Raw genomic sequence first — 72,089 nt, 5'->3', positions numbered from 1 at the left:
GAGCATATCATGTTCAAAACAAACTAGGGTATCTGATCCATAGAAGTAGAGTTGTGGGAGAACATTTGGTGAAGGTTTGGAGGAGATAAAAGTTTGGTGAGATCATAGTTAACAGAGCCTTTTGATGTGCTTATCGCTTCAGTTGCATAGTTTCAGTGTTTCTGTTAAAGGAGACCAACAAAGCTGAGCCTTGAGGGTCTCACTCTGCCAGTGACCGCCATCTGCATCTGAGGTAATGGTGAGGCTGGGACTATACCGTACCCACATTGTCCAAGTAATGCACCTGCTGAAGGTGTGGCCCTTAACAGCAGCAGTGTACCAGGATTTTGCAGCTTGAGGGCACATGGAAAGCCCTGAAGGCAAGACATTGAATGAATTTCTGTTTGCTTGTTAATGGCATGTGTATTGTAATTGCTCTGCTTGCTATGATCGTTTCATCCACTTGTTGTCATCAAGAACTATTCTCAAAGAATGCAGAATTTTAATTTGGTACTTCAATTTCCTTGCTTGTCATTGTCATCTGTGATCATCACACATTTACTGCACAGAAATGATGTTTTGGAACGGAGGGAACTGTTTTTCTCGAGGGGGACAGTCCCCTGAACAGAGAGATATTTGACATGGGATAGTTGTTTGCTCAGTTTTTGGTCCCAGGCCATTTATACGTTAGATCCTGAAATTCTCAGCCTGAGATTTGGGGCAGCTACCAGTGGAGGCTGGCAGCTCTGATTTCAGTGGAGCTGTGAACCCATTCTGGGTTTCAGACAGGACGAGCAGAACTCAAAAGGAGGAATCCAATGTGCTGAATCAGCATGGAATCCTTGCCCCACCAAGGATTGTGGACATTCATCCTAAAGGAGTATCTTGGCCTTGTCTCCTATGATATTTCTTCTATAGTAAATGCCTGGCCAAGGTCAATTGTCGTTTTGCTCTGCAGTGCAGTAATAGACAGTGCTGAGAGTGCCATAGGATTCCTCTGTTTCTGTGGATGGAGGTGAGAACAGGGCTCCGAAACCACACTCTTCCCCCTCTTCCTTGCTCCCTCATAGCTGGTTTGGTTCTCTCTACGCCTTCTGCTTCTCTTTTTATTTTAATTGTGTATGTATATATTTATTATTCTTTCATTCATTTATTTATATATCCCAACTTTCAGAAATAAAGTCTGTGAGTCTGCTGAGGTACTAAGATCCCCCAGAGATCCATCCCTGAAAACCACCATCAAATCCTTCCCAGATCACACGGGACTCCATGGATTAAGCCCTAAATATCATTCATCCAGCATTTCCAGCATTGCCATGGCAGAAAAACATGGATCTATGACTTTTACAAGGGAACTCCCTCCAAATCACAAAATGTGCATATTTGCGTATGCGCAAAAATGCACATTGTGGCAAAAAATGTGCATTTTTGCACACACACAAATATGCGCATTCGCAAAATGTGCATTGTCGTGCATATGCAAATATGCGCATTTTGTGATCACCATTTTATTTTTCAGAAAATGGCAACCACAGAGCTCAACAAAGCTACCGGGGTGAATGCAGGTTGCTTGCTGAGCATGGGAGGGGCTCAAGTGGGATCTGGGAACTAGTGAGTGGGGGCAGAGGATGAGCGGGTGCCCGGAAAGCAAAGATGGGGGTGAGTTCGCACATCCCTATAAGGTAAGTTACCAGGCCAGCTACCACTTTGTTGACCTCCCGGAAGCAGGCAAAGGGGTCTTTATTCGGGGCAGGTTTCGGTTATTAAGCTGTATGCTGAAGTTGGTTTGAAGTGGCGGGTGCAATTTCTCTTTTATTGATGTGGCTTTAACTTATTTGCATTCATGTTTTAATTATAAATTCATATTTGATCTTATAATTTAGTGTTGTTCGTCACCTTGAGCACCATTGCAAATAGCTTTAGAGCAGCGAGGTGCTTGGCAGGGACGATAGGACAGCACCAATCTGAAGGGTACCTTATATTCCCCTTGTCACTAAAATGTCAAAGGGTTTCAGTCAATGGTGCTTCAAACAAATGGATTCAGTGATGAAAGTGGGTAGATGTTGTGGTGTGCCAATCTAAGAGAGGTTGTCTCTTTGTGGGAAACCTGTTTTGTGGGATTTGGCACATTATATTCTCAAATGTCAACTCTAGTCTATACTGATATTAGAGATTGTGATTTAGATCCCTTCTTAAGAAAAATGCACTTTGGGGATGTACAGAGGAAAATGTGTTTTCTGCTACAAGGAACTCCCCAGTGTGTGGCCTGGAGGAGTGCTTCTTTTACAGCCCAGGCTGCAAAATGTGGGAGAAAGTACGTGGATCCCACTGTGGTGCTTGGCCTGGGAGATTGGAAAATATGAGAAATGTATTCTTATCTCAGTCTGTAATATCATGTATTGTAGATGTAAAGCTTGTTATTTTAAGAATATGTTTTAATTCTAACAATTTCAACTAATAAGATTAAGTAGCAATTACTGTAGTCTTACGTCACTTTGAGTAAGTTCTGTGACTCGGTTTGTGATTCTATGGTCTAAGGATTAACACAGTAAATGCTATTCATTCATATTTTAAATAGCCTGATTCTAAGTCATGCACGACATTCTAAGTAATAACAAGCACTAGGGATGTACGAAAGTCACGTACCTTTCATGGATTATGTTGATGGTGGGGGGGAGGCGTTCCATCCCTCCCTCCAGAATCCTCGACGGGGGGGAGGCGCTCCGTTCCTCCCCCCTGGAATCCTCCGCGGCCAGCTGTGCTCTGTGGCAGCTCCGCAGAGCAGCCGGCCAGGCCCAGCCAGGCCAGAGCCGTCCGCAGCCAGATTTCCAGCCGCGAAGGGCTCTGGGTAAAAAAAAAATATTTACATAGACAATGATGGCAAAAAAAAAGGGGAACACAAATAGCATAGCGGGTGCTAATTGCGTCCCTTTTTGATTCACCGTTTTAGCCAACATAAATCTTTACGTAGTTTTGCCGTCATAGTCTACGTAAATATTTACGTAGACTAAGATGGCCAAAAATGAGGAACGCAAATGGCGGTGGCTGTAGCCGCCGCCATTTGCGTACGCATTTTTTTTTTAAAACCCACCCAGCTATGATAGGCTACGTAAAGATTTACGTAGCCTATCACGTCATGTTTTTTTTTTAAAAAAACCTAGCCATGATAAGCTACTTAAATCTTTACGTAGCCTATCACGTCTTTTTTTTGTTGTGGTTTTACAAGATTGGAAATGGCAGCGGAGCCGCCGCCGCCGCCACCTGGAAGATCCGCCCCAGGTAAGTCTCGTCCAGGAGGAGATCCGCGGGTGGCGGGGGGGCAGGCCGTTCTGCCACGGAGTTCAGGGGGCCGAATGCACTGGCATTCGGCCTCACCGAGATCCGTGGTGGAATTCTCTGCCATCCCTAACTAGCACCATAAATTGTGTCTGGAAATGGAGCAGTAGCAAACAGTGAAGCTGTTGTAATTTGGGAGTTCCATTTTACCTGTAAGTAGCCCCAGTCAATGGTCCAGCCACAGCATTCTGCACCATCTGCAGTTTAAAGACACTTTCCAAAGACCAGGGATATACGAGAATCTTGTTTTTGCTCACAGACCATGCAAGCACCCCCAGAATGAAGTTCTGAATGTGATCATGAGCACATGTCTGGCAAAAATGTTTGCAAATGGGCAGATGTGTGCTCGTGTTCAATTTGCGCAACTTCCCCAATTCGATTTGTTCAAATTTCCCTGGAGACTGAATCAGCCCCGTTTTAGTGTATGCAGGAAAGTTTCACAGATCAGGAAATGGGTACAAATTCCCGGAAATGTGCACATATTTCACATTCAGTTGATACTTGATTTACGCAGTTTAGGGATGTACGAAAGGGCCTTGTCCTGCCGCTTTTTTCCCGGTGGGGGGGAGGCGCTGCGCTTCTACCCCTGAAGTTCATGCAAGTGGGGCTGTCTTCCTGTATCACCCGGCTGAAATTCAGGCCGGGGAGAAGCACCCCGTCTCCCCGGCTGCGAACTTCAACAGAAAAGTAAAAAAAAAAAAAAAAGAGCCCCGTGATAGGCTATATAACGATTTACGTAGCCTATCACGGCTAGATCTGCAATGTCAGCCGTGATAGGCTACGTTAATCGTCACATAGCCTATCATGGGTGACTTAAAAAAAAAAAAAGAGCGTACGCAAATGGCGGCCCCCATAGGGAGCCGCCATTCGCGTTCCTTATTTGGTCGCTGTAGTCTACGTAAAGATTTACGTAGACTACGGCGAAAATAAGGGCAATGCAAATAGCGTTGCCCTTATTTTCACCGTAGTCTACGTAATCTTTACGTAGACTACAGCGACCAAATAAGGAACGCGAATGGCGGCTCCCTATGGGGGCCGCCATTAGCCATACGCGCTTTTTTTTTTTTTTTAAGTCACCCTTGATAGGCTACGTGACGATTTACGTAGCCTATCACGGCTGACTTTGCAAATCTAGCCGTGATAGGCTACGTTAATTGTCACGTAGCCTATCACAGTGGCGTTGGGGTTTTTTTACTTTTCTTGGAATGGCGGCGGCGGCAGCCGGTCGAAAGACCGGCTGCTGCCCCTGCCCCTGTCAAAGCCCTGCCGAACCGCCGCTGCGACCCGCCACCGGGAGCGACATTCGGGAAAGGTAAGATCCATCCCGGGGGGGGGCGGGGGGAGAATTTCTCCCCGAAACTACTTCGGGGGGCCGAATACATTGGCACTCGGCCCCCCGAAGTTTCGGCAAGAAATTCTCTGACACCCCTAACGCGGTTTTCCTGTCCCTCCAGAGTGAACAGACGTCGTGATCAGAAAATCTGAGGAGAGATGATACAGTTAGTAATGTCAGAGAATTCCACGATGGATCTAAGTGAGGCTGAATGCCAGTGCATTCAGCCCCCCCAAATCTGTCGTGGAACAAAGCCCCCCCCCCACGGAAGGCACATGGGACGAATTCCCCTCCACCCCCACCCCACGAAAGGCACGTGAAAAGGAGCACTTACCTGCTCCCGTCTGCACTGCTTTGTGAATGGCTGCTGTCCTGCAGCCCCCATTCACTTCCTCCTCTCAATAGCCGTGATAGGCTAGGTAAATACTTACATAGCCTATCACAGCAGGGGGAAAAAAAAACACAGCGTATGCAAATGGCGGCGGCTACCGCCATTTGCGTACACTGGGTTTTTTCCCCTTGCCGTGATAGGCTATGTAAATATTTACATAGCCTATCACGGCTCAATACAGGGACGCAAATGGGGGCGGCTACAACAGCCGCCATTTGTGTCCCAGCAGGGCTGCCCAGCAGCGGGATGTCCGGCTGCGGGCGGCCGGAGCCAGCTGGCAGCTCCGCAGCTTGGCTGCGGAGTGGAGCTGGCCAGGGAGGATTCCAGGGGGAGGAACGGAGCACCTCCCCCCCACCGTGGATGCCCCTGCGCAGAGCCAGGTAAGGGATTCGTACATCCCTAGATACAATATTTGGAAGATCCTAGCAGTCTTGATTCTCACTCATTCACCTGTCCCTACCAAAGGCAGCCCCACATACCAGAAGTTAAAAGGTGGCTAGATCAGAGGTGGCCAAGTCGGGGGATGTCATGACCCTGCTGGACTTCTCCTCTTCCTCCAAGGACCTAGACCTCCCTGAGACAGGGTGATGCCTGTGAACCAGGTATATATCAGGAGACTTGGGGGAGCCTGGGCCCTCGGGGGAGAGGACCATGGGTCCATCCCCACAGCAGGAGGGGAGCTCTGCTTAGAAACACAGGCTGAGCAACATCAACCCCCCCCCATCAGTCACAGGGAGTATCATCACCTAAAGAGGACAATCAGCAGGGCTCCTGTAAGAAGTGCCCAACTGCAAGGAAGGTCTCCTCAGGAGAAAGTGCCTCCTTATGAGTAGGGCTCTGACCAGAGAACTCTATTGTACAGCAGCTGAGCTCTGGGTGAGGCTCAGGAGGCTTTGGGGTTAAATGTTTTCAGTGTCTGCCTTGCCAGTGCTTGAATCAATGGTGTTCCTTCAGGTTCTGTGGCTTCAGTCTTGCCTCGTGGACCTTGCCCTGTGATGGATGCTTGGTGCTACTGAGCCTTGGTGCTACTTGGTGCTACTTGGTGATGCTATCTAGCCATCTCATCCTCTGCCATCCCCTTCTCCTTTTGCCTTCCATCTTTCCCAGCATCAGGGTCTTTTCCAGTGACTTTTCTCTTCGCATTAGGTGGCCAAAATATTTGAGCTTCAGCTTCGGTATCTGTCCTTCCAATGAGAAGTCAGGGTTGACTCCTGTATAAACAGAGATGCAGGCCAAGGTGCAATGATATGCAGGTAACATACAGCCGGCAAACAAATCATGAAGGGATTAAGAGATACCTGCAGTTAAAAGTTAGCTAGTTGAAGTTTATTTATTGCTCAGAAAGGAAGTCTTGAGCTGTTGCATTTTACAAAACAACATTTATATATTCGATGCATTATTACCATGCCTAGACATGAAATGCTTACTGGTAACAGAAACCAGTAGGTGAACCATGAGTCCCAGCACACCTCATGCTGCTGCACCAATTCCACCCCTCCAGCCCCTAGAGAAGTTGCTTTGCAGCCCAGCCTGGATGCTTCCAACCCACCTCAATAAGCCTGCGTATTCCTTGGAGACCAATGATGTAAACATCAGAATGAAAGGCAGCTCCAGGAACCCTCTTGCACCATGCCTGAAAAGCTTGGTGCATAAAATATCTCCTGTGCTCCCAAGAGCCTGGGCTCAGATTTAGACAGGCCGAGATGTCCATGCTGGTGGTGTAGTTTAGTACAGCACCTCCCACCGCTGCCTATGGCTCAGAATTGGATGTTGTTGTAAAGACACTGCAGCCTCGATCTTGCAAGACTTTTCTCACGTCTCCTGATTAGTTGATTGTGGAGGTGGAAGGACACTCAGAAAGCAGGAACAGCAGGAGAGAGGCAGACCCAGAATGATGTCGTTGCTGCTGCTGCTGTTGCTCCTGCTTCCTTATGCGGCTGGTCAACTGGACAAGACAGACTGCCTGATGACTCTGAACAAAGATCAAGAGTTAGGGTCCTATCTTTACTGTCCAGGAGACTACCTCATCAGTGGAGTCCTGTCTTCACAGTATTTCATGTGCAACGAACCATACGTTTTCTCTGAGTCCCCTTTAACCAGGGTTGTGACGTAAGTGATGCGGATATCTAATGCTTCCAAACTGGCACTCCGGCTGTTCCCTTTTATACGAGACTGTCCATCTTTTCTGGTGTCTCTGGTCATCCCTGATAAATTGCTCTCCTGACTTTTTCCACTTTGCACTTTTTGAAGAAGAATCCAGAGCTTCATTGAAGTAAAGCCACCATTTAGTTCAGTTCGCTCACATATGACTGGTTCCATGGGGTTCCCTTGCATTGTTTCAGCCAAAAGAACCAGCAGCCTCTTTGCTTTTAAATGTTGTGATAAGACACAGGCTGGAGCTGGGGAGGTATTTTCTTGGGAGTGGTCCAAATGCAAATGTCTGCACAGAGGGTCCCTCTCCGGAATAATTACAGGGCCATAGTTCTAAGGCTGAGCATCTTTCTTCCTCATCCACCACAGTCCTTGACTGTAAATCCTACTGCACTCTGTGGGATTTACTTCTGAAGAAACCAGTTGTGTGAGTGTGTGTGTGTGTGTGTGTAATGGGCGTTAGACCCATTCAAGATAAAATACAAAACATAATATCAGGACACAGGGATACAGTTTCTTCAGATAACTTCATACAATCAGCTGAGTGCTCATACGAATAATAATTAGAAAATAATTAGCCAGCTCTTTGCTGAGATATCTAACCTTTTCCCAGGACTGTGAATGACCAATCTTTCCTCAGAATGCCCTGGGAAGTTAGTCAGCAGAGGATACAGCATATGGCCTCTCAAATCAGAATAAAAATTACAATGAAAGAGTCCTTGTTTCAGAGTTGCAGGGACTCCTGCCTTACACAGACATGATCTGCTTTGTAATGGAGTTTCTCCAAATTTCCCCTGAAATGCTGCTGCTGGTCCAAGATTAAGTCTTGCATGAATGAATGCTTGATGGCCCTGTTTATTCTGAAGAGGCATCAAAGAAGAGGGTGAAGTACCAGAACTGGGCAGCATCACATCGGGTCACTGGGGGAACAGGTTCTGCTGGACAGGAGTGTAGTTCCTGTCACTCAGTAACATCAAGTCTCTGAATCAAGACTGCAGAAGCCTGTGGTCGCTCCTGCATTAGAAGAGATTCAAGCCAAAGACCAGTTGAGTTCATTTTATGTTTTGTGCATAGATTCCCTATAATGGAGAAAAGGCTTCTGGGATGGTAATGAACCAGAGCCCGTGGTTACCTTTTTGGTGATCTGTTTATTTAGGTTATTAGAAATAGGAGAATTAAGAATCTGTATAATGTGTCTGCAAATGTTGTCCATCTATATCTGTGTATATCAAATATACGGTGGCAAATCATCGGCACCGAGCTATGCCTCTTGTATTATTAATAGGGAGATCTCTTTTTCTCCCCCCTCCTCCCCCTGAATATAACATGGCCTAAGACTATTAACATCCTTCATACTATTAAGGACTGGTTCATATTCCAGAATGGCTGAGTGGCTGGTGTGGAAATTCTTTTTTATTTGAATGCCAGCTTAAAATGGGGTAAAAACCTAGACATGCCTTGGTGTTTTCTGAGGCATAGTGTATTCTACACCTTCTTCCTTACCAAAGATGGCAGACTGTTTTGCAGACTGTTTTTGCTGTACAAACAGGAGAAATGATCCTCCAAAGTAGCCCATGTAACTCAAGTGGGAAAAAACAGCAACAGACAAAATCTGTCAAACTGCAGGAGCTCGCCTATCAAAATTTAACCTCCTAGAAAAAAGCAATTTCTTACCAATTCTACTACAAAATTGCCACAGGCCATCTTCAAATACACTTCTCCTCCACTACGAAGATTCAGCCTGGTCTGTTGAGGCATTTTCTCAATATAAGAAATAGAATCTAACCCCCCCCCCCAACCTTTGGTTATAAGAGAATACGATTCACCCAATTTTCTCCTCCACAACTGGGATGCCACAGGAGAAAAGGCCCTTGTCTTAGTAGCCACCCTCCTTGCTTCCTTTGGCGGGGGCTTCTAGAATGAGATGGCTAAAGCTGATCTCAGGGTCTGGGCAAGCAAGTGTATATGGGAGGAGATGATCCTTCAGGTAGCAAGGGGGGTGCTGGGGGTGGAGATTGAGCATTTGGGAGCACCAAGCTGAGCTGAGGGGCTGTGTTTTTTTAATATAATGTCTGCAGTGAGCTAAGATGGCAAAAGCAAGTGTCTGTAACTCTCCTTTCAAGGCTCTACAGGTTGTGTGAGTACCAACTGGAAAAATGGCGTTCCTTCTAGAAGCGTTAAAGAGTGCTTCGTTATCTTTGACTTCCCCCTCCCCAAACTAGTTACTTTTAAACCGCTGTTGGTGATATTCAATAGCACAACTTTGCAAAGCTAAAACACTTTTTTCCACTTTGATGTGATTAATCTATGACGTCCCCCTCCCCATATTACTCACTTTTAAGTATCTGTGGGTGTTATTCAGTAACAAAAGCTTGCAAAGCTAAAAGAGAAGTGATTTAAAGATAATCTTGGGGAAAGGAGAGAGTGAAGCTGAACTGAAACCAGAAGTGAAATCCCTTGAAACACATAGAATGATAAAGGCAGGAAGAAGCAGACCTGCAGACCCATGCATGTGCATGCCCACGCACACGGGCACACACAGAAGACCTGAAATTAGCATTTCTTCAAAGCATTTTGTTTACTTACTTTTAAATACGCCAGCCTACTTTACTATCATTTCATTCGTCAGTTCATACCCACTCAATGTCCCTCCAGACATTTTTTAACAGTCGATATCCCTGGCAAATTGGGGAACTTTTTTTTAAAATGTCTGTGGCCATTTTGATTTCCCTCTCAAACACCAGAAAACATGGCATGATGCAGAAAACAAAACGAAAACAAGACCTACAATGGCAGCTAATGACTTGCATACACGTTAAAAAGGGTTATTTAAAAAAAAAAAAAATTCCACCATCCCCAACACAGGAGGAATAGGAAATCATCAACATTTTAGACATAAAAAAATGCCCCCATTAAAAAAAAAAAAGTTTTTTCTTCACAAACACTGATCCAGAGAAGGTCTCTGATATAAACCCTCAAAGTCTCTTTGGAAGGAGAGAGGAATTGCTTTGTTTGTTTGCTTGCTTTTTCTCTTTATAGTTTATAGCGCTGTTTCTCTCCCAATAGTTCATCAATAGACCTGGAAATTTCATGACATGTAAACACAACACTTCTTCTGGCACGTGTAAATTTCAATAACATTGGTGAAACCATTCTGAATGATACCCCACCCCTATTACGATTCTACATGAAGGAATGATTGTTTTTACTGATAAGCCTTAACAAAAGACGCATGTGTTTGTGTGTGTGTGTTTCTCTCTCTCTCTCTGTGTGTGTGTGTGTGAGTGTGTGTGTGTGTGTGTGAGTGTGTGTGTGTGAGAGAGAGAGAGAGATTATCTATCTAAATATAGTCAGTCAGACAGACAGACAGACAGAAAGACACCTATATCCCTCATCCTTGCAATCTGCCAACATCCCCTCTCAAGGAATGTGGTACAAATATCTCCATCTTTCCTTTCATCAGGTAAACGGATACTCAATTACCTTGCAACACAGGTATGTTTGCTGCCCCCTATGAATGTCCAAAGCATTATGTGATGATCGACTCTTCTGAGATTGAAATTGCATGAAAAAGAATTTGGGGGTATAAAAGAAAGAAACTGAGATTTGTTTTCATTCAATGGAGAATGACAGCATGAGGCATTGCATTTAATTTTTGTTTTTTGTTTGCAGTTTCCAAACTACAAGGCACTGGCACATCCTGTCCTTCATGTTTGCCATTCAGGAGATCAACCAGAACCCCAGGGTCTTACCCAATGACACCCTGGGCTACAACATCTATAAGTCATTTTTTGATGGAAGAGCCACCTCCTATGCCATGCTGCAGCTCCTTGCTGGGGTTGAAAGCAACATGCCACAATACAGCTGCGGGAGGAAGAATCACCTGCTGGCCCTCCTTGAAGGGGCTGAATCGGACCTCTCCATCCACATTTCCTCCATGTCGACCATCTACAAAACCCCACAGGTGTGAATGGGGAGCGGACAGGAGGCCAGGTGCATAGAAAGGGGAGCTGAGCTCTGCTTGGGCTCAGCTCTCACTCTTCATTCCCTGTGCCTCCTGGGCATACTGGTTCTCTGGAGTGGGTGTTGGAGGTAGGGATGGCGGAGAATTCCACCACGGACTCCAATGAGGCCAGATTCTAAGGATCCAGCCCCCCAGAGTCTGCGGCGGAATGAAAGACTCACCTTCGCCACCTGTGGCAATCCGTGCCAGTCAGATCCTACCTGCCACCAGCCATCCGCTGCCATCTGCTGCTGCCTGTCTTTGGACGCAAATGGATTTTACGTAAAAAATATTTACGTAGCCTATCATGGCAAAGAGCAGGGATGCAAATAGTGTCCACTATGCCATTTGCATTTCTGCCTTTTGCCGTGATAGGCTACGTGAAGATTCATGTAGCCTATCACGGCAAAAGGCAGGGACGCAAATGGCATCCGCTACACTGGACGCCATTTGCGTCTGCAGACTGGCCGCGGCTGGAAGCGGCCATCGAGCGGAGCTGACCACGGAGGATTCCAGGGGGAGGACCTGGGAGCAGGGCTGGCAGGAGACCACGGAAGCTGTACTAGACAGCTTTCCATGTGATCCCCAGCCCAGTTCCTGCCCCTTCCCGATGCCACACATAGACACATGAAAATGTCCATCTAAGGCAAAGTGCAGCACGGAGGGAATCCCCTTCTGTGTGCTGGTTCTGCCTTGCATTGGATAGGAGGTTGCCTCTGACTTCAGTGGAGGTCTGAGTACCCATCCATCTCTATAGGATTGCACCTTGAATCATGTCTCAAAAGGCTCTCCTATGCAGACATTGGAAGGCCTGGCGTGCTATGGTCCATGGGGTCACCAAGAGTCGGACATGACTTAACGACTGAACCACAACAAATGCAGACATTACAGAAAACAGTAGTGGCTGACACTCTACAGTATTTTGAATGCGTGTAAAGGACCACGGGACGGGACTTACCTTGTTACCAGTTAAAAAAACAAAAAAACAAAAAAAGTGATAGGCTATGTAAAGGCTACCCCCTTATTTTTGCCGTCTTAGGCTACGTAAATGTTTTATGCCAAAATAAGGAATGCAAATGGCGGCGCCCATGGGCACCACCATTTGCGTACGCACATTTGTTTTTTTAAAATCAGCCGTGATAGGCTACGTAAACATTTACGTAGCCTATCACGGCTGACTGCAGGGATGCAAACGGCCAGCCAGGATTCGGGGGGGGGGGAGGAACGGAGCGCCTCCCCCCCAGTGGAAACAGAACGGAATGGAAGGTAAGTGTTCCGTCCATCCCTACAGAATCTAGAACATAGTTGGGAGCGGGGTAAATCTATCCTTTTCAGTTGGCTCACACGAGGCAGCAAGAAGGTCAAACCTCCATCAATTGGTTCCTGAAGTGTATCACTCTACAGCATTTTGAATACGTGAAAAGGTCCCCAGTGTTCCTCTTGGGCTGCACCACAAATGAAACTTGAGATATTTTTGCTCCCGTCAATATACCACTTCAAAGTGACAGACATTGAGTTAGATCCTATGTATGCATGTATGTATATATGTATGTGTGTATTTTATATCCTGCCTTTTTTCCTCTTTATGGAACCAAAGACACGTTACATAATCCTCCTTCCATTTTAACCAAAAATATTTGACCTTCATCCACAAAACAAACTGATACTAAGCTACCATCTTTTACTTTACCTTGCTCCCTAGATCAGTTATGGCATTGCTACTCCTGTTTCTAATGACAAAACTCAGTTCCCTTTTGTCTACCGCATGGCCCCGAAGGAAGAAACCCAGTACCCAGGGATCGTTCAGCTGCTCCTGTTTTTCCGATGGACGTGGGTCGGTCTCTTTGCTCCAGACACTGAGAATGGGGAGAGGTTCCTGAGTGCCTTGACACCCCTGATGATCAGCAGTGGAATCTGGGTCGCTTTCTCCAAAAGACTGCCATGAAATATCTTACATCAAATATTCCAGATCGACCTCTCTTTTTTGGGGAAAGAAGTGAAGGTAATTGTTTACTATGCGGACTCCCACTAAGGGTGTTCTCCGTTGATGTTTATACAAAGAACACTCGAAAAGAACCCAACTGGGGCAAAACTCTGGATCACGCCAGCTTTTCAGGACATTAACATCAACTTGTCTCAGGCACCTTATTATTTCCATTTCCTCCACGGATCTTTGTCCTTCAGAATGAAGACTAAAATAATGACAAAATATGACTATTATGAGCCATTCTCGTCTTCTCTGGAACGGTTTTGGGATGAAACCTTTAAGTGTTTCAGTTCAACGCATGTTTTGTCCATGAAAATTTGGACAGGTTGCAGAGAGAAAGAGACACAGGCGACGCTGCCCCAGGAGGAGACTGAGAGAGCCCTGTCTCAGGACAGTTATGTTGTTTATAGCAGCATCCATGCTGTAGCCCATGCCTTACATGCTGCATATTCATCCCGACCCAAGCGGATGTTGATGGTGGGTGAAGGAGAAAGGCGGGAACGTCAAAGGCTGCAGCCCTGGCAGGTATTCCCTTTTCCTTGGGCAACACCTCCATAAAGACTCATGATGAAGATAACCAAACATGGGTTAGAGCATATAATTGTTCCTCCCGTATGGCAGTGCAGGCAGCCAGTAGACCCTGTTTTCTGCCACCGTTACATGCTAAAGTAGCTTCCCTCCTACAAAACTCCCTTACAAATGTAGCCCCAGATCCATCATTGTTGTTGTTTTGTGAAGCACCATCAGGATACTATCTCTTGACTTTGCAGTCAACTTAATGTTTTTGTTTTAGAAGATCCAGTGGGATCCATTTCTCTGATCACGGTCTTATGAAGTGCACAGGGAGTTCGCAGCAATGTGCCAAATTGCATGTCCTCCTAATAAAAGCTAGCTGTGGAGGATGGGGTATGACCAGGTGGGTGCATCCTGTCATAAGTAGGGATGTCACAAGCACCCACCTTCATCCGGGATGCTAGTAGACTCCCCCATCCGGCCCCCTTGACCTCGCTCGCCGAGCTGACAGAGCTGGCTGCCGAGCAGATGGGAACATCCCGAGGTCTCACCACACGCACCCCAACCACTCTCACTATCTCCTCATTTCAAGGAAGTGATGGCAAGTGTGGTTGGGGCATATACAAGACTGAGGCTTCATCTTGCCCTGTCAGCTGTTGAGGAAGCCCTTAACAGCTGGCATGGTCTGGATGAGGCCTAGGAGCCCCAGCCTCTCCAGCTCTCTCCTCGTTGTGAAAAGACGATGGCTTGCGTGTTGGGCCCATGTGTGCTGAGGATTCCAGCAGTTAACCCCTGTGGAGGCAGGGGTGGGGCAGCTCACTTGGCTGACCTTGCGAGGCAAGCTGGGAGGCTGGGGGGGGATCTTGGTTAATGCATCCTGATGTGAGGGGGAAGTGCCTTTTTTTTTTTTAACCCGTAATAGCTTATGTAAATATTTATGTAGGCTAGAACGGCGAAAAATAAAGGAACACAAATAGTGTCCACTACACTATTTCCATTGCCCTTTTTTCGCCATTTTGTCTTGCATAAATATTTATGTAAGATAAATCAGCGAAAAATAGGGGAACGCAAATGGCGGCTGGAATACTGACATCTCCGCTAGCTTTGTTGTTAGTAATGCTTCCTAAGGCCCATGTAACTTCACTCTCTAGTAGGATGCAGGGATGCACGAAACTCACTTACCTGTTCGCAGATGTGATTCGTGGTGGGAGGAGAGGCGCTCCTCCCCTTCTCCCAGAATCCGCGACGGGGGGGAGGTGATCCAGTCCTCCCCCCCGGAATCCTGCTCAGCTGGCTCCGCACCGCAGCAGTTGGCCTGGGCTGTCCCCAGCCGCATTTCCGGCTGTGGATGGGCTGCTGCGGAAGCAAATGGAGGCCGCCGTAGAGGCCGCCATTTGCGTCCAGCCAGGCTGCCGTGATAGGCTATGTAAGTATTTATATAGGCTATCACGGATAACCTCCCCCCCCAAAAAAAAACAGCATACGCAAATGGCGGCAGCTACAGCAGTTGCCATTTGCGTTCCCTATTTTTCGCCGTTCTAGCCTACATAAATATTTACATAGGCTATTACGGCGAAAAACAAAGGGCAACGCAAATAGCGTAGTGGGCGCTATTTGCGTTCCTTTTTTTTTTGCCATCACAGCTTATGTAAATACTTATGTAGGCTAGAACAGTGAAAAATAGAGAACGCAAATGGCGGCTGCCAATAGCGGCCGCCATTTGCGTACGCTGGTTTTTTTGGGGGGGGGTTAGCCGTTATAGGCTAAATAAATACTTACGTAACCTATCACAGCTGCAAGGAGGACACCAATGGCGGCCACAGCAGCCCAGCCACAGCCGGCCAGGAGACCAGCAGCCGTAGCTGCTGCTGCCGAAGCCGCCGCCGCCGCCAAATCCACTGCATCCACCCCAGGTAAGTGCCGTCCCAGGAGATTCCACGGGGGGGATTCCCCCGGGGGCAGAGGGGCAGGAGGCTGTTCCGCCATGGATTCTGGGGGCCCAGATTCTAAAGAATCCAGCCTCATTGGAATCCATGGCCGAATTCTCTGCGATCCCTACTAGGATGTCCGGCTCAAGTTCAGTGACCGAACTATCATGGCTATCGGGGACATTCTGATCTTTCCTGTGTAGTTCTTCTGTGTATTCTTGCCACCTCTTCTTAATCTCATCTGCTTCTGTTAGGTCCCTGCCTTCTTTGTCCTTTATCATGCCCGTCTTTGCACAAAACGTTCCCTTGAGATCTCCGATTTTCTTGAAGAGATCTCTAGTCTTTCCCATTCTGTTGTTTTCCTCGATTTCTTTGCATTGTTCATTTAACAAGGCCTTCTTGTCTCTCCTTGCTATTCTCTGGAACTCTGCATTCAGTTGGGTATATCTTCCCCTTTCTCCCTTGCTTTTCGCTTCCCTTCTTTCCTCAGCTAATTGTAAAGCCTCATCAGACAGCCACTTGGCTTTCTTGCATTTCTTTTTCTTTGGGATGGATTGAGTTGCTGCCTCCTGAACAATGTTACGGACCTCTGTCCATAGTTCCTCAGGCACTCTGTGTATCAGGTCTAATCCCTGAAATCTATTCCTCACCTCCACTGTATATTCATAAGGGATATGAATTAGGTCAGACCTGAATGGTTTAGGGGTTTTCCCTACGTTCTTCAATTTAAGCTGAAATTTTGCAAGAAGCAGCTCATGATCTGAGCCACAGTCAGCTCCAGGTCTTGTTTTGACTAACTGTATAGAGCTTCTCCATCTTTGGCTGCAAAGGACATAATCCATCTGATTTCCATATTGACCATCTGGTGATGTCCATGTGTCGCCTCTTGTGCTGTTGGAAAAGAGTGTTTGCCATGATCAGCGTGTTCTCTTGGCAGAACTGTATTAGCCTTTGTCCTGCTTCATTTTGTATACCAAGGCCATGCTCGCCTGTTATCCCTGCATCAGGAGCGCCCTCGTGGCCTCTTTCAGTCTACTCCAATAGCCAACTCAAGACACAGACAAAAGTATTCTTTTCAAGGCTTTAATCCTTGTACAACTTAATGACTGAATATGAGCCAACAATAAGCTGAATATCAGCCAACAATGTGATGTGGCTGCAAAAAAGGGAAATGCTATTTTGGGCTGCATTCATAGAAGCATTGCTTCCCAATCCCGGGAAGTACTAGTTCCCCTCTACTCAGCACTGGTTAGGTCTCATCTGGAGTACTGTGTCCAGTTCTGGGCACCACACTTGAAGAAGGATGCAGACAAACTGGAGAGGGTTCAGAGGAGGGCAACAAAGAGGATCAGGGGACTGGAAACAAAGCTCTATGAAGAGAGACTGAAAGAACTGGGCATGTTTAGCCTTGAGAAGAGAAGACTGAGGGGAGATATGATAGCACTCTTCAAGTACTTGAAAGGTTGTCACAGAGAAGAAGGCCAGGATCTCTTCTTGATCATCCCAGAGTGCAGGACACGGAATAATGGGCTCAAGTGACAGGAAGCCAGATTCCGGCTGAACATCAGGAAAAACTTCCTGACAGTAAGAGCAATACGACAAAGGAACCAATTACCTGGGGAGGTGGTGGGCTCTCCCACACTGGAGGCCTTCAAGACGAGGCTGGACAGCCATTTGTCAGGGATGCTCTGACTTGGATTCCTGCACTGAGCAGGGGGTTGGACTCAGTGGCCTTGTAGGCCCCTTCCAACCCTACTATTCTATGATTCTATGATTCTATGATTCTATGATTCTATGATTCTATGATTCTATGATTCTATGATTCTATGATTCTATGACTCTTTCAGATGCTAATCACCAGCCTATGCTCCGGGTAGGGCAGTTGGTCCCCATTTGAAGGAGAATCAGTTGCAGACCCTGAACTTATGGGCTAGGGAGAGTTCCTGATGTGATGGGATAGTGCCTGCTGTTCCCCAAGGAGCAGTAGCGTGACCATTTGTTTTGAAACATTGTCTGGATTCTATGGTTTTAGATAAGGCTGTGCACATCTTCGGACTGAATCTTGAATACCGAAGCAAAGTGGGCTGCTTCGGAGGTGCCTCGCCATGATCCAAACTGGATTGGAACAGCACCAAGGCACCGCGAAGCAAAGCAGCTTGTCACCAAGGCTTCTCGGTCCCACTTGGATCTTCAGAGGCATTCTGATGCCTTCTGAAGTGCAGACAGCCCATCTCCAAAACGTAGCAACTTGCAAAAGATACGGGAAGGAGAGAGGAGGGGGAGGTGGGAGGGGGAAATGGTGAGCCTTGGCGAATGGCAGCTCTAGTCACCAAACGAAGGCAGAGTGTATCCCAGCAGTCTCCAATCAGTGACAGTCGTGGAGGAGGGGGCAGTTTCAGAGTGGATACATTGGAGAGATCAGCCTGCTTTCATTTCAGTGTTTGTGTGTGTGTGTGTGTGTGTGTGTGAGAGAGAGAGAGAGAGAGAGAGAGAGAGAGCACTGATTAGGTGGTGGTTTGGATTTATGACATGTTGTTAGGGATATTTGGCTAAATCTATATTTTGTGTGTGTTTGTACTTTCTTCTTCCTTCCAAATCCAAATATTCTTTTTCATTTTTTCTTTCTTTCAATTGTAGATCCTTGATTTAAAAACCAAACACTTCAAAAGTACGGAGTTTGATTTTCCCTCTTTCCTGGTTCTTTGTCTCTCCCCTCCCCCTTCTCTAATAGGTTTTACACTTCATTCTTTTCTTGACTGCTTATTTGAAAAAGGAGAAATACAATAAAAACTACTTTCCTTTGCCTTCCCTTGCCTCTTTCTTTCGTTTCCACCCCACCTTTCTCAGTTCTCAGCCATTGGTTTGCCCTTACTTTCATTCTGTCTAGATTTTACACACACACACACACACACACACACACTACTCTCCTGTCCTTTTTTGTGGCTCTCCTCCACCCGCCCCCACTCCCCTCCATTCCTGTATTCCTTCCTTTCCCAGTTTTGATCACATTTCCCTCCAACAACAGCAAGAACAACAGCAGTTAAAATCCCCTTTGTCTTCTGCTGTCCTCCCGCCTTGCTTGTAGGAAGTCCAGCATTTGCTTTTCTTTTGATCCTCTCTTTGTCTCTCTTTGTCTCCGTTTTTGTGTTCATTTTTGTGTTTGTGTTGTTTGCAAGCAAACGGTGTGTGTCAAAGCACTATACAGTCACTCCTGGTGGCCGCTCCAAGGTCCAAAATAGCATTGCCCACAGTGGAAGACACTCTACCCAGCAGACTCTATGGTCACATCCTGGCCACCCTCAGGAGCCTGTTGAAACCCCTGGGGAGCCCTCCATATGACACGATAAGTCACCTCGGGCCCCTTAACACTTTTGCAGAAGGGTGGTTAGTCGGGATGGCTTCCTAACAGTGGGGAATGTGGTTTTCTTCCCCACATCCCACAAAACTTAGCAGAGATTCCTTAACCATTATGGCTTAGCGTGATGCCTGACCATGCCTGGTATCTTCATTATGAGTAGGAATGTACAGGTTTTGTTTTAAAATCTCTGCCGATGATCAGGCATCTTTAGTTCTGCCATCTGTTCATTGATGGGATGCACTTTTTTGTATGAGAATTCTGGTCATGTGCCAAGGCGCACGTTTTACTAATGAGGACTAGCTCCTTCCCCCTCCGATGTAAAAAAAAAAAAGTTCTGCAAGTTTACTTTTGCAGCCAAAGGATGGCATTCTTAGCCTAGATGGGATGTGCACTGACCATCAAAGAGTAGAGCTCAAAGTGATGAGGCTATTGACTGTATTTTCATGATTTCTAAATCCGGGCCATTTTCTCTGTCATTCTAGCTTCTCCCTTTCTTACGAGAAATCCAGTTTTCTAATGCTTCCATGGGTGGATTGTATCTGGATAAGACTGGGGAACTGGCAGCTGACTACGATATTGTGAATTGGGTGCTGTTTCCCAATGAGTCTCGCGGTAGAGTGACTATTGGGAGTGTGGAGAGACAGGCATCTGCAGACACGAAACTCACCATTAAGTGGAAAGCTATTGCATGGCCCGGCCATTTTAATGAGGTAGGGGAAAGGATTTGTGTCCTGTTATTGGATTGTGGCATCTCTTAAGCTCTAATAATATCCACCCTGTGTTGTGTGTCCCACCTCCCACCCCCCGCTTCTAAATATGTGATAGGCTACATGTCTATCCAGTCAGTTATTCACTACTCCCAATTCATACTTAATTCAAGGGTCAACGTATGTAGCTGCCTCCAAAAATATAGGCTCATCTTACCCAGTATTGTTGAAACTGACTAGTAACGGCTCTCCAGGGTTTCAGGCAGGAGTTATTCCAGCCCTACCAGGAGATGCCAAGGATTGAACCTGGGAACTTGTGCATGTAAAACAGGCATTGTAGTGCTGAATTATGGCCCCAGTATGGGTAGAATTGGACTGAGTTAAAGTGGTGGTGTGGATTCTAAGTGCAGAGACAAGGGGCAGACTATGCAAAGTGACACAATGCCCAGTTGGGGCAGTAAACTTTGGAGACAGAGACAAGGTGAGATTTTGTGAGGGGATGCCCATTCTCCACATATGTTCTGGTTCAGGGTTGGCCTCTGCAGTTGGTAGGGGTGTCAGATAATTTCTCGCCGAAACTTCGGGGGGCCGAGTGCCAATGTATTCGGCCCCCCGAAGTAGTTTCGGGGAGAAATTCTGCCCCCCACCCCCAGGATGGGACTTACCTTTCCCGAATGTCGCTCCCGGTGGCAGGTCGCAGCGGCGGTTCGGTGGGTCTTTGTGCGAGGCGGGGGCGGCAGCCGGTCTTTCGACCGGCTGCCGCCGCCGCCATTCCAAGAAAAGTAAAAAAAAAAAAAACGCCCCCGTGATAGGCTACGTGACGATTAACGTAGCCTATCACAGCTAGATTTGCAAAGTCAGCCATGATAGGCTACATAAATCGTCACGTAGCCTATCACGGGTGACTTTAAAAAAAAAAAGTGCGTACGGCTAATGGCGGCCCCCATAGGGAGCCGCCATTTGCGTTCCTTATTTGTTTGCTGTAGTCTACGTAAAGATTACGTAGACTACGGCGAAAATAAGGGCAACGCAAATAGCTCTGGCATGGGCTGGTCCATGAAGTCACGAAGAGTCAGAAGCGACTGACCGAATAAACAACAACACATGTATAGTATAGGTCGTCTATACATTTTGAAACAAAGAGACCAAAATCTCCCATGCCATGTTGCGATGCATTAAAAGTGCTTCCCTTAAACAAGGACCTGGGTTCACGTCTCTATTTCACTTAGGGCCACAAGCGCTAGAATTCTGGTTGGGTCCTGCCTAAATTGTAGGACTCATTTCCTTAGGCACAAATATTCAAAACACTGTTTTCATTTATGCTCCTTCTCTTTGCTGCTAGACGGTGCCTCGTTCCAGGTGCAGTGAGAGCTGTTGCCCTGGATACACCAAGGAGGTCCAGGAAGGAAAGCCACCATGCTGCTTTGCTTGCGCTCCATGCGTGGAAGGAACCATCTCCATTCAGGAAGGTAGGCAAGATCAGAAGAATGGGAGTTCCCTTGGGTAATAGGGCAACTCTTTGTATACACTGAGTAATCTCCACAGCCCTGTTTTAATTCTGTCTTCTTTTCTTTTAAACCCCTTGAGTAAAACATTCCATGAGTAGGTAAGAGAAGAAGTCTTCATGAATGACTGTTGCTCCTAGTTTAAAGCATCATGGGAATTCCTTGTGGTCATTGGCCATTCACTACTGCCCAGCCTGAAATACTTAATGATGCCATTCTAGTACATAGCGTGATTTTATTGAAGGCTTGTTCTATTCGACTGAATGCTAATTTTATTGGTTATTAGTTGCTCTTCTTCTACAAGGTTTTATTCTTCTGGTCCGTACACCATTGTGGTAATTGTTCTGATGTGCAGGCTCAAAAGCATTTTAATTATAACATTAAATATTCATACATCTTTGGAATAGATGCTAAAGACTTTTTTGAATTCTGACCCCTACTTGGCTTCAGTTGTTGTTGTTGTTGTTGTTGTTGTTTTTAATCTCCACCATTAATCCCATAAAGTGAGTGAAAAGAAAAGACCATGGGAGTAAATCTCTGGGGTGCAAAGCAGGAGGGATGCTTAGTTCACACTGTTCCTGGTATAAATCATGCCCACCCACTCAAAAAAAATCACTCTGCTTTTTCCATGATTGGGGCAGGGCAGTATGTACAGACATGGTGGACCTTTCTCCATTATTTGCAGAGAATTGTCTGCACCGTGCTGCGATCCTGTGGCAAACAAGCAGGGGGTCCCTGGCAGAAAAGGGGATGTGAAAATGGTACAAGCCCCACTTTCTGCTGATCAGACAACTCCCCTGCCCAATCTTGATTCAGTCTTCCATTGTTGTTTTTGTTGTTGTTGTTGTTTTGTAGAAAGGTATGGCATAAGTTGAGTAAATAAATAAATCATAAGCCACTTAGCTACCAGGTAGCTTAACATGCCTTACAGGATTATTATGAAGATAAAAACAGGATAACCTCACAGACACTCCCTTACCCTGAACAATGTTGGGATAACTAGGGATGCCAGAGAATTCCACCACGGATCCCGGTGAGGCCGAATGCCAGTGCATTCGGCCCCCCAAACTCCGTGGCGGAATGGCCTGCCATCCCCCCGCCACCCCACGGAAAACCCCTGGGACGAGACTTTCCTGGGGCGGATCTTCTGACCAGCTGCCGCCACCACCATTTCCAATGTTGTTAAAAAAAAAAAAAAGACATGATAGGCTACGTAAAGATTTAGGTAGCCTATCATGGCTGGGTGGGTTTAAAAAACAAAACAAAACCATGTATGCAAATGGCGGCGGCCGTAGCCGCCGCCATTTGCGTTCCTTATTTTTGGCCATCTTAGTCTACATAAATATTTATGAAAATAAAGGGGAACGCAAATAGCGTAGCGGGCGCTATTTGTGTCCCTTTTTGATTCTCTGTTTTAGCCTATGTAAAGATTTATAGCCTACGTAAAGACTTTTCCATATTTAAACCAGGTAGGAAGCTGTGTTTATTCCAAGTCAATCCATCAATCTATCTAGCCCACTTTTCTCTGTGCTTCTCTGCCTGACAACCATTCTGTAATGCCCCACAGAGACAGCCTTCCTGGCCCTGCTCTACTAAGGACCTTGCTTGGTGATGGGGCCATGGACTGAAATGTCTGGTCACAAAACAGGTCCTCTGTGAGGGAATGTTTCTCTCTCTCCCTGTCCAATCGGACATTTTTTTTCTGGATGTACAGTTGATGTGAATCCTGCTGAAGTCACTCTCTGTCTTCTCAGATGCCAACCATTGCATCAAGTGTCTGGAAGATCAGCATCCAAACAAGGACCGAGATCAATGTGTCCCCAAGAAGATAATCTTCCTCACCTATGAAGAACTTTTGGGGTTTTTCCTGATTTCCTTTGCTCTATTCTTGTCCTTATCCACGGCCTTCATTTTAGGAATCTTCATGAAATACCAAGAAACTCCAATAATCAAGGCCAACAATAGGGACATCTCCTACATTCTCCTTATCTTCATCATGCTTTCCTCCTTGTCCTCCTTCCTGTTCATGGGGCAGCCCAGGAAAGTGACTTGCCTTCTCCAACAAACGGCCTTCAGCATCATCTTCTCAGTTGCCGTTTCTTCAGTGTTGGCCAAAACCATCACAGTGGTCTTGGCTTTCCTGGCCACAAAGCCAGGGAACCAAGTGAAGAAATGGCTGGGGAAGAGCCTTGCGAACTCCATTGTAAGTTCTTGTTCTAGTGTGCAAGTTGTCATCTGCACCATCTGGCTGGGCATCTCTGCCCCATTCCCTGACTCTGACATGCACTCCCAGCCTGGACAGATCATCCTGCAATGCAATGAAGGATCTGTTGTCTTCTTTTATACTGCCCTTGGCTACATGGGCTTCCTGGCTGCCATCTGCTTCACAGTGGCTTTCCTAGCCAGGAAGCTGCCTGGGGCCTTCAATGAAGCCAAACTGATCACCTTCAGCATGCTGGTCTTCTGCAGTGTTTGGCTGTCCTTTGTGCCCTCCTACCTGAGCACCAAGGGCAAATACATGGTAGCTGTGCAGGTCTTCTCCATCTTGGCCTCCAGTGCTGGGCTGTTGGGCTGCATCTTTATTCCTAAGTGCTACATTATTGTACTGAGACCTGATCTGAATACAACGGAGCATATCATGTTCAAAACAAACTAGGGTATCTGATCCATAGAAGTAGAGTTGTGGAAGAATATTGGTGTAAGATTGGAGGAGATACTAGTTTGTTGAGATCATAGCTAACAGAGCCTTTTGATGTGCTTGTTGAACTGCTCCTGTGTTTCTGTTACAGGAGACAGGGGAAGCTGAGACTTTGGGCTCTCACTCTGCCAGTGACCGCCATCCACGTCTGAGGTAGTGGTGAGACTGAAACTATACCAGACCCACGTTGTCAAAATAATGCATCTGTTGAAGGTGTGGCCCTGGGCCCCTGAACAGCTGCAGTATACCAGCATTTTGCAGCTTGGGTGCTCATGGACAGCCCTGAATGCAAGACATTAAATGGATTTTTGTTTGTTTGTTAATTGCATGAGTCTATTGTCATTGCTCTGCTTGCTATGACGGTTTCATGCACTTGTTGTCATTAAGAATTATTCTCAAAGAATGCAGGATTTTAATTACGTACTTCCATTTCCTTGCTTGTCATTGTCATAGGGATGGCGGAGAATTTCTCCACGAATCTTTGGGAGGCCAAATGCCAACACATTCGGCCCCCCGAAATTGGTGGGGAAATTCTCCGCTGGCCCCCCGCCCCACCTGGGATGGGACTTACCGTGGCCGAATATCCCTCTCGGTGGTGGGTCCCGGCGGCGGTTCAGCGGCGTTTCGTCGGGGGCAGGGGCGGCAGCCGGTCTCCCAATCGGCTTCCGCCGCCGCCATTGCAAAAAAAAAAAGTAAAGTGAAAAAAAAAACCCACACCCGTGATAGGCTATGTAATGATTTACGTAGCCTATCATGGCTAGATTTCCAAAGTCAGCCGTGATAGGCTACGTAAATCGTCATGTAGCCTATCACGGATGACTTTGAGAAAAAAAAAAGTGCGTACGCAAATGGTGGCGGCCCATTGGGGCCGCCATTTGCGTTCCTTATTTTGGGACGTCTAGTCTACGTAAACATTTACGTAGACTATGGCGAAAATAACGGAACGCTATTTGAGTTGCCCTTATTTTCGCCGTAGTCTACATAAATCTTTACGTAGACTAGACGTGTCAAAATAAGGAACGCAAATGGCGGTCCCCATGGGAGCCGCCATTTGCGTACGCGCTTTTTTTTTTTCCAAAGTCACCCGTGATAGGCTATGTGACGATTTACATAGCCTATCACGGCTGACTTTGGAAATTTAGCCGTGATAGGCTATGTAAATCATTACGTAGCCTATCACGGGTGTGTGTTGTTGTTTTACTTACTTTTTTTTCGCGGCCGGGTAGACGGGGCGCTCCTACCCGGCCTGAATTTCACCGGCGAGGGATGGGGCGCCTCCCCCCCCTCACATGAACTTTGGGGAGGGAACTGAAGCGCCTCCCCCCCACCGCGAAGCAAGCTTCGAGAACAGGTAAGGGACTTTCGTCCATCCCTACATTGTCATCTATAGTCATCACACAATTACTGCACAGAAATGATGTTTTTGATAGGTGGGAATTGTTTTTTCATGATGGGGACAGTCTCCGGAACAGAGAGATATTTGATATGGGATAGTCTTATGCCCAGGTTTTGGTCCCAGGCCATTTAAACTTTAGATCCTGAAATTCTTAGCCTGACATTTTGGGCAGCTGACAGTGGAGGCTGGCAGCTCTCATTTTACTGGAGCTGTGCACCCATTCTGGGTTTCAGACAGAACCAGCCAGAACTCAAAAGGAGGAATCCTCGTGCTGAACCAGCATGGAAATCTTGCCCCACCAAAACGGGAGTCACCAGCCTCCACTGGGAGCTGTGGCCTGTGTCAACACACCATTTTGATACGGGTTGGCTTGACATTGTAATTCAGCAGAAGAAAGTTTCATAATGTACAATATCCACCCAGGCTGTGTTGTGTAGACATTCATCCTACAGGAGTATTTTGGCCTTGTCTCTTATGATATTGCTTCAAATGCCTTTAAATGCCTTAAGAGCCCCAAAAACATAAACATCAGCATCCTGAGCCGAATGAGGTACTTTTACCTTGAATCGAGCCTGAAGGAGTTGGTACATAACTGACACCTATGCTGCTGAGAGCCTGGACTGAGTTTAGGAAAGCTGGGTGGTAAGTGGGAGTGGTGGTGGGCACATAACTCTGCCCAAGTGGGATTTTCTATAATTCCCTTTGGATCTGAAGCCATGGCTGGACTCCATCTCAATCACCAAAGGCTATGCAGTTGAGGGCAGTGGCAAGAACAGGGCTGCAATTGGGTAGTACTAGCTTTCCAGTTCCCTCTGTGCCGCCAAAATAGGGTTTAGGCTATTCCATGCCATATGCAATATATGTTCCATGTAATAGATATGAGGCTGGACAACCACCTCTCAGGGATGCCTTGACTTGGCTACCTACACTGAGCAGGGGGTTAGACTCAATGGTCTTATAGGCGCCCTTCAACCCTACTATTCTATCATTCTATGATCTCCACGACGGGGAGACTGCTCTCTTCAAGATCTGCAACAATTTTCTCCAGTCGAAAAACCATGGGCATTCTGTAGCACTCTGTGACACATCAGTTCATATGGAAAAAAGGAAATTTCCTCCTGTGCAAGCACTGAGTCATTGCTGACACCTAGAGGGATGCCCCTTTTTGCTGGCGTTTTCATGGCAGACTATAGCAGGGTGGTTTGCCATTGCCTTCCCCAGTCATGACTACCTTTCCCCCAGCAAGCTCTCATTTTACCAACCTTGGAATGATGGAAGGCTGAGTCGACCTGAGCTGGCTACCTGGGACCCAGCTTCCACTGGGATTGAACTCAGGTCGTGGGGAGAGTTTCGGTTGCAATACTGCCACCTACCACTCTGCGCCACACGAGGCTCTATTAATTCATATAACCTCCCAAGATCAAGAGAGAGGTCTATGCACACCAACCTAAGGTTTGGGCCACATGAAATCAACCACATGATATCCACTGATGCAACCAGGATAGTGTCCTCAACAAGACATCCAAGACATAGAATGTGGCCCAACATTTCTTTTGGCCTCAAGACACTGTCTTGGGCCCAACTGAATAATTGCCAGAGACTGTCTGGTCCAACGCTTCCCTTTGGAACAAGATGCTGTGAAGCATATGCCTCCCTGCCAATAACTGCTGGGGGGGGGGAGAGAGAGAGGGAGAGATGAATCAGGAACTGTAGTGTGTAGTCCAAACTAAATTTGGTTCAACCCCAAATTAACACCACAGCTCTAGGAGTGTTTCATTTTTGTGACTCCTTGTCATGAGGAGGAGAGACGTTCTAATGCTTAGGAGTTGTTTGAAAGTGGAACTCGCGGTCCTGAGATGTATTGAAGCCAAGGCAACCCAAGTATCTCCCCCCCCCATGCTAGACTGCACTTCCATGCAACATGCTTTGTGCTGGATAGTAGGAACAACTCCACATGCTTCCAGACTCTAGGGATGATAGAGAGTGTGTTGCATCAACAGCTGCTTGTCTTGTTCACCCCCTTACTGTCATGTAGCTTGATCAGTTCCTTTTCCCTGCTCCCTCCCCTTCCTATTCCTTCCTCCTCTTCCTCCTCTGCAACAAGGAAGCAAGGAGCCATATCCTCTTCACTTCCTTCCACTCACACCCAGCTTTAGAGGGTGCTTGTAGTTGAACAGTGTTACATAGCCTTCTCTGATGATGTGTACAAAAGCACTACTAAAGTGAGAGCAATCGTATGACCACTAGACAGTGTCCAGATGACCATAGGATTTCTCCGTTTCTGGGGACGGAGCCCAGAGCCATGGACCAGATACCATGGTCTCCGCCCCCTCCCTCACCGCCTTGTAATCGGTGCGGTTCTCTCTACACCTTCTGCTTCTCCATGCTCACCAATGGAGCAGAGAGAGGGTGAAAGGGGGTGGTTGTAGGGGTGGGGAGTGGAGGAGACCATGGAACTCTGTCGTGAGGCTTCCTATGTGCTGCACAGCATCCCTGTCCTGTTCCCATTTGCTGGCTAGATGCCTGAAATTGCATGTTTAGCTAAATGCTGGACGGATGGAGCACAGAGGAGAGGATCCAGATAGGATAGTTGCCAGACTCCAAGTTCGGAGGCTGGCACTTTTCTTCATAGGATTGTTCCCTTGGTTAATTTGAACTTCTTCTAAACTGGCTCTAGCCTGTGTTTATTGCTTCCAATATTAAAAGGCTGTGTTACCACGCTTTGTCCATATAAGGCAACTCTGCTGTATGTCACACCAGATTTCCCAACACTTTGAACCAGGAAAGGCAAGGGGTATCAGGCTGAAGACATTCAGTTTTGCCTGGGAAGGTAGTGCATCCTCCACTGGAAGGCTGGGATGTTCTCTTGTTCAGAGGCTGGAGTGAACGGAACTGAGAGGAAATGGCAGCCATAAGCAGGAGTGAAGCACACTGCACCTAGGGATGTACGAAAGTCACTTACTGTTCTGCGGATTATGTTCATGGGGGGGGGCATTCCGCCACTCCCCCAGGAATCCTCGACAGAGGGGGAGGCGATCCGTTCCTCCCCCCCAGAATCCTCGATGGCCAGCTGTGCTCCGCGGTGGCTCTGCGGAGCAGCCGGCCAGGCCCAGGCCAGAGTCGTCTGCAGCAGGATTTCCAGCTGCGGAGGGCTCTGGGTAAAAAAAAACAACTGTGTACGCAAATAGCGGTGGCTACGGACACCGTTATTTGCATTCCTCATTTTTGGCCGTCTTAGTCTACATAAATATTTACGTAGACTATTACGGCGAAAATAAAGGGGAACACAAATAGCGTAGCGGGCGCTATTTGCGTCCCTTTTTGATTTGCCGTTTTAGCCTACGTAAACATTTACGTAGGCTAAAATGGCGAATCAAAAAGGGACGCAAATCGCACCCGCTATGCTATTTGCATTCCCCTTTCTTTTAGCCATAATACTCTACGTAAATATTTACGTTGACTAAGATGGCCAAAAATAAGGAACGCAAATGGCGGTGGCCGTAGCCACCGCCATTTGCGTACACGGTGGTTTTTTTTTAACCCAGCCGTGGTAGGCTATGTAAATCTTTAGCCTATCACGTCTCTGTAAAAAAAGCAAAACCCTTCAGACTGCAAATGGTGGCGGCGGCGGCGCAGCCGGTCGGAAGACCAGCCGCTGCAGCCGCCGCAGCCGCCACCGCCCGGAAGATCCGCCCCAGGTAAGTCTCGTCCCGGGGGGATCTGTGGGGGGGGCAGCAGGCTGTTCCGCCACAGATTTCGGGGGGCTGAATGCACTGGCATTCGGCCTCACCGAGATCTGTGGCGGAATTCTCTGACATCCCTAACTGCACCCTTCCAACATTTTAAGACATTTCCAACATAAAAAGACATGAAGAGGGTATGAGGGAGGCGCATCCTGAGCTATGTTCTGTTTTGCAATCCTCAGGAGAAGCAGCTGGGCAGCAGCTCAAGCTCTCTCTGCCCTCCAAGTTCCCTGTTTTTTGATGATGTTTTTTGATGATGTTTTTTGATGATGTTTTTTGATGATGTTTTTTTTTGATGATGTTTTGATGTTTTGATGTTTGATGTTTTGATGTTTTTTGATGTTTTTTTGATGATGTTTTTTGATGATGTTTTTTTTTGATGATGTTTTGATGATGTTTTTTAATGATGTTTTTTGATGATTTTTTTTTCATTCATTCATTCATTTTTATATCCCACCTTTCTACAATAAAGACTGTGACGCTGCCCAGGTATTAAACTCCTTCTCTCTTTCCTGCCACAGTTGGATGCTAAGTTTGTGCAAACGCAAGCGAAAGGTTTCTTGGGTGATGCAACTCCCATCATTTCTCCCCATGGGCTAGGCCAGTTAGGAGTGCTGGATGTGGAGTCCAGTGCTATCAGGAGGGCCACGTGTTTCCAACCACTGGGATACATCCTATGAGATTGTCTTGATCTTGGCACTTTTGTGTGAGTTTTCCGAATACTGGCCAGGCCAGACTCACCTTTCCCCCTTGCCAACCAGAGGATGAAGCCACCTGTGTGACTTCTCACAAACATGTTATTCCCCAGTTCAACACCAGTACCTCGAGCCACTGAGGGAATCCATGAAGTTGCAGCTGTGAAGCTTCCCCTGATCACTATCAAGAACATAGTGATCTATTCTGAGTCTTGCCAAAGCTCAAGAGATGTTTTGCTTTCTATTTTCCTTGGAGACCAATGATGTAAACATCAGAATGAAAGGCAGCTCCAGGAAACTTTACCAATAAAGGCTGCAAGCATGCCATCAATGAGCAACAGAAGAGAGCAAATTCAAGCTGTACAATCATACCAATTGTTAGGCTGTATGTGACTGTCTGCACAGAGTGGTTGTGTACTGTACATTGTGAACCGTTCTTCCAGTGAATCGCAATGGCGAGTCAACCATCATATCCATGCACTGAAATGCTGCTGCTGGTCAAAGATTAAGTCCGGCATGAATGAATGCTTGATGGCCCTGTTTATTCTGAAGAGACCTCAAAGAAGAGGGTGAAGTACCAGAACTAGGCAGCATCACATGGGGTCACTGGGAGAACAGGTTCTGCTGGGCAGGAGTGTAGTTCCTGTCACTCAGTATCATCAAGTCTCTGAATCAAGACTGCAGAAGCCTGTGGTTGCTCCTGCGTTAGAAGAGATTCAAGCGAACCCCCGGTTGAGTTTGTTTTGTGTTTTGTGCATAGATTCCCTATAATGGAGAAAAGGCTTCTGGGATGGTAATGAACCAGAGCCCTTGGTTATCTTTTTGGTGATTTGTTCATTTAGGTTATTAGAAATAGGAGAATTAAGAATCTGTATAATGTGTCTGCAAATGTTGTCCATCTATATCCGTGTATATCAAATATACAGTGGCAAATCATTGGCACCGAGCTACGCCTCTTGTATTATTAATAGGGAGATCTCTTTTTCTCCCCCCTCCTCCCCCTGAACATAACATCGCTTAAGACTATTAACATCCTTCATGCTATTAAGGACTGGTTCGTATTCCAGAATGGCTGAGTGGCTGGTATGGAAATTCTTTTTTAATTGAATGCCGACTTAAAATGGGGTAAAAACCTAGAAATGCCATATAGTTTGCTGCTTGTTGTTGTTTATTTGGTCAGTCACTTCTGACTCTTTGTGACTTCATGGACCAGCCCACGCCAGAGCGTACTGTTGGCCGTCGCCACCCCCAGCTCCCCCAAGGTCGAGTCCGTCACCTCCAGAATATCATCCCTCCATCTTGCCCTTGGTCAGCCCCTCTTCCTTTGGCCTTCCACTTTCCCTAGCATCAGCATCTTCTCCAGGGTATCCTGTCTTCTCATGATGTGGCCAAAGTACTTCAGTTTTGCCTTTCATATCCTTCCCTCAAGTGAGCAGTCTGGCTTTATTTCCTGGAGGATGGACTGGTTTGATCTTCTGGCAGTCCAAGGCACTCTCAGAATTTTCCTCCAGCACCACAGTTCAAAAGCATCTATCTTCCTTCACTCTGCCTTCCTTATGGTCCAGCTCTCGCAGCCATAGGTTACTACGAGGAAGACCATTGCTTTCACTATGCGGACCTTTGTTGTCAGTGTGATGTCTCTGCTCTTCACTATTTTATCAAGATTTGTCATTGCTGTCCTCCCAAGAAGTAAATGTCTTCTGATTTCCTGGCTGCAGTCAGCGTCTGCAGTAATCTTTGGACCTAGAAAGACAAGGTCTGTCACTGTCTCCATGTTTTCTCCCTCTGTTTGCCAGTTATCAATCCAGCTGGTTGCCATAACCTTGGGTTTTTTGAGGTTTAACTGCCACCCATCTTCTGCACTTTCTTCTTTCACCTTTGTCATGAGGTTCCTCAGCTCCTCCTCGCTTTCAGCCATCAAAGTGGTATCATCTGCATATCAGAGATTGTTAATGTTTCGTCCAGCGATTTTAACTCCAGCCTTGGCTTCATCAAGCCCAGCACATCACATGATGTGTTCTGCGTACAGGTTGAATAGGTAGGGTGAGAGTATACTGTTGCAGAACCCAGAGTCAGAGAGACCACGGAGTGAAGGAAAAAGAGATTCTTTATTTAACGCGCGGGCTTAAGGCTGGAATCACTTCCAAAGAGCCAGAAGCCCCGAAATACATCAGCACATTGTTTTTATAGACATTGTGACACATATGAAATGGCTCCTCCTCCCCCTCCTGCGTGGGGTTGCAGTCCTCAACATTTCTTCTCCTAGCACCATTGTTTATAATACAAGAACTGGGTTATAGGGTAGCCATGATAAGGAGAGAACAGAAGAGAACAGCAGAGAACAAGATATACAATTGTATGACCTTTGACAAGATAAGGAATTCCTGTGTCTCGTCAGCTTACAACAATGTATTCAAGAGCTCAGCAAGAACATGAAGCATGAGACTGCATGAGGCTACTTAGTCTGATCCCCGATATGGCTGCTACATTCCCCCCTTAAATGCATAATTTCATTACAATTATAGCATTTCTGATAACTATACAAAGCTTTTTGTGACATACATATTACTTAGCCTCTTGTTGGGCTATTAGAGCGTAGAGGGCAGCAGTTTTATTAGCTGAGACATAAAACAGATTGGTTAAACAGCTCATAAGACAAGCAACGCAGAGACATAACAGAACTTTTATGAACAACACTGGTAGAATTAGGATGAACAATGCTTTAAACCAGCTAAGATCTGGAAGCCAAGGGGTTAACTAATTGAGCTAATTGTTTTGTCTTATTGTTTTGTTAGCTACTATATTGTGCAGCTTGTTGATCTGTTCATCTACAGCATTGCCATTATCAGTTAAGTTAAAACAACAGAGCTTCTGGTGTGTCTCACAACTTAAATGATGAAGAAGGAAGAGGTAATCTATACCAGCTCTATTTTCTAGAACTGCACCTCTTAGATCACGCAACTCTTTATTTAACAATGCCAATGCTCGTGAGGTGGCATTTATGCTTTTGGCTAAGCTGCAAGCTAACCGGTTGATCTTTAGACTATTAGCCAAGGCTAAACTTGGAACCTCAACCAGTGACATTGCTAAGGCCAATTTTTTTGAGTCAGAATATAACTGCACATGACTATTACAATTTTTAGTTAGTTGGAGTGCTCGAGGCTGCCGTCGACGGATTTTCTTGGGCCACAAGGGAAGAATTGGCACCAGTTCAATTGGCGGCTGAGGCAACATGGGTGGTTATTAGACAAGTTGGCAGGAATGAATGACCAAGTGTGGGAACTATATGTCTAAAACTATTCATGAGGCAAAAGTATGTGGTCATCATTAAAATATATGTTTTGAATTTTATTACAGTGGAAGGGGGCCAGGGATAGCTTTATATTTTCTGGAAAAAATTTTGACAATTAAGCATTCGTGCACACATAGCATTTGTTTCAGCAACGATGGGGGTGCGTAGAGTGAACTCTGTAGGGGGTAGGATTTTTGCAACCACGCCCCAATTAGCATTTTGGGAATAAGTTAAACTTACACTATAAACTCTTAACATGGTATCTTTTTGAATTTTTTCAGGATGTCTACAGACAGGTATTAGGCAAGAGCTAATAAGCCTGTTTGCAGGTATACCTTTTGGCAAACAAAAATGTTTTACTCTCGTGATGTTAGCCAGGTGAAGCCAGTAATTATCAGCAAATTACTGGGACAAACTTTTCTTTTCAGGGGCTGGCCCCCTTTTTGCACCTTATTAAGGAGACATAATGCAACACTACTAACACTACAACACGCATGTTTGATCTTCTTTGGGATCTGACCGTACGCTGGGCAGCTATTCACCTGGCAAGCTGCAGTAGGGTCTAGTCCCCTTCTTCAATTTTCCAGTTGCAGGTCTGACCGTACGCAGGGGGACAGTTTCCCGGTGTGTCCACAGTAAGGTCTAGCCTGAGTCTTCTTACTGCTTTTTCAGAATGATTTTTAAAGGATTTTCAGGATTTCTGTTTACAGTCTACTCTCCTCCTCTCGCTCTCTTGACTCTTGTCCAATGTATCCAGGGTTTAACTCCAGCTGCTTTCATAGCTGCGGGGGTGGAAAGTATGACAGTTCTCAGTCCTCTCCATCTGGGAGTCAAAGGGTTATTTTTCCCTCTTTAACTCATACTTTAACTCTTGGTTGGAAAGGATGAACTTCTGTGATGGGAATGGCTTATTTTCTAAGACAAAGCGACGCTGGGCTTGAAGAACTTTGCTCAGTGTTTGGACTTCTTGTTTAAGGCTAACGTTTGCTTGCTCTTGATGCTGCTCTAGTGTCAATCATGAAGTCAATGTCACTGCCCCTCACAGTCAATGTCACGGCCCCTCTCAAGCTGTCTCCCTCTTCGCCCATTCTGGCCCCTTTGGTTTTCTCCTTTGTGTATTTGATTTATTTTATTTGGGCATTCATGCCACTAATGTCCATCTTGTCCACACTGGGCACACTGGTTCTTTTATAAGAATCTTTTGCCTCTGCCTGGTCTTTTTCTTTTCTTCTTTCGTCCACGTCTTCTTGGGCCTCTGGGTCGAGGGGGGTGTACTGGCGATAGGCATCTGAAAGACGCTCCAAGTATGCTCTGGGGCCTCGGTGGCACCTTGCAGCACTTTAGACACTTTGGTCATATTAACTGACTTCTTCATACCTGCTTTCATGGCTTCTAACAGCAGGGTTTGATACTGGGTGAGGCGCTCTAGCCCCACTTGTGTTTTGGGATTCCAGCGGGGGGGTTTACTTACAAGGAGACTTTATTGGGTAACTTACAGCACACAGGCATACTTAATGGTTGGATCAGACAGCTTCTCTGAACCACGTGCTATTGGGCTAAATGGGTTTTATACCATACATGTTACCCATGAGGCAGCACAACACTAGCAAGCATTTTCAGCATAGGCTAGAAGTGTTTGGTTCTCAGGCACAGCTTCCTGTAAACAACTTCGCTTCCCAAAGTGCTTGATAACACTTTTATTCATTAGTATGGGAAGACAATTTTTTTTCTCTTTCCTTTGCTTTCTTTTTCTTTGCTGATCTGCCTATATTGCAGATCATGTTTCAAACTTTTTACATAAAACTTTCTGCCCCATGCACCAGCCTTGTCTCTTTATTTGTCTTTTTCAAGTTAAACTCACTTACTTAAGCCTTTCTGCCTTACACTAGTCCCAATGACACACATTTGGGATAGGCTCTTCTTCTCCTTCTAGTTACATTTTCTTCATCTTAAAGAACTATTACAATATTGTGGCTATTTTACCCCAGGTAATAAGCTCCAGGCACAATCAGCTGCTTTTAATTTACCCTGGGGGCAACTATGGCCACGCTTCTTTTCTACAAATGTTTTTTTTTTCTTTGCCTCTTGCCTTTTCTTTTTTCTTTTTCCTCCCTTCTCTATCTGTCTTCTACTTTCTCTATTTCCTTTTTTTCTACTTGCTTTTGTCTTTTCTCCTTGTCATCCATTGGGAACCACACTTAGTATCATTTGGAGTTGCAACTAACACTAATTTGCAAATACCACATATATTTTATGATATCTAAGAAATCATAAAATATACACAACAAACTTTTTCTGCAATTTAACACAATGAATGGAAAGCACTTTTAGCACAGTAAGGCATGATGGAGCAGATCCAGCAATTATACTGCTCTTCTGGCTGAAAGCTCAGGGCCCATTAAAATCAAGGGACGGGCATACCCACACACGCAAAGAGTTCTAGGTCACCATTTTTGCATTGGCAACTCCATGCTGCATGAGTTCTGGAAGAAGGAAATCTAAAAGTCATAGATCAAACTCAGCCTGCTGTACACTGAGCTGACTACAAACACAGACACACGGTCCACAGCGATGAGAGTTCAAGTTTATCCAAAGCTTCACAGCACTGTCCATGGCAAGTCTTTGACAATTTAAAATTTTAGTTCATGTGCAGAGTGTCTCTAAAAAGCCCAGACAATGATGGAGGCAAACAGAGAAGGCTCTCGGCAATGAAGATGTGATGTTTCCAGCAAAGGCTCTCCACTTTTGCATCAGTTTAAAAAGGGAAAGTGTGGCCCTACACCCCTTCTGACAGACAAGGGCCTTTAACTTTTTAGCAAGGCCTCTGTCTAAACAGAGCGGCACAGCTCAGCTCTCTAGCCGTGATGCTTTAACCTGGGCAACTCTTTTGTAAATTCTATTCTACTTCTGTCAGGTTCTCACAGACATTTTAAAAACTTACTCTTTTTTTTTTTCTTCTAACCTGGTACACGAAAGCACTGAAACACTGAGTGCCGAAACTCAGGACGCTGGGGGGTGATGGGCATCGCCTTATACTTGCATTTTTCAGGCAGCCATTAATCTTCGGGGAGGCGGTGGGGTGATTTGCAGGACTTCAAAGGCAAGTTTCTCAGTTTGTTTGTATTTGTAAATCTCAAGCTTAAAACAGGACATGATGAGGTACAGGGCAGCCAAATTCCTGCTTTGGCACGGGCAACAAATAACTCGGGTCAGCTTTCTTCACTGGGGTCTCAAACAGGAAAACAGTCTTAATTTAAAGTTGTAACATCACTGACAGCGTCAGCCAGCCAGCTACACAGATCTCATTGTTTTTTAAGACAGTTGCTCCAATATCTTCTTTTCTTCTCAATCAGGTTGGGTCTCTCAGCTTACACAGTTTATTGCAGCTTTCAGGAGCATGGTAGTAGCGTGATTTTGGCTTGGCCAGGAACATGCTGTCTGGTTTCTCGGTCTCTTCAGCACACACACTTAGGCAGTGTAACACTGGACACTTAAATCAGTGAGATTTCTTCATTGCAGGGAATCCCACGGCAAAAGCTTAATGGTTACGCTCTTCAGAAATCATATAGCCGATGGTCAGTAGCTACAGGCTCTATGCAATTCTAACACAGTTCAAAGCTAAACACGGTTACCTTGACAGAGATCTTCAACGTGGTCTCTCCGCTTCATTCTGCTTTGGGCCAGTCTTATGGCACACTTTTCACTCGAAGAGGGGTCTAGCCTGTGCTCTGGGGGCTGATTCTTCACCTTTATTTTCTATTTTGCCTTCATCTTCTGGGTCTTCATTTTCAGTTTCCATTTCTTAGGGATTTCATCTCAATTAGGCGAGGTGATGATGTTGCACAACTCAGAACGTTGTGGGCAATTTTCCTGCCCCCCCTCTCTCGGCGCGCTAGGCTAACAGCTACTTCTTCGGCCTTATACTCCCACGCTCCCACGCTTTGTTAAAAGCCAGACTGTCCTGCAACATTTCTCTAATTAATAGCCTCAGATCTTGTTTTTTTTCCCTCTCAGCTCGACCTTGAGCTTTTTGCTATTTTCTCTCTCTATTCTGAATCTTTTTTTAAAAAAAACCTTTTTCCTTCTTTGTTTGACATACATCTCAAGGGGGTGCAAGGTTTGCTTCCCCCACCACCCATTGCCTCCCTCCTAAATTGAAGACAGACACAATTAGGGAATGGGAATTGGTCAGTGAGTAAGGGGTCTCACTGGCCGACACAAGAGGATTTTACACACCATGCACTATGCTACTGGCCTGGGCACCCGGACGGTCAACGGTATGTGTCAGAAACCGCTGTAGCCACTCACACAATCATCAATCTCTCTACTGCATCCATATGTCCCTGCCACCCACTTTTCCCACTTTTTACTAGAGCGGAAAGCGGCTTCCCCAGCTTCCTCAGCTTCCTACTGAGTACTGGAGTGCTGGGTACTGGAGCCCACTCGGGGGTGTGATCAGGCCCCCCCTTCTACCCGCAAGGAGTAGGTTCTTTTTGTATACGTATACCACCAACACTGACCTTCTTCATAAGGCGGGGCCCTCTTTTTTTCTGCCCAGTGGCCTTTCTCCCTAAAGGCGGGGCCCTCTTTTTCCCATATACTTGCCTTTCTCCTGAAGGCTTCCAGTGTGGGTTTCAACTCAATTGCAGCTGCGATACAGGCAGGGCTCAAGTTCCTTCCTCTGCTTCCCAAGGTTCTCTTGCCACTTGCTGCCATTTGGGCGATCCCGGTGCAGGCTTTCTCCCATTCACTCGACAAAAAGGTCGGTGGCGCCAAGAAAGGGAGGCATGCGCCGAGCTCGTCTTCCCGGTGCGGCGATCAAGAGCAGGCAACTGCCACCTGTCTGGCTCAGAGCCTGCCACATCCGAGTCACGGCACCATTTATGTTGCAGAACCCAGAGTCAGAGAGACCACGGAGTGAAGGAAAAAGAGATTCTTTATTTAACGTGCGGGCTTACGGCTGGAATCATTTCCAAAGAGCCAGAAGCCCCGAAATACATCAGCACATTGGTTTTATAGACATTGTGACACATATGAAACGGCTCCTCCTCTCCCTCCCGCGTGGGGTTGCAGTCCTCAACATTTCTTCTCTTAGCACCATTGTTTATAATGCAAGAACTGGGTTATAGGGTAGCCATGATAAGGAGAGAACAGAAGAGAACAGCAGAGAACAAGATATACAATTGTATGACCTTTGACAAGATAAGGAATTCCTGTGTCTCGTCAGCTTACAACAATATATTCAAGGGAGAAAGAGCTCAGCAAGAACATGAAGCATGAGACTGCATGAGGCTACTTAGTCTGACCCCTGATATGGCTGCTACAGCAGCACCAATTCAACCCCTCCAGCCCCGAGAAGCAATTCCTGAAGGACGTTCGCAAGGACATCAGGAGTCTAGGCTTTGCTTCCTGGTATGCACCACTCAAGATTGCACAGCCTAGGATCCCAGTTCATTTGTGTTCAGGGTGCAAGGCTCATTTTACCATCTGATGCGCACTTTGCGTTCAGAAGAGCCTCCAAGCTACGGCCAGCTTTACATTCTTGACACCGAGGAGGCCACTATGGCTCTCCTCGATCGCTCAGAGAACAGCACACTGGGCTGCACCTTGCTGGAGTCACTCACTAAGCTGCTACTCAGTGTTAACCCATGTGCTACTGAGTACCGGCATGCCAGTGAAGTCCTTGAGTATGAGAACTCGGCTGCACTTGCTGCTGGGCATGCACCTACTTACGTGTCACTGTACATCCATCACAGAATGACGAACACTATGGCTCATTCTGGACATTAATACATTCCCCTTGTCTCTGATTTTGCTTCTGCATCTGTTAGCTCTGACGGCTTTCCTCTGGCTTTCCTATACCCTAAACGTGGAGAGTGATGCAAGATCAACGTGGAGAGTCATGGAAACCCTTTGGTTGATCCTATGCTGCACTTTCACAGTGAGGCTGGATGAGGTCCCGGCAGGGCACATGTTGCAGCCGGGCAAAACAAGTTGGCATCTATTGGTCTAGACCTCTCTTCTGCCACGGACTGCTCTACATTGCCAAGAGTCACTTGCTCTCTTTGGCAAACCTCAGGATTCAAGTGGTCGATGGGCCAGAAGATGGACGTTCCAGTGGCCGCCCTGGAGTTGACATCAAGAACAATGTATTTAGGAAGTGTTGTATCAATAAACAATGCAACCCTTGGAATGTTTCAATAAACACACCTAGATAACTCCACTCTTTACTTAGGTGTTATTTTTTGCCAGGGGCTGTGTTCGCAAGTGACCAGCTTTTGGAATATAATTTACTTCTTCCCAAAGAAGGTTATTATGCACAGTTCTGATGAGCTCACTGGTAGTGCTAACAGGGGGAGATCACTGAGTTGTATGGCAGCCACCATTCGTTCTTTGACGCTGGTAATCCTGGCTTATCCAGCACCAGAGGTGCCATCGGGAGGGCTGGCAATGGGAGTAGGGCTGGGAAACGCCCCAAGTGGTGTGTACATTCGTGCACATCAGGGATGGGGAAGTAGTGGCCCTCCTGATCTTCTTGGACTGCAACTCCCATCATCCCTCCCCATGGACTATGCCAGCTAGGGATGTTGGACTCGTAGTGCAGATCTGGGGGGCCACAGGTTCCCACCCACTGGTCTGTCTCTTAAGAGATTTTCTGGATCTTGGCTGTTTTGTGTGAGTTTCTCTAATACAGGTCAGGCTGGTCTCACCTTCCCCCCTTACCCACCCATGCCAGAAGATGGAGCCGCATGTGTGACTTCTCGCAAACATGTTTTTTCTCCAGCTCTGCACCCGCGACTTGAGCCACTTAGATAATCCATGGAGTTGCAGATGTGAAGCTTCCCCTGATCATTATCAAAAACATAGTGATCTCTTCTGATTCTTGCCAAAGCTCAGGAGATGTTTTGTTTTCTGTTTGCCTTGGAGACCAATCAAGGAAACATCAGTATCAAAGGCTGTGCCAGGAAACCTCTTGCACCATTGTTGAAAAGCTTGGTGAATAAAATATCTCCTGTGCTACCGAGAGGCTGGGCTCAGATTTCGGACAGGCTGAGATGGCCATGCCTGTGCTGTAGTTTAGTCCATCCCCCTGCCCCCCTGCTGCCTTCTGCTCGGGGTTTCATATATTTGTAAAGACAGTGCAGCCTTGATCTTGCAGGATTTTCTCACGTCTTCTGATTAGCTGGCTGTGGAGGTGAAAGGAAGAGTCAGAAAGGAGGAACAGCAAGAGGCAGGCAGACCCAGAATGATATCACTGCTGCTGCTGCTGCTGCTGCTACCTTATGCTGCCAGTCAGGTGCAGAACTCAAAATGCTTGAGGTCTCAGGAGAAAGAGCAAGTGTTAGGGTCATATTATTACCGGCCAGGAGACTACCTCATTAGTGGAATCCTCTCATCACAGTTTTTTAGGTGTCAAGAACCATATGTTTTCTCAAAGTCCCCTTTAGCCAGGGTTGTCGCGTAAGTAATGAAGATTTAATGCTTCCAAACCCACACTCCAGTTGTCCCCATTTACTGGAGACTGTCCATCTTTTCTGGTATCTCTAGGTATCCTGGTACATCGCTCTCCTGACTGTTGCCCCTTTGTGCCTTTTGAAGAAGCATTAGGAGCTAGGGATGGTGGAGAATTCCGCCACAAACTCCAATGTGGCTGGATTCTTTAGAAACCGGCCCCCCATAGTCTGTGGTGGAACGGACCAACCCCCATCTGCCACCCCGCAAAGTTCATCCAGATGTACGCTGTCTGCCGCTGGCTTGGTCCAGGTCCATCCGCTGAGTCTGCAGCCGTCTGCTGCCAGCCAGAAGGCGCAAATAATTGCATCCTTGCACTTTTCATGGTAGGCTACGTAAATCTTTATGTAGCCTATCACGGCAAAGAGCAGGAACGCAAATAGCATCCGCTATGCCATTGGCTTCCCTGCTCTTTTCATGATAGGCTATGTAAATCTTTGCATAGCCTATCGCAGCAAAGAGCAGGAATGCAAATAGCGTCTGCTACGCCAGACGCCATTTGCATCCGCAGACCGGCAGTGGGCAGAAGTCCGGGTGTGGGCGGACCCGGTCGGGGAGGATTCCGGGGGGAGGAACGGATCACCTCCTCCCCCCGCGGACCCCCAGGTGGACTGGTGGGTGGGGTTCATGCACCCCTATTAGGAGCTCCATTAAAATGAAGGCATCAGTTAGTTCAGCACGATCCCTCATGGCTGGATAAATGGGGTTCCCTTGCATTGTTTCAACCAAAAGAACAGACACCCTCTTTGCTTCGTAATGCCTCGATAAGACAGAGGCTGGATCTGGTGTGGCTCTTTCTTGGGAGTCTTCCAGGTGCAAATGCCCAGACACACATTCCCTCTCCAGAACAATGATAGAGCCATGGTTGTGGCCCTGTGTTAAAGGTGAGCACCTTTCTTCCTCATCCACTACAGTACTTGAGAGTTAATCCTTCTTCACTCAGTGGGATTTACTTCAGAATAAGTGAGGTCCTTCTCTCTCTCTCTCCCTATCTCTCTCTCCTATGTATCATGCATCTATCTATCTATCTATCTATCTATCTATCTATTGGCATTAGACCCATTCAAGATAAAATACAAGGCATAATATCAGAACATAGGGATACAGGTTTTTTTAAGTTTAGCTAGGACTAACCATCAGCTGCGCTCTTATAGGCATGGCGATGAGAAAATAATTAGCTGCCTGTTTGGTGAGATATCCAACCTTATCCCATAGCCAGCGAATGACCATTCTTTCATCACAATGTCCTCAGAAGTTACTCAGCAGACAATACAGCATATGACATCCAAATCAGAATAAAATAAAATGAAATATAAGAGTACGTGTGTCAGAGTTCCAGGGACTTCTGCTTTACACAGACATGGTCTGCTTTGGAATGGAAGTTCCCCAAACCTGAAATGCTGCTGTTGGTACATTGTTAAGTCCTGCCTGAAGAATGCTCCATGGGCCTCTGTATTCTGAAGAGACATCAAATAAGAGAGTGAAGTACCAGAACTGGGCAGTAATCCCACAGGTTCACAAGGGGGAATGTGTTCTGTTGGGTGGGAGTGTCGATCCCGTCATTCAGTATCATGAAATATCTGAATCAAGGTGTTAGAAGGTTGTTGTTTCGCCAGTATTAGAAGAGATTCAAGCAAAACCCAGGTTGGGTTCATTTTCTGCTTTCTGCATGGAGTCGCTATAATGGACAAAAGGCTTATGGGATGGTAATTAATCAAAGCCCTCAGTAATCTTTTTTGGTGATCTGTTCATCTAGGGTACTTGAGATAGGAGAATTAAGAATCTCTATAATCTGTCTTCAAATTTTGCCCAGCTATGTCCGTTTCTATCAAATAGAAGTTGCAGCTCAATGGCACTGAGCTATGCCTCTTGTATTATTAAGAGGTAGATCTATCTATGGAAGTAATGACAACTGTCTTTGACAGTTTATATCAGCAACTTTTTGGAACAGAGTTTGTGAAAAAAAACCAGTATTTTATTTTAAAGACTAAAACATGGATGATTTCCTCTTCCTCATGTATTGGGGATGGTTGAATGTGATTTCAAAACGAGAACAACAACCTTTTCACCGGGGATGCAAGTCAATAGGAGTGCCTGTCACTTGTTGATTCTCAATGTTGAGGAGGAAGCGGAACAAAGCTTTAGCCATTCTGGGCCTTCCTTTAGTCACAGTGGTCATTTTATTTTCTGCATCTTGCCATGTTTTCTGCTGTTTGGATGGGGGCGGAAAATGGTCCCTGCCATTAAAAAAAAAAAAAGCAAAAAAGAGTTGCCTAGTTTGCCAGGGATATCTACAGAGAAAATTCTCTGGTGGGACATTTAGTGGGTATATCCTGACCAATCATATGATAGAAATGCATGTGCATGTACACGTGTGAACTTTCATGTCTGCATGCCTGCTTCTTCCTGCCTGTGTAGTTGGAAGTCTTGCAGGGGATTTTACTTCTGGTGTGAGTTTAGCTTCACTTGCTCCTTTCCCCCACCTTAACTTTAAATCAATTCTCTTTTAGCTTTGCAAAGTAGTGTTACTGAATATCACCGACAGTGGCTTAAAGACAACTAATATGGGGAGGGGGAAGGTGTAGATTAGCAGTGCCCTCCTATCCATGCTGCGTTGGAATTGAGAAATAAAGCAAACCGTTATTTCATTATTTTGTTTGCTTGCTTGCTTTCCCCCCTTTAAACTGCTCTTTCTCTGTCAGTAGTTCACCAATGGAACCGTTGAACACCCAACACTTCTCCCTGGCACCTGTAAATTTCAAAAACGTTGGTGAAACCATTCCGAATGATCCCCGACCCCAAATTACATTTTACTTGATGGAATGATTGTTTGCAGTGATAGGCCTTAACAACGGACACACTTGTGTGTGTGTGTGTGTGTGTGTGTGTGAAAACAGACAGACAGACAGACAGACATAGATAGATAGATAGATAGATAGATAGATAGATAGATAGATAGATAGTTATCCCCTTCATGGATCACTGCCTTGTTGGTGTGGTAAAGTGGCTTGCGTAACTCAGTGAAGCCATAAGCTATGCCATGCAGGGCTACCCAAGACGGACAGGTCATGGCAGAGAGTTCTGACAAAATGTGGTCCACTGGAGAAGGAAATGGCAACCCTCTCCAGTATTCTTGCCAAGAAAACCCCATGGAACATATCACAAGGCTAAAAGAGATGACACCGGAAGATGAGCCCCTCATGTCGGAAGGTGTCTTAACATACTACTGGGGAAGAGCAGAGGGAATTTCCAAGTAGCGCCAGAAAGAGTGAAGTGGCTGGGCCAAAGCCAAAAGGACACTCAGCTGTGGATGTGTCTGGTGGTGAAAAGAAAATCCGATGCTGTAAAGAACAATATTGTTTAGGAACCTGGAATGTAAGATCAATGAATCAAGGTAAGCTGGAGGTGGTCAAACATGAGATGGCAAGATTGAACATCGACATCTTGGGAATCAGCGAACTAAAATGGACAAGCACGGCGAATTTACTTCAGGTGACCATCATATCTACTACTGTGGGCAAGAATCCTGTAGAAGAAATGGAGTAGCACTCATAGTCAACAAAAGGGTGGGAAAAGCAGTACTGGGGTACAATCTTAAAAACCATAGAATGATCTCAGTATGAATCCAAGGCAAACCATTCAACATCACAGTAATTCAAGTCTATGCCCCAACCACTGATGCTGAAGAAGCTGAGGTTGATGGGTTCTATGAAGACCTACAACACCTTGTAGAGCTAACACCAAAAAAAGATGTCCTCTTCATCATAGGGGATTGGAATGCTAAAGTAGGAAGTCAAGAAATCACCGGGATAACAGGCAGGCATGGCCTTGGGGTACAAAATGAAGCAGGACAAAGGCTAATAGAGTTTTGCCAAAAGAACACGCTGATCATAGCAAACACTCTTTTCCAACAGCACAAGAGGCGACTCTACACATGGACATCACCAGATGGTCAATATCGAAACCAGATTGATTATGTCCTTTGCAGCCAAAGATGGAGAAGCTCCATACAGTCAGTAAAAACAAGACCTGGAGCTGACTGTGGCTCAGATCATGAGCTGGTTCTTGCAAAATTTTGGCTGAAATTGAAGAACGGAGGGGAAACCACTAAACCAGTCAGGTCTGACCTAAATCATATCCCTTATGAATATACAGTAGGGGTGGACGGAAGTCCCTTACCTGTCGTCGAAGGACGTTCGTGGTGGAGGGGAGGTGCTTCGCTGCTCCCCCCGTGAAATTAAGGCCGGGGGCGGAGGCTTCCCACCTCGCCCGGCCGCGAACGCGAAAGTTTTTTTTTTTTTAAAAAAAAAAACCCCTGATAGGCTACGTGACGATTCACGTAGCCTATCATGGCTAGATCTGCAAAGCCAGCTGTGACAGGCTACGTCAATCGTCACGTAGCCTATCACGGGTGACTTTAAAAAAAAAAATGCGCGTACGCTAATGGCGGCCCCCATAGGGAGCCGCCATTCGCGTTCCTTATTTAGTCGCTGTAGTCTACGTAAATGTTTACGTAGACTACGGCGAAAATAAGGGCAACGCAAATAGTGTTAGCCTTATTTTTGCCGTAGTCTACGTAAACATTTACGTAGACTACAGCGACCAAATAAGGAATGGGAATGGCGGCTCCCTTTGGGGGCCGCCATTATCCGTACGAGCTTTTTTTTTTTTTAAGTCACCCGTGATAGGCTACGTGACGATTGACGTAGCCTATCACGGCTGACTTTGCAAATCTAGCCATGATAGGCTACGTGAATCGTCACATAGCCTATCAGGGGGCGTTTGTTTTTTTTTCTTTGATTGCAATGGTGGCGGCGGCAGCCGGTCAAAAGACCGGCTGCCGCTCCCGCCCCGCTCGAACACCCGCCGAACCGCCGGCCGGACCCGCCACCGGGAGGGACATTCAGTGAAGATAAGTCCCGTCCCGGGGGAGTGCGGGGGGTGGGTGGGTTCGGAGGATTTCTCCTCGAAACTTGTTCGGGGGGCCGAACACGTTGGTGCTCGGCCCCCCGAAGTTTCGCGGAGAAATTCTCCGCCATCCCTAATATACAGTGGAGGTGAGGAATAGATTTAAGGGATTAGACCTAATAGACAGAGTGCCTGAGGAACTATGGACGGAGGTCCATAACATTGTTCAGGAGGCAGCAGCTAAATTCATCCCAAAGAAAAAGAAATGCAAGAAAGCCCAGTGTCTGTCTGATGAGGCTTTACAAGTAGCTGAGGAAAGAAGGGAAGTGGAGAGCAAGGGAGAAAGGGGAAGATATATCCAACTGAATGCAGAGTTCCAGAGAATAGCAAGGAGAGACAAGAAGGCCTTCTTAAATGAACAATGCAAAGAAATCGAGGAAAACAACAGAATGGGAAAGACTAGAGATCTCTTCAAGAAAATCGGAGATCTCAAGGGAACGTTTTGTGCAAAGACGGGCATGATAAAGGACAAAGAAGGCAGGGACCTAACAGAAGCAGATGAGATTAAGAAGAGGTGGAAAGAATACACAGAAGAACTATACAGGAAAGATCTGAATGTCCCTGAAAGCCATGATAGTGTGCTCACTGAACTTGAGCCGGACATCCTCGAGAGTGAAGTCAAGTGGGCCTTAGGAAGCATTACTAACAACAAAGCTAGCGGAGATGACAGTCTTCCAGCTGAGCTGTTTAAAATCCTAGAAGATGATGCTGTTAACGTGCTGCACTCAATATGCCAACAAATTTGGAACACTCAACAGTGGCCACAAGACTGGAAAAGGTCAGTTTACAATTCCAAAGAAGGGCAATGCCAAAGAGTGTTCAAACTACCGCACAATTGCACTCATTTCACATGCCAGAAAGGTTATGCTCAAAATCCTACAAGCTAGGCTTCAGCAGTATGTGAACTGAGAAGTACCGGAAGTACAACCTGGGTTTCGAAGAGGCAGAGGAAGTAGAGATCAAATCGCCAACTTTTGCTGGGTCATGGAGAAAGCAAGAGAATTCCAGAAAAACGTCTATTTCTGCTTCGTTGACTACGCTAAAGCCTTGGATTGTGTGGATCACAACAAACTGTGGCAAATTCTTAACGAGGTGGGGGTACCAGACCACCTTACTTGTCTCCTGAGAAACCTGTACAAGGGTCAAGAAGCAACAGTAAGAACCAGACATGGAACAACTGATTGGTTCAAAACTGGGAAAGGAGTACAACAAGGCTGCATATTGTCGCCCTGCTTATTTAACTTATATGCAGAGTACATGATGAGAAACACTGGGTTGGATGAATCACAGGTCGGAATTAAGATTGCTGGGAGAATTATCAACAACCTCAGATATGCAGATGATACGACCCTAATGGCAGAAAGCGAAGAGGATCTCAAGAGCCTCTTGTTGAGGGTGAAAGAGGAGAGTGCAAAAGCTGGTTTGAAACTCAACATTAAAAAAACGAAGATCATGGCATCTGGCCCCATCACTTCCTGGCATATGGAAGGTGAAGAAATGGAAGCAGTGACAGATTTTATTTTCTTGGGCTCCAAGATCACCGCAGACAGTGACTGTAGCCATGAAATTAAAAGACGCTTGCTCCTTGGGAGGAAAGCTATGGCAAACCTAGACAACATAGTAAGAAGCAGAGACATCACCTTGCCGACAAAGGTATGGTTTTCCCAGTAGTTACGTATGGCTGTGAGAGCTGGAGTATAAGGAAGGCTGAGCGCAGAAGAATTGATGCTTTTGAACTGTGGTGCTGGAGAAGACTCTTATGAGTCCCCTGGACTGCAAGGAGGTCAAACCAGTCCATACTAAAGGTAATCAACCCTGAGTGCTCATTGGAAGGACAGATACTGAAGCTGAAGCTGAAATATTTTGGCCACCTAATGTGAAGAGAAAACTCTCTGGAAAAGACCCTGATGCTGGGAAAGATGATTGAAGGCAAAAGGAGAAGGGGACGGCAGAGGATGAGATGGCTAGATAGCATCACTGTTGCAATGAATATGGACTTGAGCACGCTCCGGGAGAGAACGCAGGACAGGAAGGCCTGGCGTGCTATGGTCCATGGGGTCACGAAGAGTTGGACACGACTGAATGACTGAACAACAACAACAACAACAACAACAAATATATATATATATATATATATACACACACACACACACACACACACACACACATACATACATACGTACATAATATTCCTTGATATCTGTCAACATCTCCCCTCAAGGAATAGGGTATAAATATCTCCATCTTTCTGTTTATCAGGTGTATGGATATTTAATCTCCTTGCAACATGGGTAGGTTTGCTGCACACTATGAACTTCCAAAGCATGATGTGATGATTGGGTCTTCTAAGATTTAAATTGCAAGAGAAAGAATATAGGGATATGAAGGAGGGAAACTGAGATTTGCTTTCATTCAATGGAGAATGACAGCACGCGGCATTGCATTTACTGTTTCTTTATTGTTTTGCAGTTTGCAAACTACAAGGTACTGGCACATCCTGTTTTTCTTGTTGGCCATTCAGGATATCAACCGGAACCCCAGGCTCTTACCCAACATCACGCTGGGCTACAACATCTACAAGTCCTTCTTTGAAGGCAGAGCCACCTCCTACGCCATGCTGCAACTCCTTGCTGGGGGCGACAGCATCCTTCCACATTACAGCTGTGGGAGAAAGAATCACCTGCTGGCTGTTCTTGAAGGGGCTGAATCTGACTTCTTCCTCCACATTTCATCCATGTCGAGCATCTATAAAATCCCGCAGGTGTGAAGTGGGGGTGGGGACAGGATGTCAGGAGCACAGAAATGGGAGCTGAACACTGGTTGGGCTGAGCTCTCACTCTTCATTGCCTGTGCTACTGGGCACGCTTGTCCTCTGGAGTGTGTGTTGGAGGTGAATACTGGTGAGATATTTGTACCCCATTGGACTCGATGGACTTTTGGCATGGAGGGGCAAAAACAGGCTGTTCCTCAGGGCAGTGATGTCAGGAGATTACTGAAGCTGGATTTGACATCCTCCCCTCTGTGCTGCTTCTCCCCTGCATTGGATTGGAGGTGGCCTCTGACTCCAGGGGAGGTCACAGGTGCCCATCTACCTCTATAGGATCACACCCTGAATCATGTGGCGAAAGTCCCTCCTATCCAGACGTTGCAGAAAACAGTAGTGGCTGACAGGAATGAGAACCCTCCTCAGCAGTTTTTGCAGCTCCCACATGATAACTGCCATGATTCTGCCCCAGAAGGTATAATGTCACCCTTCTCTCTGTTGAAGGCACAGCACTGTAGTACATCTATTTATTTCAGTATTTATTTATATACATTTGCATTCCGCTCTACATCTAGAAAGATTCCAGAGTGGTGAACAATAAAAGACACAAGATAAAATAAAAGAATAAAACTCAATTTATTTATTTATTTATTTATTTATTTATTTATTTATTTGAAACAAACAGAATTCTGATACAACTGTGGCTGGTCAGTCAATGAAGCCTTCACGAAATAAGGATGCTTTCGGGGAACAGTTAAATGTTGGTGCCTCCCTGCCCTCCAGCTGCTCAATTCTGATCTGAGCTATCTCCAGCTTTCGGAGCAGCCTTAAGCTGAGCCCCACATAGAGCGCATTGCAGTAGTATAATATTGAGGTTACTAGCACCCATATGATTGTGGCCAAGCTACTCTGTCCAGGAGAGACCATAGCTGGCAAACCAGCCAAAGCTGGTAAGAGGCTATCCAAGCCATGAGGGCCACCTGGTCTTCCACGGACAATGATGGATCGAGGAGTGCCCCACACTGCACACCTGATCTTTCAAGGGGAACACAACCCCCTCCAGAAGAGGTAATGAGCCTATCTCCCGAACTTGGGAAGCACTCACCCACAGTGCTTGTAGGGATGTACGAAAGTCACATACCGTTTCGCGGATCTGCTTCGCGGTGGGGGGGGGGAGGCGCTCCGTCTCTCCCCCGAAAACCTCAATGGGGGGGAGGCGCTCTGTCCCTCCCCACGGAATCCTGCCGGGCCGGGTCAGAAAACAGAACTTTCAATTTCAGGTTAATACATATTTTACCTTCATCTGGAAAGGAAAACAATACTAAACTAGTCTCTGACTTTACTTTGCTCCCTAGATTAGTTATGGCATTGTTACGCCAGTTGTTAATGACAAAACTCAGTTCCCTTTTGTCTACCGGATGGCCCCGAGGGAAGAAGCCCAGTACCCAGGGATCATCCAGCTGCTCCTGTTTTTCCGATGGACGTGGGTCGGCCTCTTCGCTCCAGACACTGAGAATGGGGAGAGGTTCCTGGGTGCCTTCACACCCCTGATGATCAGCAGTGGGATTTGTGTGGCTTTCTCCAAAAGACTACCACGAAATATCTTACGTGAAATGTCCCAGATTGACCTATCTGACTTGGGGAAAAATGTGAAGGTCATTGTTTACTGTGCAAACTCCTACTATGGCTTTTTTCCGGTTATGTTGATACAAAGAACACTTGAAAAGAGAGAAACTGGGGCGAAAGTCTGGATCACAATCGCTTTTCAGGACACCAACGTCAACTTCTCTCTTGAACCTTCTTCCTTTCAGTTCCTCCATGGTTCTTTGTCCTTCATTATGAAGACTACAAAAATGACAAAATATGACTACTATGAACCTTTCTCCTCTGCTCTGACACTGTTTTGGGATAACGCCTTTAACTGTTTCAATTCAACGCATGTTTTGTCGATGAAATTTTGGACAAGATGCAGAGAGAAAGAGAAACAGGCGATGCTGCCCCAGAAGGAGATGGAGAGAGTCCTGTCTCAGGACAGCTACGTTACTTACAGCAGTATCCAAGCTCTGGCCCATGCCTTACATGCTGCATATTCCTCTCGATCCAAACAGATGTTGCTGGAGGGTGAAGGAGAACAGAGGGAACATCAGAGGCTGCAGCCCTGGGAGGTATTCCCTTTTTCCTTTTGCAACACCTCCATAAAAACTCATGATGAAGATAACCAAGGATGTGGTAGGGTACAGAATGGTTCCTCCTGTGTGGCAGTGCAGGCAGCCAATAGTTCCTGTTTTTCTGCCACCATTACATTACATCCCCAAAAGGCTTCCCTGCTCCAAAAAGCCCTTACAAATGGAGCCCCACACCCATTGAGAACCAGTGTTTTTTTTCCTGTGAAGCAGTGTAAGGATATACTTGCTTGACTTTGCCATGAACCTAACACTTTTGTTGTAGCAGATCCAGTGGGATCCATTTCATGTATTGTGGTGTGATGAAGTGGACAAGGTGTTTGCAGCAATTCTCCTGACTACATGTCCTACTAATAAAAGCTAGCTGTGGGGGACAAGTATGACCAGGTGGGTGCAGCCTGTTGCAAATAGGGATGTCACTAGGACCCACCTTCTTCTTGGAGTCTTTATTTTTATTTTATTTATTATTAAATTTATTAATCGCCCATCTGGCTAGTCACCCAGCCACTCTGGGTGATGTACAACATACAATAAAACAGTTTAAAACAATAAAATTCTACAATAAAAACATTTCCTAATATACCATAACCCACCCCAAATGCCTGACTGAACAACCACGTTTTTAATGCACGTCGGAAGCTCATTAAAGAGGGGGCATGACAGAGTTCCCTAGAGAGGGAGTTCCACAGAGTGGGGGCCACCACTGAAAAGGCCCTCTCCCTCGTCCCCACCAGTCTAGCTGTCCTGGCTGATGGGACAGACAGAAGGCCATCCGAGGCTGATCTTGTTAAGCAGCCTGTCTGGTGCTGCTGGAGGCGCTCCTTATGATAGGCTGTGCCAGAACCATATAGGGTTTTAAATGTCAAAAACAACACCTTGAATTTGGCCTGGAAAACAACTGGTAACCAGTGCAACTCCTTCAGCACTGGAGTGATGTGATCTCGCCGGCGGCTGCCTTTAATCAGGCGAGCCGCCGCGTTCTGTACCAGCTGCAGTTTCCGAACCGTCTTCAAGGGTAACCCCATGTAGAGCGCATTACAGTAGTCTAAACGAGAGGAGACCAGGGCATGTACTACCGATGGGAGCAGATGGTCGGGAAGGAAGGGGTGCAGCCACCGTATCAGATGGAATTGATACAGTGCTGTCTGGCTCACAGCTGACACCTGAGCCTCCATGGACAGCTGGGAGTCCAAAATGACCCCCAGGCTGCAGACCTGGTCTTTCAAGGGTAGCCATACCCCATTCAACACCAGGTCAACATCCCCCAACCTCCTCTTGTCTCCCACCAAAAGTACCTCGGTCTTGTCAGGGTTCAGCTTCAGCCTATTCCTCCCCATCCAGCCACTCACCGTCTCCAGACATTTGGACAGGGATTCTACGGCCAACCTTGGTGAAGATTTAAACGAGAGGTAGAGCTGCGTGTCATCCGTGTATTGATGACACTGCACCCCAAACCTCCTGATGATAGCCCCCAGCGGCTTCACATAGATGTTAAATAGCATCGGGGAGAGGATGGAACCCTGTGGCACCCCACAAGTAAGTGGCCACGGGTCCGAAACCTCCTCTCCCAGTGCTACCCTGTGGTACCTGCTGGAGAGGAAGGACCGGAACCACCGCAATACGGTGTCCCCAATGCCCAACCCCTCCAGGCCATCCAGGAGGATACCGTGGTCAACAGTATCAAAAGCCGCTAAGAGGTCGAGGAGAACAAGGAAGGAGCATTCACCCCTATCCAGAGCCCTCCTCATATCATCTACCAAGGCGACCAAGGCCGTTTCTGTCCCATGCCCAGGCCTGAAGCCCGACTGAAATGGGTCTAGATAATCAGTTTCTCCCAAGTGTGCCTTCAACTGCACCGCCACCACCCGCTCAATTACCTTGCCCAAAAATGGCAGATTTGAGGCTGGGCGAAAGTTGTTCAGAACTTGAGGATCCAAGGAGGGCTTCTTTAAGAGTGGTCTTATCACTGCCTCCTTGATGGTTGATGGCATCACTCCCTCCTCAAGGGAGGCGTTCACCACCACCTTGATCCCCTCAACCAGTCTCTCTCTGCAGCCCATAATGAGCCAAGATGGGCAAGGATCAAGTAAGCAGGTGGTCGGCCATACAGATGAAAGCACCTCGTCCACTTCATCAGGAGGAAGAAGCTGGAATCGATCCCACAAAACCGGTTTGCCACAGGCCGCCTCTTGCTCACTAACTGTATCCACAGCGTGCAGAGTAACACACCTAATCTGATCAATTTTATCTGCAAAGTGCCTTGCCAAGGCCTCACAGGAGGCCTTAGAATGCTCCAGTGGTTCCGGAGCCACAGGACCGACCAGGCTCCGGACCACTTGGAACAGCCTCCTGGGACAGCACTCTGCAGACGCGATGGAGGCAGCATAATATTCCTTTTTTGCTGCCTTCACCACCATGTGATAGGCTGAAGATACAGCTCTAGCCCGTGTCTGATCGTCTTTGGAGCGAGACTTCCGCCACCGGCGCTCTAGCCATCTCACCTCCTGTTTCAGAGCTCGTAACCGCGGATTGAACCATGGTGCAGTCCGAGCCCTGTTCAGGGGGAGAGGGCGTTTCGGAGCCACCCGATCTAATGCCCCAGTGATTGCGGCATTCCAGCCACCCACCAGGGTCTCGACCGAGTGGCCGTTGGCATGCCCCAGAGAATCCCCAAGCGCGTTCAGGAATCCATTTGGATCCATAAGACGCCTGGGGTGGACCATTTTAATGGGTCCTCCACCCCTGCGGAGGGGTTGTGGAACCGAGAAGTCCAACGTCACCAGATAGTAATCTGACCATGACAAGGGCGTGGTGGATGTACCCCTGATTTCCAGATCACTCCCCGCTTCTCCAGAAACAAACACAAGGTCTAGTGCATGACCGGCTACATGGGTGGGCCCAGTTAGAATATGGTGCAGCTCCCAGGAGGCCATGGTCTCCATGAAGTCCCGAGGTGCTCCTGTGAGGATGGCCTCTGAATGTACGTTGAAGTCCCCCAACACCAATAAGTTAGGGGACTGTACACGCACATCAGAGACCACCTCAAGCACCTCAGCCAGGGAGTCAGTCGTGCAGCGGGGTGGACGGTACATGAGCAGAATCCCCAGACTGCCCTTCGGGCCCAACCTCCAGTACATGCACTCAGCAACCTTGGTCTCCCGGACTGAACACTGAGGTGCACGGAACGCTGTTACCTTTCCCGCCGAGGCGGTACCTATTTATCTACTTGCAATTTCTTTCTTTCGATCTCCTAGTTTGGCAGAAGCTGGGACTGAAGACGGGAGCTCACTCCGTCACGCAGCACTTGGGTCTCGAACTGCTGACCTGCCGACCTTCCAGTCTGCAGTTCAGCGTCTTAACCACTAAGCCACCGCGGCCCCTTAGGGCAAAGCACTACACACACATTAACATCTTTTATTTATTTCTATTAACCACAATAGGGGGTCTGTTCACAGCCCTAGTTTTGGATAACTGCTGATGGTCCTATTTCCTCTTGCTGGCCAATGGTTGCAAGAGGGTGGTGGCATCCCAGTTGCATCTCCTGATGGTCTAGACCCATTCCATCTGGATTGCTTTTCTGGTGATGTGACTGAATCACTCTTGGTCTCGTGATGGAGGACCATTAAAAGAAACAAGGGGAAAGCCACGCAGCTGATTAGACTAGACCTCACATCTGCTATTGATACAGTCAATCCTCCTACCCTTCTGGGCCTTCTGCCCTGGTGTTGCAGGTCCTGTACTCTAGTTCCTCTGCTACCTGCAAGGGTGGATTCAGAAATAAACATCCGGTGGTCATTCTTTGAGCTGTGGCATCCCAGAGGATATATGACCTTTCCCACCAATGCTATTTACATTACTGTGACCATCCCCTCCCCATAGTTATCTGGCTGTGTTCCCAGTGTGTTTCCTGAGTACCCCATCCTCCATGGTGTAGCAGAAATCAGAGTCAGAGAGACCACGGAGTGAAGGAAAAAGAGATTCTTCTTTATTTATCGTGCGGGCTTGAGGCTGGAATCTTTTCCAAAGAGCCAGAAGCCCCGAGACACATTAACACATGACTTCTATAGATATGACAACAGGCGGTTTCCCCCCTCCCCTTCTCTCACTGTTTCTAACTGCGTGGTCTATGAAAATGGGTAATAGGGCATGATTAGCAAAGAACGAGACCTTGATATGTAGCCAAGTAATATGCAAGCCAAGCAGAGGACTGGAACATGATATGCCAGAGTCAGAGAGACCTGGTCCTGTTAATAATTAGGGGAATTTCCACATTGCTGTTTTAGCTATCTCATGCCAGCTCAGCAAGAACATGAGTCCACTTAGTCTGATTTCTGACATGGCTGCTACATTCCCCCCTTAAATGCATAATTTCATTACAATTATAGCATTTCATTACACAAGAAGTTGGCAAAGCATAACACAGGATTACTATAGCAACTTTTACTTTCTATCTTGCTGAGCTATTAAAGCGTAGCGGGCAGCTGTTTTTGTGGCTGAGGCAGTAAATTGATTTTTCAAGCAACGCATGAACCAGGGGATGCAGACGCATAACAACTTTCCTACCAGTACTGCTGGTAATATCAGAACGAACAATGCTTTTAGCCATCTGAGATCTGGAAGCCAAGAGGTCAACCAGTCGAGCCAATCATGTTTTCCTATTGTTATATCAGCCACTATATTACGCAGATTATTGATCTGAACATTTACAGCGTTGCTGTTATCTGTTAAATTAAAACAACAAAGCTTTTGGTGTGACTCACAGCCCAGATGATGGAGAAGGAAAAGATAATCTATACCAGCTCTGTTTTCTAAAACGGCACCTCTCAGGTCACGTAATTATTTATTTAATAATGACAGAGCTCGTGAGGTGGCATTTATGCTTTTGGCTAAGCTACAGGCTAACCTGTTGATCTCCAGACCATCGGCTAAGGCCAGGCCCTGCACTCCAACCAGAGATGCTGCCAATGCCAGTTTCTCTGAATCAGAGTACAGGCTTACATGACTAGTACAGCTCTCAGTTAGCTGGAGCGCCCGGGGCTGTCGTTGGCGAATTTTCTCAGGCCACGGGGGAAGGATTGGTACCAGACGGCTAAGGCAACATGGGTGGTTATCAGACAAGTTGGCTGGGATGAATGACCAGGTACGGGAACCACAGGTCCAAAACCACCCATGAGGCAGAAGTATATGTGCATAATTAAAAGATATGTTTTGCATTTCATTACAGTGGAAGGGGGGACCAGGGATAGCTTTACATTTTCCAGAGGATTTTTGACAATTAATCATACATGCACAAGTGGCATTTATACCAGCCACAATGGGAGTGCGCAAAGTAAATTCAGTAGGGGGCAGGGTTTTTGTAACTGCACCCCAGTTCACATTTTGGGAATAAGTCAAATTTATATTATACTGGCTCAACATAGTATCATTTTGAATCCTTTCAGGATGCTTACAAACAGGTATTAAACAGGAACTAATAAGCCTATTGGCCGGTATATCTTCTGGCAAACAAAAATGCTTTACTCCAGTGATATTAGCTAAGTGAAGCCAATAATTATCAGCGAACCTTAGGGGAATACTTCCCTCTCCCAGAGCAGGCCCCCCTTTAGCGCACAATACTGAGGAGGTACAACTTAACACTACTAACACTACTAAAACCACAACATGCATGTTTAATCTTCTTTTGGGATCTGACCGTATGCTGGGCAGCTATTCACCCGGCAAGCTGCAGTAGGGTCTAGTCCCTCTCTTCAATTCTCCAGCTGCAGGTCTGACTGTACGCAGAGCGAACAATTTCCCGGTATGTCCCCAGTAAGGTCTAGCCTGAGTCTTCTTTTATTGCTTTTTTTATCACAATTTTTAAAGGATTTTCAGGATTCCTGTTTGCAATCCACTCCCCCCCTTCTGCTCTCTTGACTCGCGTCCAATGTATCCAGAGTTTAACTCCAGCTACTTTTACAGCTGTAGGGGTGGAAAGTATAACAGTGTTTGGTCCTCTCCATCTGGGAGTTAAAGGGTCATTTTTCCAATCTTTGACCCACACTTCGTCTCCCAGCTGGAAAGGATGAATCTCTGTAATAGGAATTGGGGGTCTATTTTCTAAGACATACCGGTGCTGGGCTTGAAGAATTTTGCCCAGTGCCTGAACCTCTTGTGTTAAACTGACATTGGCCAATTCTTGCAGGTCTCCCCTCAATCCCACTAAAATTTGGGGAGGCTTGCCATACATTAATTCAAAGGGAGACAGACCAGTAGTTTTGTCGGGAGTGCATTGAACTCTGAACAGAGCTAAGGGCAGCATCTCTATCCATTTTCGCTGGGTTTCTTGACACAGCTTGGCTAAGTGGGTCTTGAGGGTCCGATTCATCCTCTCCACTTGTCCAGAACTTTGTGGGCGGTACGCACAATGGAGCTTCCACTGAATGCCTAAGAAATGGTTAACTCCTTGCAACACTTTGTCAACAAATGCAGGGCCGTTATCAGATCGAATAAATAGAGGTAATCCGTGTCTCGGGATTATGTCCTTCATTAAGGCCTTTATAACTTCACGTGCTTTCTCGGTTCGGGTGGGATAGGCCTCTACCCGTCTTGTATAAGAACACACAAAAACTAATAGATAGCGATAATGTCCTACTCTAGGCATGTCGGTAAAGTCAACAACTAGGGCCTCAAAAGGGAGAGTGCCATGTTGCTGAATTCCTGGTGGGGGTCCCTTTCCTTGTCTGGGGTTATTTCTGGAACATTCTATGCATTGCATAGATGCTAAATTGGCGTAACTGTGTATTCCATTGATGTAGACCTGCTTTTGTAGTAGTGCTGCCAGGGCACTTTTTCCCAGATGGGTAGCTTTATGTGCAGTCTGTACAATATTCCAAGCTAGCCGCTGTGGCACATAGATTCGTCCATCTGGCAGTTCCCACCACTTCTGGGCTATTTTCTTAGCTTGCAGGGTCTCAACAGCCATTTGATCTTCTTCCGGAGTGTAGGTTGGACGCACATCTGTCAAGTTAACCTGGAACAACGGGGCTTCTGAGATTGTCATCTCAATTTTTTCTCTATCTTGCTCGCCTCTGAGGGCAACTTGCTTTGCTACTTGATCTGCCCATCGATTGCCTTCTGCCACATCACTTGTTCCCTTTTGATGCCCTCGGCAATGTATTACTGCCACGCGTTTGGGGTGCCACACGACATCTAATAGAGCTGATATTTCTGTTATATTTTTGATACCTTGTCCTGTGGAGTTTATTAATCCTTTCTCACGGTATAATGCTCCATGGGCATGGAGGGTGGTGAAGGCATACTTAGAGTCCATGTAAATATTGACCGTGAGTCCAGCAGCCAGCGTTAAGGCTCGAATGAAGGCAATTAACTCTGCCTTTTGGGCTGAGGTTCCTACAGACAGAGGGTTGGCCTCGATAACCTTGTCTTTAGTTACTACTGCATAGCCGGCATACCTTTTCCCATCTCGGACAAAACTACTTCCATCAGTAAAGTAGGTGACGTCTGGGTGAGGCCATGGGCTATCGCGCAAGTCTGGACGGCTGGAGTCAACTTTATCCATAGTTTTGATACAATCGTGCTCAGGCTGACCTCCTGGTTCTATTGGCAGCAGCGTGGCTGGATTTAAGTTGGAAGACACTTCTAACTTGATACGCGGGTTTTCACAGAGCATAGCTTGGTACTTGGTCATGCGCTCGTAGGTGAACCAATAATTTCCTTTGTACTCCATTAGCGTGAGTACTGCATGTGGAACCCGGACGGTTAGCTCTTGTCCCATCGACAACTTATCTGCTTCTTTAACCAGGAGGGCTGTTGCGGCAATGGCTTTCAGGCATGCTGGCCAGCCTTTGGCAACTGCATCTAACTGCTTGGATAAATATGCAACAGGTCGCTGCCATTATCCAAGTTGCTGTGTCAGCACCCTTACGGCTACATTGTCTCGCTCATGTACATACAACAGAAAAGGCTTAGCCACATCAGGAAGTCCTAGAGCTGGCGCTTGGAGTAGCGCTTTCTTGATGTTCATGAAAGCTTGTCTTTGTGGCTCTTCCCACTGAAACGGAGCTGCCTCTGGACCTTTGGTAGCTTCATACAGAGGCTTACTCATTACAGCAAAGTTGGGAATACAAATTCTGCAAAACCCGGCTGCCCCAAGGAACTCCCGCACCTGCTTCCTAGTAGTTGGCTCAGGCAGGGCACACACAGTCTCTTTCCGTTCAGGACCCAATTCTCGCTGATGTTGAGACACTATGAACCCTAGATATCATACCTGGGTTTTACAAAGTTGTGCCTTTTTTCGAGATACCTTATATCCCCGTTCCCACAGGAGTTGTAGCAGTTCCTGAGTGCTTTGCCAGCATTCGAGTCTTGATGATGCTGCCAGGAGCAAATCATCTACGTACCGCAACAAAACTCTTTTCCCGGGTTCGGAGTGAAAATTTTGGAGGTCTTGACTTAGGGCTGTCCCAAACAATGTGGGACAAGGTTTTTTAAACCTTGGGGAAGATGGGCCCAGGTCAGTTGGGTCTTTCTCCCAGTTATTTGATCTTCCCATTGAAAGGTGAAGATAGCTTGGCTATTAGGCGCCAGTCAGATGCAGAAAAAGCCATCTTTTAAGTCCAAGGTAGTAAAGTGAGTAGCTTCAGATGGAATTAACCCCAACAAGACATATGGGTTCAGGACCACCGGATGTATCGTTACGGTTCCTTGGTTGACCAGTCTGAGGTCTTGCACTGGACGGTAATCTTCTGTGCTGCCAGGTTTCTTGATTGGCAGGAGGGGTGTATTCCATGGAGACTGACATTCTCGGAGGATACCATATTGTAACAGATGGTCTAGGTGCTTCTGAATTCCTAGCACCGCTCGGCTCGGCAGTGGATACTGACGTACGTGCACTGGTATTGCTCCTGGTTTTAATTCAACTACAACAGGGGGTGCACATCTTGCCATTCCCGGCGGATGATCTTCAGCCCACACCCCAGGCACATGGAAAGCCTGCCATGGCTCTTCATCGAGTACTGGCATGGTCCAATGTAGCCTCCACTCCTCTTTTTTTCTGCCCAGTGGCCTTTCTCCCTAAAGGCGGGGGCCTCTTTTTACCATATACTTGCCTTTCTCCTGAAGGCTTCCAATGTGGGTTTCAACTCAATTGCAGCTGTGATACTGGCAGGGCTCAAGTTCCATCCCCCGCTTCCCAGGGTTCTCTTGCCGCTCGCTGCCGTTCGGGCGGTCCCAGCACAGGCTTTCTCCCGTTCACCCAACAAAAAGGTTGGTGGCGCCAAGAAAGGGAGGCATGCGCCGAGCCCGTCTTCCCGGTGCGGCGATTAAGAGCAGGCAAGTGCCACCTGTCTGGCTCAGAGCCTGCCACATCCGAGTCACGGCACCATTTATGTAGCAGAAATCAGAGTCAGAGAGACCACGGAGTGAAGGAAAAAGAGATTCTTCTTTATTTAACGCGCGGGCTTAAGGCTGGAATCTTTTCCAAAGAGCCAGAAGCCCCGAGACACATTAACACATGACTTTTATAAATATGACAACAGGCAGTTTCCCCCCTCCCCTTCTCTCACTGTTTCTAACTGTGTGGTCTATGAAAATGGGTAATAGGGCATGATTAGCAAAGAACGAGACCTTGATATGTAGCCAAATAATATGCAAGCCAAGCAGAGGACTGGAACATGATATGCCAGAGTCAGAGAGACCTGGTCCTGTTAATAATTAGGGGAATTTCCACATTGCTGTTTTAGCTATCTCATGCCAGCTCAGCAAGAACATGAGTCCACTTAGTCTGATTTCTGACATGGCTGCTACAATGGGAAAAAAAGACTCCTGGCACTCGCTCCTGGCTGCTGCTCCAGCATATGAAATAGGCCCTCGGCCATAGAGAATGTCCATGGTGGCTAGGGTGTTGTCCACAATGGAAGACACTCCACCCAGCAGACTCTACGGTCCTGGCCTGGAAGTCCTCTGCAGTGCATTCGAATTACTGGGGGCATGCCAGATGACACAGTAAGCCACATCGGGCCCCTTAACACTTCTGCAGAGGGGTGGATAGTTGGAGTGGCTTACTAACAATGGGGATTGTGGTTTTCCCTTCCATATGATGAGCTAAGCCACTGTTATCTTCGTGTTGAGTAGAAAGGTATAGATCTTGTTTAAAAATCTCTGCAGTTCATCAGGCATCTCATCTGATTTGATTGAGGATTATTCTGAGATCCCTAGTTGTGACTGTAAACACCCAAAGAATGGCATTCTGAGTCCAGATGGGATGTGCACTGACCATGGAAGATCACAGATCAACACGATGAGGTGTAAGATATTGACTATATTCTCGTGATTTCTAAATCCGGGCTCTTTTCTCTGTCCTTCTAGCTTCACACTTTGATACGAGAAATGCAGTTTTCTAATGCTTCCATGGGCGGACTCTATCTGGATAAGACTGGGGAACTGGCAGCTGACTACAATATCGTGAATTGGCTGCTATTTCCCAATAAGTCCCGAGCTATAGTAAATATTGGGAGTGTGAAGAGACAGGCATCTCTAGACATGAAACTCACCATTAACTGGGAAGCAATTGTCTGGCCTGGGCATTTTAATGAGGTAGGGGAAAGGATTTGTGTCCTATTATTGGCTTGTGACACTGACATCTCTTAGCTCTAACAATATCTGCCCTGTTCTGTGATTTTTTCCCAGGTGTCTAAACACGTGTTAGGCTACATGGCTATCCAGTCAGTTAAACACAACTCCCAACTCATAGTGAAAGCAAACTTCAATGTAGGAAGCCGCCTCCAATAATATGGGTTCATCTAACACAGTATTGTTGACACTGACTGGAAGAGACTCTCCAGGGTTTCTGGCAGGAGAAGTTACAGCCCTTTCTGGAGATGCCAGGGATTGAACCTGGGACCTTGTGCATGTAAAGCAAGCACTCCAGTGCTGTATGAAGACCTCAGTGTGGGAAGACTCAGATTGAGTTAGAAGAGGTGGTGTGGATTTTAAGTGCAGAGACAAGGGGGGACCATAAGAAATAACACAATGCCCAAGTGGGGGCAGTATACCCTGGAGCCAGAACCAAGGTGAGATTTTGTGAGGACAGGCCCATCCTCCCAATATGTTCTGAGGAGCAATACCAGGATATCATGAAAGGTTCTGGTTCAGGGTCAGCCTCTGCAGTTTGTTACTTCGAGAGCCCTGAATCTTCCTTAAAAACAAAGGGTTAGAGCACAATGTGGCTCCCGCCCCCACATACATCACTTGCAGCTGTAGGAAGGGGGGGTGATAACCCATCTGGCTGATCAGAACCCCTCTGGGCCAAGAGAGCATCTCTGCAATCTGAAAGAGCAAAAGATCTCCCAGATCTGAAGTTGGCCAAAGCAGGACTAATCCGTCACAGAGGACAAAGCTTTTACTGTACTTCCATCCCAGCTCACTTCATTTATGTCCCAGAACTGTCCCCTCCAGCAATCATCAGGAAACAGCTTGCTTTGGTCCTCATCTGTCTGTCTCTCCCCTTTGGATGTCCAGCTTTTGTTCTTCCCTGCCTCTCTCATGTCTGTCTCCCCTATCCCATTTATAGAGCAGTTAATCTGGCTGGGATTTATTGCTCGTCCCTGGCCTCCCACCCTCACACATTCTCAGAATGCCACCATCATCTTCAGATGGAGTATAATAGGGATGTCAGAGAATTCCACCACGGATCTTGGTGAGGCCGAATGCCTGCCCCCCCCCCCCCCCGTGGATCCCCCTGGGATGAGACTTACCTGGGGTGGATCTTCAGGGCGGCGGCGGCGGCTGTGGCGGCCTGTCTTCTGACCAGCTGCCATCGCCGCCATTTCCAGTGTTGCAAAAAAGACATGATAGGCTACGAAAAGATTTACGTAGCTTATTATGGCTAGGTTTTTTTTTTTAAAAAAAAGACATGATAGGCTATGTAAATCTTTATGTAGCCTATCACGTCTGACTCAAAAAAACACATGCATGTACGCAAATGGCGGCGGCTATGGCCACTGCCATTTGCATTCCTTATTTTGGGCCATCTTAGTCTACGTAAATATTTATGTAGACTAAGACGGCGAAAATAAGGGGAAATGCTAATACTGGAAGGAGAAGAGACACCATTTTGAAAGAAAATGGTGACTCCCTCCAAGACAGCGATGGTTGCGGGCAATCCCCAGGAGACCAGGTAAGAGTGGGGGCCTGTCCAGACAGGTGCAAAGCATCCCCCAAACACTTCAGAGTAATCTAACCCACATTGGAGTGCTTCAGGGTGATCGTGACCCATTTCAGGACTTCACCCCCTCTGTCCGAACCACCCCGATCCATTAAAGTTTCAGGATTCAGACAGAAGCGGTGTACAACCCCAGTAAAAATGACATCTTCCACAGGAGACTAGGATATGCTCTCTTTCAGCATCTGATGAGGCCTCCTCCAATGGCCCAGCCATCTGAGATTTGGCTAGTGACAATTGGCAGGAAGGCATTTTGTGATGTGGCATTGTCCCTGGAGATTTTAGTTTGCCATGAGTCTCAAGCAGGAAGTCCTTTCTGGTCAAGGGCCTTTTTTGTCATTGGAATGGGATTTTTAGTCAGAACCCTCTGGAACTCTAAAGGAGTTATCCAAGATGCTGAACATATCTGGGGGATATAAATCCACCATATACTCCCCTCAGTGTCTCTAAATCCACCATGGACCCCCTCCTTAAAAGCCTTTCCTTTCCCAGCTGTGGCATGAGTCCTCCCATCTTTCCTTTTCCTCCGCCCTGCCACTGAAGATCATAAAGGGGAAGAGGAGAAGGCCCTTTCGGAGGTGGTGCTTATCATCCCCCCAAAAGCTCATCTCCCTGCCCCTATTGTTCACTATGATTGGGCTCTGCCACCACCTGTCCTGTCTAAATTGTATGACTCAATTCCATAGCCACAAATCCCCTAAAACTGTTTCCTTGATGCTCCTCCTCTTTGCTACTAGACCATGCCTCGTTCCACGTGCACTGAGAGCTCTCTCCCTGGGTACACCAAGGAGGTCCAGGAAGGAGAGCCACCATGCTGCTATGCTTGTGCTCCATGTGCGGAATGAACCATCTCCATTCAGGATGGTAGGCGACATCAGAGGATTGGGAGTTCCTTGAGAAATAGGACAACTATTTGTATACACCCAATAGTCTCCACAACCCTATTTTGATTCTCTCTTCCTTTCTTTTAAATCCCTTGAGCAAAACATTCCATGATTGGGTTAACAAGAAGGCTTCATGAATGACTGTTGCTCCTAGTTGAAAATATCATGGGAATTCCTTGGAATTAGAGAGACTGATGAAGAAACGGGAGGGTTGGACTTAGACTGGATAGAACTGATTTCAAATCCCTGCTCAGAAACGGGGCTAGTGGTCATGGGCTATTCACTTCTGCTCAGCCTAAAATACCTCAGGGTGCTATGGTTTATTCACCCAGCCATTCCAGCACATAGTGTGATTACAATGATGATTTGATCCTTTGTACTGAGTGCTTGTTTTATTTGTTATTAGTTCCTTTGCTTCTACAATGTTTTGTTATTCTGGGGCGTATTTCACTCTGATAACTGTTTTGATGTGCAGGGTCAAAAGCATTTAAATTTAAATAAATCATGGAATCCCCCCCACAAAACAAAACAAAACTGCTCTGCTTTTTCATGCCTGGAACAGGGCCGTAGGTACAGACATGGTGGGACATCCCCATTATATGTAGAGACTCCTCTGCACTGTGCTGAGATCCTGTGGCTGGCAAGCAGGGGTTCCCTGGAAGAAAAGGGGAGGTGAGAATGGTACCACCCCTAGTTTCTGATGATCAGAGCACTCCTCTGCCCAACTCTGATTCAATCTTCTCCTCCTCTAAGCCCCTTTAGTAAAACTTCAGTAATAAATAGATGATAGATAGATAGGTAGATAGATAGGTAGATAGGTAGATAGGTAGGTAGATAGGTAGATAGATAGATAGATAGATGGATAGATAGATAGATAGATAGATAGATAGATAGATAGATAGATAGGAAGCCTGTATGAAATTTACATTCTCTGGATGTGAAACCTAACCACGAGTCCCTTGAGTGGCATCTTGTTGTGGAATGGTGGCACATAATTTGAGTAAATAAACAAATAACAAGCCACTCGGCTTCCATGTAGCTTCATGTGCCTTAAAGGATTATAATGAAGATAAAAATAGGATAACCACACAGATACTCCCTTACCCTGAACAACGTTGGGATAAACACATTTGCTTCTCCATATTTAAACAAGGTAGGAAGCTGTCTTTCTACCATATCAACACATCTATCCATCTAGCCCACTCTTCTTTGTTCTGGCCCCGCTACTGAGGTCATGCTTTGGTGATGGGGCCACAGATTGCAACTTCAACAAATTAGATTTTGAAGTCCTGCTGAAGTCACTCTCCTTCTTCTCAGATGCCGACCATTGCACCAAGTGTCCAGAAGATCAGCATCCAAACAAGGACGGAGATCAATGTGTCCCCAAGGATGTGACCTTCCTCTCCTATGAAGAATCTTTGGGGATTGTTCTGACTTCCTTCACTCTATTCTTGTCCTTATCTACAGGCTTCATATTAGGAATTTTCATTAAATACCAAGAAACTCCAATAATCAGGGCCAACAACCGAGACCTCTCCTACATACTCCTCATCTTCATCATGTTTTCCTTCTTGTCCTCTTTCCTGTTCCTGGGGCGGCCAAGGAAAGTGACTTGCCTTCTCCGACAAATGGTCTTCAGCATCATCTTCTCAGTTGCCGTTTCTTCTGTGATGGCCAAAACCATCACCGTGGTCTTGGCTTTCCTGGCCACAAAGCCAGGGAACCAAGTGAAGAGATGGCTGGGGAAGAGTCTTGCAAACTCCATTGTCAGTTCTTGTTCTAGTGTCCAAGTTGTCATCTGCATCATCTGGCTGGGGAGCTCTGCTCCATTCCCTGACTCTGACAAGCACTCCCAGCCTGGACAGATCATCCTGCAATGCAATGAAGGATCTGTCGCCTTCTTTTATTCTGCCCTTGGCTACATGGGCTTCCTGGCTGCCATCTGCTTCACGGTGGCTTTCCTCGCCAGGAAGCTTCCTGGTGCCTTCAATGAAACCAAGCTGATCACCTTCAGCATGCTGGTCTTCTGCAGTGTTTGGCTATCCTTTGTGCCCTCCTACCTGAGCACGAAGGGGAAATACACGGTAGCCGTGCAGGTCTTCTCGATCTTGGCCTCCAGTGCTGGGTTGTTGGGCTGCATCTTTTTTCCCAAGTGCTACATTATTGTACTGAGGCCTGATCTGAATACCAAGGAGCACATCATGTTCAAAACAAACTAGGGCATCTGCTCCACAGAAGTGAGTCTGTGGAGGAATATTTGGCATAAGTTTGGAGGAGATACTGGTATTGGTGAGATCATAGTTAACAGAGCCTTTTGATGGACTCATAGCTTCAGTTGCATTGTCTCCATCTTTCTGTCACAGCAAGTAGGAAAATCTGGGGTTTGGGTCTCTCACTATGCCACTGACCACCATCCACATCTGAGGTAGTGGTGAGGCTGGAACTATAGCATACCCATGTTGTCTAAATAATACATCCCTTCAAGTTGTGGCCATGAAGAGCTGCATTCTACCAGCATTTTGCAGCTTGAGTGCACATGGAAAGCCCTGTGTGCACCTGTATGCAACGTGTTAAATGGATTTTTGTTTGTTGGTGAATGGGATTAGTGTATTGTATTTGCTTTCTAGCTACTAAGGTTTCATGCACTTTTTGTCATTAAGACATATTCTAAGAGAATGCCGGATTTAAATTTGGCGCTTCCATTTCCTTTCTTGTCATTGTTATCTTTGGTCATCACACATCTACTGCACAGAAATGGTGTTTTTGATCTGAGAGAACTGTTTCTCTCCAAGTGGACAGTCTCCAGAAATGGAGATATTTGATAGGGGATAGCCTTATGCTCGGTTTTTGGTACTGGGCTATTTAACCTTTAGATCCTGAAATTCTCAGCCTGAGATTTTGGGCAGCTGCCAGTGGATGCTGGCAGCTCTGATTTCAGTGGAGCTGTGAATTCAATCTGGGTTTCTGACAGAACCAACCAGAACTCTAAAGGAGGAATCCAATGTGCTCAACCAGCATGGATTCATGGCTTCACCAAAACTGGGGCCACCAGCCTACACTTGGAGCTCTTTGACTGTGTGAACACTCAGTTTTGGTACAAGTTGTCTCAACATTATGAATCAGGAGAAGAAAGATTCCTAATACACAATACTCAACCAGTCTGTTTTGTGTAGACATTCCTCCTAAAGGACTATCTTGGCCTTGTCTCTTATGGTATTGCTTGTATAGTAAATAACTGGCCAAGGTCAAATGTCAATTTGCTGACTCCCAACCAGCATATGGAGTGGCATCAGTGAATCTGCACAAACGGGTTTTCCTCCATCCATGCACCTGCCCTTGGAGGAACACAGAGTTGACTGACACCTGTGCCACTGAGATCCTGGGCTGAAAGCTTGGCGGGAATGTGGGGCATGGACAGAACTCTGCCCAAGTGAGATTTTTTATCACCCCCTTTAGATCTGAAGCCATGGCTGGACTCCATCTGTGTCTGTAAAGGGAATGCAGTGGAGGGCTGTGTCAAGGACAAGGCTGAAGTTGGGGTCTAGCTTCCCAGTTCCTTATTCCCAGAAAAGTTTGAAATTTAGCTGAATGCTCAGCCCCTAGAAGCCCCTGTGCCCCCAAATAAAGCTTCGGCTATTCTATGTGTTATATCTCCAAAGGGGCGACTGCCCCTTTGACATCCACAACAATTCTCTCCAGTCCAAACCATTGGCTTTGTGTAATGCTCTGTGACACATTAATTCTTTTACCCTCCCAACACACACTGCAAGATCCCGAAACAGGAGTATACACACCAACCTAAGGTTTGGGCCACAAGAAATCAACCACATGTCATCCACTGATATAACTGGGACAGTGTCCTCAATGAGACCCCCCATCTTTGTGTATGGCCCAACATTTCTTTTGGCCCCAAGATACTGTCTTGGGCCCAACGGAATAATTGCCAGTGAGTGTCTTGTCCAACGCTTCCCATTGGTACCAGATGTTGTGAAACATATGCCTCCCTGCCAGAAAGAGTGTGAGGGGGGGGATAAATCAAGAACTGTAGTGTGCAGCCCAAACTAAGTTTGGGGGGACCTCAAATTACACACCGCAGCTCTAGGAGTGTGTCATTCATGTGACTCCTTGCCATCAGGAGGAAGGACTTCATAATTCTTAAGAGTTGTGTGGTGTGCTTTCGTTGCTTTAAGTGAATGTAAGCAAAGGATCAAGGATCTCCCCTACCTCATATCAGACCACACTTCCATACCACATGCTTTGTCCTGGATAGTAAGAACAACTCCTTGTGCTTCCAGACAATGGGCGGTGATAGACCGTGTGTCGCATCAACAGCCGCTGGTCTTGTTCATCCCTTGTTGTCCAATAGATTGATCAGTTCCTTTTCCTGCCCCTCCCCTTCCTCTTTCTTCTTCCTCTTCTGCCTCTGCCACAAGGATGCAAGGAGCCATATCCTAGGCCTTCACTTCCTTCCACTCACACCCAGCTTTAGAGGGTGCTTATAGGTAAACAGTGTGACATAGCCTTCTCTGATGATGTGTATAAAAATAGGGCTGCGCAGGCCCCCCTGCCTGATCCTACTCTGAAGCCACTTCATGGCTCCAGAGGTGGGCCCGATTCGACTTTGGCTGATTCAAGGAGGCCTCAAGCTGACTTGGCCCTAAATCCGGGGTGTTCAGGTCCCTCCCTGCACCATCCCCCAGTTCGTTACCTGGGCCACCACCACTGTTGCCTCCCCTACCCCCGCCACCACCATTCCCTCCTCCATCCCCGTCACCAGATCGTGAGGTCCAAACACTCTCAAATATCACTCATTTGCCCATCCATACAAGAGATACAACCACTTAGAGGTTGGTTCCGTAGCGCAAACTGGGTGTAACTTAGGCATGTGTCACCCTGGTCAAATCTGAAATCTGAGATCTGTATTTTATGATCACGTTCTCCCATCCCTGCCCCTTCCCAGCTGTTCTTTTAAAAACTTTTTTATAGGTCTCCAGAGAGACCTGTAGTTAGGAATGCTGGAGACATCTTCAGTAGGACCAAATGAGTTCAGGTTTACATGAATCCCACCGTCTTTTCCCATCTTGGGTGGATTCCGTGGACTTCCTGCGCTGTTTTTCTATCCTTCAACCACTTTGTGGACATTTTGTTGCAGAAAAATAAGCTACAATTAAAAAACTGGCCAAAAATGCACATTTCCCACAAAGCTAGGGTGTGAAAATGGGCACTTGAAGGGGGGGTGCACTTTGGGGGAATTCTCCCATTTTGCCCATGCAAATTTGCACAGATTTGGAAACTCTGTCAATGGGAGGATGATGGAAGAAAAGGTGCCTGACAATCTGCGAAATGAACAGGCTCTTCACAATCCCTACTTCCCTAGAGGGGAGTGAGAGTTGTGGTGGTCAGGCAGCAACAGGTGGAAGCGTAGAGAATACAGAACAACCAGCGAAAACAGCTGAGGGGAGAGAAAGAAGAGTGGAGCAGGGACCAAGAGAGAGGAAGGGCACAATATGAGAAACAGGGGACACAAAGATAGAGAATGGAAAGACAGTGGGAGGGGGAGAGAAAGGGAAACCGGAGAGGTGAGGGCGGGGGGAGGCACACAGAGAGAAAAAATGCACTGGAAAGAGCACAGGGTGCAAGAGTGAAAATGTGTTTGTCAGGAGTAGGGGAGAGGAGCACACACACACACACACACACACACATGCACACCAACATTAGGCAAAATGCACACAGAGGTGATTGTGACATGAGATGCCTCCCCCGTAAACCACCATCAAATCCTCCACAGATCACACATGACTCCATGGACTGAGAAATAAACACAAGAAGTCAGCATTTCCAGTACTGCCATGGCACAAAACTGTGGATCCATGGTGTTATCATGGGAAAGACACATTCCCAGAATGCCACCATCATCTTCAGATGGAGTATAATAGGGATGTCAGAGAATCCCGCCACGGATCTCGGTGAGGCTGAATGCCAGTGCATTCGGCCCCCCGAACTGAGTGGCAGAACGGCCTGCCCCCCCGCGGATCCCCCCAGGATGAGACTTACCTGGGGTGGATCTTCCAGGCAGTGGCGGCGGTGGCGGCGGCGGCGGCAGCGGCAGCAGCCGGTCTTCTGACTGGCTGCCGCCGCCACCATTTCCTGTCTTGTAAAAAAGACGTGATAGGCTACGTAAAGATTTACATAGCTTAAGACATGACCCTTGTCCGTTGACCCTGCTTGCCGACCTGTGTGGTGCTGACGGACCAGGTTGCTGGGTAGCTGGGGACTGCTCTGTGTTGTCACCACGTGCATCCCAACCACTCTCACTCTCTCCTCCTTGCAAGTGAATCATCATGCACAGAACTGAGGTCTCATCTTGCCCTGTCAGCTGTCAAGGAAGCCCCTCACAACCAGCAGGGCCAGGATGAGGCCTCAGAGCCCAAGCCTCTCTAGCCAACTCCTTGTCATGAGCAGGAGATGGCTAGTGCGGGTGGCTGAAGGGGCAAGCCGAGCCGGGATGCCAAGTGGGGTGGGGCTCCTGGACCTCCCGCAAGCCCTGGATGGTGGTGAGTCCATCCATCCCTAATGGTTAATGCATCCTTATGTGAGGGGTAATGCCTGCTGCTCATAAGGGAGCAGTAGTGTGACCATTTCTTTGGAAACTTGCTCTGGACTCTAGAGGTTTGGTTTTGGGGTGGGCTGTGCACCCTTCCGACCAAATCCCAAATAGCGAAACAAAGCGTGCTGCTTCCGAGGTGGCTCGGTGTTTTGCGAAGTGGATTGGAACAGCACCGAGGTGCCCCAAAGCGAAGTGGTTGGTTGCCGAGTCTCCTCGGTCCCACTTGAATAATCAGAGGTATTCCAGTGCCCCTGGAACTCCAGACAACCTGTCTCCCAAAGGCAGCAACTCCCGAAATATAAGAGAGGGGGAGAGGAGGAGGAGGGAATGAGCTGTGGCAAATAACATCTCTCATTGCCAAATTAGGGCTGAACGCAACCCAGCAGTCTCCAGTCAGTGACAGGGGTGGTGGTGGGGAATGCTGGAGTGGAAAAGTTGGAGAGATCAGCCTGTTTCGTTTCATTGTGTGTGAGAGATTAGGATTAGGAGGTGGTCTTGGCTTATGACGTGTTTTTAGAGACAGTTGGCTGGATGGTTATGCTGTGCTTGGATTTCGAATTTCTTCTTCCTTCCCAATGCAACTAGTCTCTTTTTTCTTTTAGATTCTTTACTTAAAAACCCAAACATTTAAAAAGTACTGAGTTTGAGTTCCCTCCTTTCTGTGTCTGTTTCTTTGTTGTCCCTGCCCCCCTTCTCTAATATGTTTTACACTTCATACTTTTCATAGAATCTTAGAATCATAGAAGAGTAGGGTTGGAAGGGGCCTATCATACATCGAGTCCAACCCCCTGCTCAAGGAAGGAATCCAAGTCAAGAAGAGAACCTGGCCTTCCTCTCTGTGACAACCTTGCAAGTACTTGAGCAGCACTATCCCATCTCCCCTCAGACTTCTCTTCTCAAGGCTAAACATGTCTAGTCCTTTCAGTCTCTCATCATAGGGCTTTGTTTCTAGTCCCCTGATCATCTTTGTTGCCTTCCTCTGAACACATTCCATTTTGTCTGCATCCTTCTTATAGTGTGGTGCCCAGAACTGGACACAGTACTCAAACTGAGTCCTAACCATTGCTGAGTTGAGGGGAACTAGTACCTGACATGATTTGGAAGCTGTACTTCTATTAATGCAGCCCAAAATGGCATTCGCCTTTTTTGCAGCCACATCACATTGTTGGATCATATTCAGCTTGTGATCTACAACAATTCAGAGATCCTTCTTGCTTGCAGTGTTGTTGAGCCACATATCCCCCATCTTGGAACTGTGCATTCAGTGTCTTTTTCCTAGGTGCAGAACTTGGCATTTATCCCTATCAAATTTCATTCTGTTGTTTTCTGCCCAGTGCTCCAGCCTATTAAGATCACTTTGAATTCTATTTCTGTTGTCGAGGGTATTAGCTATCCTGCCCAATGTTGTGTCATCTGCAAATTTGATCAGCATTCCCTGCACCTCCTTCTCCAAGCCATTAATAAAAATGGTGAAGATCACGGGGCCCAGGACTGAGTCCTGCGGTACCCCGCTTGTTACCGAAACCTAGTTTGAGAACATCCCATTGGTAAGCACTCTTTGAATCCAATTCTCTAGCCAATTGGCTTTTCTTGATTGTTTAAGTTAAAAAAAAAACCTTCTGTACTTTTCCTTCCCTTGTCTCTTTCTTTAGCTTCCACTCCACCCTTCTCTGTTCTCAGCAATTCATTCTCCTTTACTTTCATTCTGTCTAGATTTTATAGCAACAGACACACACACACGGACACATATATTACTCTCCTGTCCTTGCTCTTGGCTGCCCAACACACTCCACCTCCACCCTTCTCAATTCCTGTATTCCTTCCCTTCCCATCTAACACAGTATTGTTGACATTGACTGGAAGAGACTCTCCAGGGTTTCTGGCAGGAGAAGTTACAGCCCTTTCTGGAGATGCCAGGGATTGAACCTGGGACCTT

Source organism: Heloderma suspectum, chromosome 2 (assembly GCF_057233095.1).
Source record: "Heloderma suspectum isolate Gila_16-S chromosome 2, 16-S_ref, whole genome shotgun sequence".
Classification (NCBI taxonomy): Eukaryota; Metazoa; Chordata; class Lepidosauria; order Squamata; family Helodermatidae; genus Heloderma; species Heloderma suspectum.
This window is presented reverse-complemented; position numbering follows the sequence as displayed.